This window comes from Elephas maximus, chromosome 13 (assembly GCF_024166365.1).
Source record: "Elephas maximus indicus isolate mEleMax1 chromosome 13, mEleMax1 primary haplotype, whole genome shotgun sequence".
In the NCBI taxonomy this organism is placed as follows: Eukaryota; Metazoa; Chordata; class Mammalia; order Proboscidea; family Elephantidae; genus Elephas; species Elephas maximus.
The window spans coordinates 39144834-39216922 of NC_064831.1; the positions used below are offsets into that span (position 1 = coordinate 39144834).

The 72089-nt window shown below is 41.2% G+C and overlaps 1 protein-coding gene across 1 annotated transcript; it reads right to left on the bottom strand.

The window, feature by feature from the left end:
- Positions 1–10053: 10053 nt before the first annotated feature.
- On the bottom strand, positions 10054–57073 carry C13H4orf51 (chromosome 13 C4orf51 homolog). The gene is made up of 6 exons (XM_049852822.1): positions 56844–57073; positions 38543–38619; positions 16111–16184; positions 13307–13472; positions 12951–13007; positions 10054–10078 (listed from the first exon to the last, which is right to left on the bottom strand). Exons 1-4 carry the CDS (start codon positions 57071–57073, stop codon positions 13365–13367), a joined length of 489 nt encoding a protein of 162 aa, XP_049708779.1. The 3' UTR covers positions 10054–10078; positions 12951–13007; positions 13307–13364.
- Positions 57074–72089: the final 15016 nt, after the last annotated feature.

The window sequence follows — 72089 nt, forward strand, 5'->3', positions numbered from 1 at the left end:
CTGATGGTACTGAAGGAAGAAGTCCAAGCTGCTCTGAAGGCATTGGCAAAAAACAAGGCTCCAGGAATTAATGGAATATCAATTGAGATGTTTCAACAAACGGATGCAGCGCTGGAGATGCTCACTCGTCTATGCCAAGAAATATGGAAGACAGCTTCCTGGCCAACTGACTGGAAGAGATCCATATTTATGCCTATTCCCAAGAAAGGTGATCCAACTGAATGTGGAAATCATAGAACAATATCATTAATATCACACGCAAGCAAAATTTTGCTGAAGATTCTTCAAAACCGGCTGCAGCAGTGTATCAACTGGGAAATGCCAGAAATTCAGGCTGGTTTCAGAAGAGGTCATGGAACCGGGGATATCATTGCTGATATCAGATGAATCCTGCCTGAAAGCAGAGAATACCAGAAGGATGTTTACCTGTGTTTTATTGACCATGCAAAGGCATTCGACTGTGTGGATCATAAGAAACTATGGATAACATTGCGAAGAATGGGAATTCCAGAACACTTAATTGTGCTCATGAGGAAACTTTACATAGATCGAGGCAGTTGTTCGGACAGAACACGGGGATACTGCATGGTTTAAAGTCAGGAAAGGTGTGCGTCAGGGTTGTATTCTTTCACCATACCTATTCAATCTGTATGCTGAGCAAATAATCCGAGAAGCTGGACTACATGAAGAAGAACGGGGCATCAGGATTGCAGGAAGGCTCATTAACAACCTGTGTTATGCAGGTGACACAACCTTGCTTGCTGAAAGTGAAGAGGACTTGAAGCACTTACTAATAAAGATCTAAGACCACAGCCTTCAGTATGGATTGCACCTCAACATAAAGAAAACAAAAATCCTCCCAACTGGACCAATGAGCAACATCATGATAAACGGAAAAAAGATTGAAGTTGTCAAGGATTTCATTTTACTTGGATCCACAATCAACAGCCATGGAAGCAGCAGTCGAGAAATCAAAAGATGCATTGCATTGGGTAAATCTGCTGCAAAGGACCTCTTTAAAGTGTTGAAGAGCAAAGATGTCACCTTGAAGACTAAGGTGTGCCTGACCTAAGCCATGGTATTTTCAGTCTCATCATACACATGTGAAAGCTGGACAACGAATAAGGAAGACCGAAGAAAAATTGATGTCTTTGAATTGTGGTGTTGGTGAAGAATATTGAATATACCATGGACTGCCAGAAGAATGAACAAATCTGTCTTGGAAGAAGTACAACCAGAACGCTCCTTAGAAGCAAGGATGGCAAGACTGCATCTTACATACTTTGGATATTTTGTCAGGAGGGATCAGTCTCTGGAGAAGGACATCATGCTTGGCAGAGTACAGGGTCAGCGGAAAAGAGGAAGACACTCAATGTGGTGGATTGACACAGTGGCTGCAACAATGGGCTCAAGCATAACAAAGATTTTAAGGATTAGTGCAGGATCAGGCAGTGTTTCATTCTGTTGTGCATAGGGTCGGTATGAGCCGGAACCGACTCGACGGCACCTAACAACAACAACAAGAAGAACTGATGCCTTTGAATTACAGTGTTGGTGAGGAATATTGAATATGCATGCTATGGACTGCCAGAAAAACGAACAAATCTGTCTTGTAAGAAGCCAGAATGCTCTTTAGAAGCAAGGATGGTGAGACTTCATCTCACGTACTTTGAACATGTCACTAGGAGGGACTAGTCCCTGGAGAAAGACATCATGCTGGGTAAAGTAAGAGGGTCAGGGAAAAAGAGGAAGACCTTCAGTGAGATGGATTGACACAGTGGCTGTTAACGAGCTCAAGCGTAGAAACAATTGTGAGGATGGCGCAGGACCAGGCAGTGTTTAGTTCTGTTGTTTTAGGGTCTCTATGAGTTAGAGCAAACTCAAGGGCATCTAACAACAATGACAACAACAATGGGTCATCACCATACTATCAGTCGAGGTCCCATCTTTAATGGTATCAGACAGTAGACATAGTAGCAGCAGTGATTAAATATACAGGAGTTTTGGGTACATGAATAGACCATGTATCTTTTTAAATGGGTAGAAAAATAATTTCCTGCTGATGAAGGACTTTACAGTTCAGTTTGTCTCCCTGGGTGGTGTAAATGGTTAATGTGCTCGGCTGCTAACTGAAAAGTTGTTGGTTTGAGTCCACCCAGAGGTGGACTTGGTGATCTACTTCTGAAAAGTCAGCCATTGAAAACCCTATGGAGCGCAGTTCTACTCTGACACACATGGGGTCGCCATCAGTCAGAATCAACTCCATGGCAACTGTTTTTTGTTTGTTTTGGTTTTTGCTGGTTTGCTTATGCAAAAAAGGCTGAGTCGTGTGCATCCGCTATTTTGTGTCACAGGATCCTGTCTTCAAATATGAGCACCTCACATTACCCATAATCCATTGCCTACATCATGAACATTCTTCACACCTGTTCTTCACACCCCAAAGCTTCCGTCCTAGTTGCCCATATTCAAAAGCAAGTCCAAACCTACTCCCCCAACCACTTCTCTCCCTGGATTGCTCTTCCATTCTAGCCTTGACCCACTTCTTTCTTTCTCTCTCCTTTTCATTCATCATTTAATGAGCAAAAAATATGTGGAAAGCCATGTGCTAGGAGCTGGTAAGAAGTGGAGATAAATAAGATACATTTCCTATCTTTACAGAGTTTACCAACCAATAGAAGATGCTTGTTGGAGCAAATGCACTATGTCTTCTGAGGCACTTGTGGGTGAGTCTGAACCTCCAACCTTTTGGCTATTAGTCGAGTGCTTAGCTGTATGCACCACCCATAGCTCCAAATGCATTATAATACAAGGAAAAATATACATAAATTGCTGTAGACGTATTGAATAAAGAGCTACAAATTCTAACGGGAGTGGACAGAAGTTTCATGAAGGATGCAGCTTGCAAATTGTAATCTAAAGGATGAGTAGGATTTTCACAGGCAGCAAGAGTGGGGAGGCCATTCCAGATTGAGAGAACAACTTGGGTAGAGACAAGAAGGTGACTGCATGGTGGGTTCTGTTATTCTGGCGATTACAACAAAGCTAAACAAAGCCTGCTTGGGTGGAGCTTCAAGACCCTCGTTAAGGAGACCAAATGACAGAACTACTCTATATTTAATAAGAGCTAAAAAACAAAAAAAATTTCTTTTTTAACCAAAAAAAAAAAAAAAAAAATTGAGGAGAAGAATGGCATGATCTGAAAAGTGTTCTACATGATAATTCTAGCAGCATTAACAAAGGAGGACTTGAAAGGCAAGAGACCAGAAGTAGAGAGACCTAGTATTATGGGTTAAATGCTTCCCTCCAAAATATATGTTGACATCCTAACCTTCAGTACCTGTGACTGTGACCTTGTTTTGAAATAGGGTCTTTGAAAATGTTATCAGTTAGGTTAGCATGAGGTCATACTGAAGTAGGCTGAGTCCTAATCCAATGTAAGTGGTGTCCTTGTAAAAAGAGGGAGCTCTGGTGGTGCGGCGGTTAAGCGTTTGGCTACTAACCAAGAGGTCATCAGTTCAAATCCACTAGGTGTTCCTTGGAAACCTAATGGAGCAGTTCTACTCTGTCCTACAGGGTTGCTATGGGTCAGAATTGACTCGATAGCGACGGGTTTGGTTTTTTCAGGTTATAAAAAGAGATGAGACAGACACATAGACACAGAGGGAAGAGAGCCATACAAAGATGGAGGCAGACATTGGAGTTATGCTGTCACAAACCTGGAGCTACTAGAAGCTGGAAGAGATAAGGAAGAATCTCCCCCTAGAGACTTCAAAGAGAGCGTGGCCCTGCTGACACTCTAATTTTGGACTTCTAGCCTCCAGAACTATGAGAAAATGCATGTCTGTTGTTTTAAGCCACCCACTTTGTGGCACTTTGTTACAGCAGTCCTAGGAAACTAATACACCTAAAAAAAAATGTCCTAAACTGAGGTCATTATCATCTTCTCCCTCCAAACTGCCCCCATCATGTACTCCTTAGCTGCAATGAGGGCATACCCATCCTCCAAATTAGACAAGCTACAAAACTTGGAGTCAAATTTGCCCTTTTCTTCTTTTTCTTCCTCCCTCTCTTTTTACAACTAAGATAAACTGTCCTGTTTATTTTGTCTGTCAAATATTTTATGAATCTATCCTGCATCTTCCATTCATAGTATCCTGGTGCAGGTCCTTAGCATCCCTCATCTGTTGTATCACAGTAGTTTTCTTTCTGACTAGGACATTTGTGTGTAGAAAAGACAAGCAAAATAAACACACATTCCAGAGCTCAGGAGAAAATCCATGGCTAGATCTGTAGGTGCAAAGATGATATTTAAGCCAGCAGAAGGATTGTAAGATAGGACCTTTGAAAATGCCAACTTTAATGAAGGAAGAGAAGCTAACAAAGAGACTGAGAAGACCATATACAAGCAGAACATTGTTGCAGAAGCCAAGGATGGAGAGACTTTTGTGTGAAATTCTACAGAAGGATGAGTCGGGTGAGGCTGGATCTCACAGCCTTTACCAATTTCATGGTCCATGGTGATCTTCACAAATGCAGTTTTAGGGACTGTGTTAAGAGTGGAAACCAATTCTCAAGAGGTTAAAGAATGAGTTGGTGGTAAGGTGCTGGCGACAATTAAGTTTGATAGTGAAAGAAAAAATATTATAAACCTATCAAATTTTTTTGTTTTTATCCAGTTGCCATCAAGTTGGTTCTGACTCATGGGGAGCCCATTTTCATCAGAGTAGAACTGTGTCCCATTAGGTTTTTGAGGCTGTGACCTTTTGGAAGCAGATTGCCAGGCCTTTCTTCCAAGGTGCCCCTGGCTGTGTTTGAGCTGTGAACCTTTTGGTTAGTAGTTGAAAAGGCAGCCGTTTGCACCACCCAGAATACCTAGCTCTTGCTAAAAGATATCAAATCTTCCCTTTCCTCTCAGGGAAATCTAACCTTTTCCTATTCCCTACTTCACATTCCTTCAAAGAGGCACAAGCTGCTGACATTTCAATATCCAGCCACACATCAAACCCATTTTCCATATCCTTTTAGGTATAATTCATCCTCTGAGAGGAATGCAGTTCCTCCTGCCACACCCTCATACTGTCACTGAAGTTACTGTCTGCCAGGACCACGTTCTGTAGCCAGGGACATTCACAGGAAATGATTTGCACAGAAACCCTGGTGGTGTAGTGGTCAAGAGCTAGGCTGCTAACAAAAAGATCGGCAGTTCGAACCCACCAGGTGCTCCTTGGAAACCCTTGGGGCAGTTCTACTGTGTCCCATAGGGTCACCATGAGTCAGAATCAACTTGATGGCAATGGGGTTTTTTTTTTGGGGGGGGGTGGGAGGTGCTCCTAAACAAGAAAGTCTAGAGAAATGCACACACAATGGCCAAGGGGTGGAAAGGTCTCTCCTGTGACCAGAGTTAAAAAAGGAGAATTCCAGTCTGGAAAGATGACAGCTTAGAAGAGAATATGATAGGACTCTTAAAAAAGGAAGAAAGAAAGAAAAACATGATGCATATGGTCCAAGGGCACAGACTCAGTCACCAAATTCCAGAATATTAGACCAACGAGGTAGACTTTGAAGCTTAAAAGAAGTTATTTATATTGGAGCCTTGGTCTCATGTTACCCTGATTAAACTCTCCCTTTCTGATGCATTCCAAACCTGGCCTTTATGAAGAGGTTGTTAGTGGCCGTTGAGTTGGCTCCCACTCATGGCAACCCTATGTATATCGTGAAGAAACATTGCCCGGTTCTTGGAGAAGAGTGGATGTCAAGACTACACACCATTTCACCTGGGGAGAAAGAGCTGCAGATCAACGACCCTTCCCACGCTCGCTGCCCCTTCACCAAAAGGAAAAAAAAAAAAAGTTCTCATCAGTAATAATGGAAAGAAAGGTACTGGGATTTATGAAACAGAAATGTAAATAATCTGTTTTTTTATTAAATATCATGAGAAAATATTAATTCATGCCAGAAACACAAATATAAACATTATCATATTGAAAGTGTTTCTTCTGAAGGAGACCATCTGGCAGAGCTGCACAGACCACGTTTTGAGAAGCGGAGTGTAAGGTGTCACCATGGTGGGCTTGGCCATTAAAGCAACAAATCCAGAAGGGAGTAAAAATTCAAGGTTTTTGAGGGGAGTACTTTGCAATAATGACATCTGCTAGACACTTGTCGCATGTTTCTCTTGAGGTGAGCCTGCTTTAAAAACTGAAGATCTAAATTTTCAAAACAAGGGGGTGTTATTTTTTTCAGAAACCTTTTTAAAAATGGATTCCGCCATTGGGCACCAAATTCCAGAAGGGTATTTACATGCAAATGTATAGATCACTAATTGCTTAACATAAAGGCTGTGGAAAACGAATAAATGAAGGGGAAAATAGGAAATATAATGAGTTAGGAGCCACAATCAGTTATAACCAAAAGCCAAACCTGTTGCTGTTGACTTGATTCAGACTCGTGGCGACCCCACGTGTTACAGAGTAGACCTATACTCCATAGGGTTTTCTTGGCTGTAATCTTTACAGAGACAGATCGCCAGGCCTTTCCTCCAAGTTGCCACTGGGTAGGTTCAAATCAACAACTTTTAGGGTAGCAGTCAATCCCAAACCATTTGTACCACACAAGGACCTTCAATTATAGATTAACCAGAAAATGAAAATACAGCACCTTGAAATTACAAAGTAAATGCCTGGTTCTCTCTTTTGTAAAATACAATTTTAAAATCCTCGTACTGTTACTTTTGTAAAGAAGATTTTTTTGGGCAAAAGGCAGGTACATCTATGCTTTGGAAGCACTGCCCCCTTTCTGGAGCTGGGTACAGCAGTGTATATACAAAGTGGAGGAAACCCTGCATTCCCAGAAAAGAAGAAATGCTGATGGCAACTTCAAGAAACTACCAAGCTCCCTTGAGAATTCAGGTGAACTGTTTTCACCCAGCTGCTCTCCATTTTCAGTGGACCCCTAAGACTGGCCCCCTGGAAAACAACAACAACAACAAGCATAATTCAGTTTTGTTTGTAGCATCTGCCTTCATTTGCTTACAGGGTTTTCTTGGCTGTAATCTTTATGGGAACAGATCACCAGGTCGTTCTCCTGGGGAGTGGCTGGGTGGGTTTGAATCATCAACCTTTTGGTTAGCAACCAACCGCTTAACCTTTTGCACCGCAATGGCTCTCCCTCCCTCTCTCTATAACCCCTAAAAATTCCTCCCAGCACTCAGGTCTCACAGTCCCTTTCCTCTCTACCTCGGCAAGTTATTGCATAGATCGATTTAACCTTTCTAGTTTCTTCCTCCCCACTCCACATTCTAGAACAAGAGAAAGACCAGATCCCACAGATTGGAAGAGCCTGTCAGTTTCAAGGAGCATCAACTTTAAAAATAAAATGACATATAAACCAAAACAAAACAAAACCCGTTGCCTTTGACTTAATTCCGACTCATAGCGACCCTATAGGACAGAGGAGAACTGCCCCATAGGGTTTCCAAGGAACAGCTGGTGGATTCAAACTGCCAATCTTTTGGTTAGCTGCCAAGCTCTTAACCGCTGTGCCACCAGGGCTCCACATACAGAGATATCATAATAAAATTCCTTAACATCAAGATGAAAAAAAAAAATCCTAAAAGGTACAATGGGATACAGATAAATGATCTACAAGGAGTGATTTTCGAGTTCAAGAGAAGGATGCTTATCAACCACAGAGGTTTCAAGAAAATAATGGAATAGCTTAGAAATGCTTAGGAAGAAAGAAATTTGAACTTAAGGATTCTATAACAAGACTAATTAATACTCAAGAGAGAAATTGAAATAAAGCAATTCTCAGACACGCAAGGCTTCAGAACTATTTATTACCTATAGACACTCTCTGAAATGGTAGAGAGGGAGAACAAAAGAAAACCTACCAAAGGATGTACTCCAGCATGAGGAAAAATGAATCCAAAAAGTAATCATGGGTTACAGGTAACAAAGAAAAAATGTATCTTTTTTTTTAATTAAAAAGTAATTTTTTTTTTTTAAGTTGGGGAGACAGGTTGGAAACACTTAAAATTTAATTCTTTACAGAATCAAAGGACCTACGAAATTATGTTTTGGGAGCAACCACTTTGGGAAGAATAACAATTCCAATAAAATTTGGGAATAGAATCCTTGAGTCTGGTTATGCCCTTGTTGCCATAGAAGCTGGTCACCTGGCACCAATTATCACGATGACAATGTCAGTGGGCCTCAGGAGGGACGGTTGATGAACATACAGTTTAGCAGACTGCTTCTTTTTCTTACTCTGCCTGCCAAGTAGGACTAGATCAAATGGACTGGTAGGAAAGGAGATGAATGGAGGTAAAAACAGTATTTCAGACTTGCTGACACGCTCCAAAGGTACTATCTTAGTTATCTAGTGCTTTAACAAAGAGAAGTTTATTCTTTCACAGTCCAGTAGGTTTCAAGTCCAAATTCAGGGTGTCAGCCCCAGGGGAAGGCTTTCTCTGTCTGTGTCGGCTCTGGAGGAAGGTCCTTCTCCACAATCTCCCCCTGGTCGAGGAGCTTCTCAGGCACAGGGACCCTGGGGTCCAAAGGACGTGCTCTGCTCCCAGTGCTGCTTTCTTGGTGGTATGAGGTCCCCAACTCTCTGCTTGCTTCCCTTTCCTGTTTATCTCTTGAGAGATAAAAGGTGGTGCAGGCCACACCCCAGCAAAACTCCCTTTACACTGGATCAGGGAGGTGACCTGAGTGAGGGTAGTGTTACAATCCCTCCCCAATCCTCTTTAAACCATAAAATTACAATCACAAAATGGAGGACAACCACACAATACTGGGAATCATGGCCTAACCAAGTTGACAACGTATTTTTTGGGGGGACACAATTCAATCCATGACAGGTACCCATTAGATGACAGAGCTATGAAGTTTGTGGACAAGAGATCTCTTACGGCCCAGGGTATAGCAGGAGGGCCACAGCTCTGCTGAGGGGGTGTTCTAATTAAAGAGTTTAGACTCTACAAAGGCTTCCATTGAGAGGTTCGTGATGCTGTTGCCTACGTCATATACCATGAATTTAGGGCTTGGAATCTCTCACCTGAACTTTTTTACCCCATCCCTGGTGTGTGCCAAAAAAGAACTGCTGCCAAAAAGCAGACATTTTCCTGTCTCTAAAAATAAAATGCTGGCAATGCTTCAGGCCCCTGTGCCAAGACCTGGCCCTTCCCAGAGTAAATAATAGGTGGCCAAGTTGACCAGAGGCAAGGACTGAACCCTGAAGCTGTCGGGATAGCTCAGCAGGGCATGTGCAGCTGGACAGCCAGGAGTCAGGTGTGGCTGACAGGGGGAAGCCTCAGGTTACATTGGAGACCTTGACCCAGCCGAGGTCACAGAGCCCTCATCAGCCCTGTCCCCAGAGCCCTGGGGTCCACAGTGACAGATCCGAGTGGCTGTGAGACCCTCTCCAGAGAACGAGCAGTGCCTGGGAAGGAAAACATTTCATAAGCATCCATCTGCATTCATCACTCAGGCCTGTGCCCCATCCCCTGTCAAAACCCTCCCAGTCAGCAGCAAGAGGCCTCACCTGTGAGAGATAGACCCAACCCAACTCCCTCAGTTTGTGGATGCTATAATAACAGTCATTGTCCCCACTCTAATTGCCTCCCAACTCGTCAAAATCTTCTACGGCACTTGTTCAAACCTCTGTAGCTGGTCATTACGGTTCCAATCTTCCCTAGACCATAATCTTGGCTTTTGGCTGGTTTGGGGGATTCAGAGGGCTAAGAGGGGGTTAGGGGGAGGAGAAGGACTAAATATAGCAAATATTTGCCAGCATAATCACTCTATAAACATGCTTCAGTGGAACAGAGTGTAGGGCCGACCCAGATGACGGATGTCACTCACCTGGGTGTCACATCATAAATAAAAGTGAATGAGCCCATTCTCCCCCAGAACCAGAGAGACGGCTGTTCACACTATAAATATTTATGAAGTCATGGTCCTTAAAAGACTTTCTTTTTCCAGGTAAGTAGGCTTTAATGAAAAAGTTAAGCAGAGCTTTTTTTTTTTCCTGCAATTATGGAGTCGTCGCAGTTGTTTTTTAAACGGGCATTCTACGAAGAGGAAAAAGAACCAAGTATGAGAAGGACAAACGAGCTCCCATTCCAGGAGGCTGCGGCATGGAGATCTCATTTATGCCAGTCAAGGTTCATTCTCACCCAGAAAGTGACAGCCTTCTCTGGGGTGATGGAAACCAGCAGGACGACTCCCAGTGCTGCTCAAACCAGGCCTGTGTAACGAAGGGCGCAAACAGATTCCTGTCACCCAAGTCCTGACTCCTCCTGCCACCTCTGCCAGGGGAGGCATCTCCTGAGCACACTCAGCTCTCTCAGCCTGTCTCTTAGTAACAGAAAAAAAAAAAAAAGTACACCTCACCCCAATACTATGCTCATTTGAAAAGAATTCTCAGAATGCGAGGATGTGTGCCTGCCTGGGTGTTTATGCAAAGTCCACCCCTCCTGTACTCAGTTACTCCTCCGGTTTTCCTTAGGAATGGCATCCAAGAACCCCCGCCAGAATCTGACAAGCTTCTCCTGCTTTTTGTTTTGCTGTAAAGAGTAAACTCCCCTCTGCACCCAGTAGCCTTCTTACACTCCCCGCTTCCAAGGCTCTGTGGCAATCTTGCGACCGACCTGGAGCTCCCCAGCCATTGTCTCCACAAAATACTTGCTAATTTTCACGTCCCTTTGCTGCTTACATGGTATTCGTCTCCACAGTGCACCACAAAATCCTTGCCCAAGACCATCAGGCCTGTGTCTTTCCCAGAGATGGCCTTTTGCCCGGTCTCTCCCTCCAAATCTTAGGGTGGCCCCAGTTAATATCAGACTGAACTGACCCAGCCGGGGTGAAGTTGCTTGGTTGGCTTTAACCTTCGGGAAGTCTTGATCCACAAGGAACAAGTCTCTGGTTTTGTGAAATGAGTCACAGGCAGGCTTGACCATGGCCTCTCTGGTAAGGCGAGGGCTGCCATGTATGGTCTGTGTTCTGTGCCACCCACCTCTTCATGTAAGTCGGATTTCTTTGCCAGGACAGCCTGAGTCATAAAACTCAGCACATTCCTCAGGCATTGGATAGTCTTCCCTTGTTATTACTTTGCTTTTGTTTTATGCAGCACCTGGTTTCATTTTAAAAACCCAAATAAAATCTCACAGTTGAGGAGTGGGGGGAAGGAAATTCAAAGGGAAAAAGAGAGCAAAACCTAGAGTAGGGAAAGGTAAAAAGGGCTATGACTTCCCAAGAAGGCAGGACCCAGAGCAGGACTGAGATGGAGCTGCAGAGGAAAGGGCAGTAGAAAGACAGGAGGTGCTACAAATGAATTGAGTTTGGCCAAAATCCTTTTTGCTGTATATGATAAAGAGCCTAAGGTCCAGGTCTCCTCTGAACCAACATGCCCAAATTAGGCCACAGTATTAAAAGAGTGAGTACTTTGCTCATAAGTCACTTGACCTTCCATGAACTCCTTCACTTTCTGAGTCTCTTCAATAATGTGACAGGTTTATTCTAGATAAACCTTAGGGAACATTCCAGCTCTAACATTCTATGATTCTGGAAACCCATCCCCTTTTCTTGCCCTACAAACCAAAACCATGTGTGAGGGAGTATTTTTCCACAAGCTAGTATTTGAGTTTTGCCTTTTGGGGGTAAGGAAGTGGAGGGCGGGCAAGGGAGGTGTAGACCCAACCATACAAATGTTGCTGGTGAACTGAATTTCTGTGACCAGGTTATTTTGTAAAACCATCCGCACAGCTGTTAACGTTTTTAGAATGAGAACATAAGATTAATAAGTTATGCCTTGCACAGAGTAAAAAATAAATGAATGTATGAATGATAGATAACCATTAATATGGAGAATTGCATATTCTTGGAGTAATAAAGCATATTAATTACGGCATAAGGCCGATCATTAGGTACTGGACTCTGAACTGGAGTTGCTGTAGGACCTTAAACAGAGCCCTATACCCCGTTCGCCTGACATTCTCTAACTAGGCTGGCCAGGGCAAAAACCTGGAGGTTCCTGAGTGGCTCCAGGGCTACATTTTCAATGCGTGGTTTTGGCGAGCTTAATGGAAACCATACGAAGGAATCGGGAATCAGACCAGATGGCTCACCGGGAATGTATTTAGCCCAACCTGGGTTAAAGAACAAAAATAGCCACTGGGAAGGAGGTGGTGTGTGTGTGTGTGTTGTGTGTGTGTTTTTGTGTGTGTGTGTGTGTAACTTTTAATTACCCTTTTCTATTCAACAAAAATCATACAGAGAAGGGTAGTCTTGATAAATGAGCATAAATGGGGTCAGGGGCAGCAGTAGAAGGAAGAAGGGAGATGGAAGCGGCTACTTTCGTGGATGAGACGCAGTTCTGCCTCCCCTGGTAGAACGGCAGCTGGTGGGACCCTGTGCTGCCCGGGGCAGCGGCGGGCTCCTCCCGGGCCCTTCCCGCACCCTGAGTCTCTGGGTGCCACCGCCGGGCCACGACCCTCCCTCCAGCGCGCTCCGCACAGGCAGAGCGCACAGTGGAGGGGGGCGTCGGGCTGGGGGGGTGGAAGGCGTGGGGGGAGTAAGGGAGGGTGCGGTGGGGTGGGGGTGGGGGTGGGGTGGTGGAGGCGGGCCGGGGGCGGGTGTGGGGAGGAGACAGCCTGGGGAGAAGAGGCCGGCTAGGGTGGGCGGGGAGACGGGCCACGGGGGTGGGGGAGGCCGCAGAGTGAGTCGGGGGGAGATGGGCTGGGGCGGGGAGAGACGTACCAGGGTGGGGGGAGACGGACGGTGGGGGAGAGGCGTATTAGGGTGAGGGGAGACAGGTGGGGTGGGGGCAGGCGGGCCGGGGGCGGGCCCCGGGGAGGCTCGGCGACGGCGAGGAGAGCCGGGCGCGAAGGGCGGGACTCCGCCTGCCCGGGGCGCCCACTCCACCGCCCGAACCAGTTTGCTCACCGCGGCGCCTCGCACGGAGGAAAACGTGGCCGGGAAGGCTCCGGCTCTTCTGGGCCACTGCTCGGAAGACAGAAAAGCCTTTCACACGCCCTGTGCCCTCCCGGGGTCTCTCAGATGAGAGGGACTGGTTCTTTGAGGCCAGAGCCCACAGCTCCTGGGGCCACAACACCATTTCGGTGGTTTTGCTGAGAAATGTAATTCCAAGTATTTATTTTAAGGGGCAAAATAACAATTATAACCATAGCTTTTGTCCCTCCTAACTGGGGGGAAAAAAAAAATCGAGGTGTTTGGAGCCCAGGAAATTGCCCAGGGAAGCCAGTCTGCCAAAGTCCAGATATTCCCGGGCCCTCTCATACCTCAAAGTCGTTTATTAAGCAAACTCCGGGCCTGCAGCGGGTGGCTTCGGTTTCCAGCTCAGCTAAAGGATGACAACGGTCCTCCCAGCACACAATCGAAGTATTGATCAACTTCTGAGTCATCTGAGGAGCTAACTTTGCTTTCAGAATCACATTGTCCCTGAAACTGGAGAAAAATTACCTGGTTGTCAACACTCCCATCTGCACGGGTTACTTTTTTGCAGAATTGGGAATTAAATCGCCTTTTCCAAGCCAGACATCACTCATGAGCAGAAGTTGGGATTGTTCCAAGATTTTCTTCCATCTCTTTTAACTTTTCTATTTCATGTATTGTGTCTCTGAGTGGAAGGCCAGATCAATAAGCAGGAGATGAAAAAAAAAAGGCAAGGAACCCTTGGAATCACTAACCAAACCCACTGCTTCTCTAATGTTCCTGTCTTTCCCCCCTTCCTCTGCTCCTGCCATTCCTGGGTGTAAATGTCTCAGCTTTCCAGTTTTACATGGTGAACTTCTTGAAGTTAGGATCCAGAAAACCGAGAAATATAAATATTTGGAGGATGGTTACCAAAGATGTTAGACATCAAACAAATGCTTTAAGAATATTGTGGATGGTTGAAATTTTCACTCAGTCCTTACTTGTTGCTAATGCAGAATTTGTACTTTGTACATCTCAGTGCTTGTTCTCCCCAAAATACAGTGCCTACAAAAGGATTTAATGTTTTGCCTTATCTAACAAAGCATCCTGTCATGATTTATTTTTTGTCAGGATTCTAGGCCCAAGGTTTCCCAAATAAGTGTCCCATATTCATTGTGTGTGTGTATTTTTAGCCTGTTATTGCATCATCAAAACAACAGTGGATATAATGTGATGAATTCGTTGTGAATGGTTGACTTCAAAGAGGCTACTGTGAGTATAGAAAATTCACTTTAGGGGAGGGGCAGAGGGAGCCAGCCCCTCAAAGAGAAAGGCAGCTTCTTCACAGAACAGCTGCAGACCCTGATTGGCAGTGGACTTGCTTGGCACCGGTACAACTCCATGTAGCAAGAGGGATTTATTTATTTAACAATAGTTAATGATCCTCCCAAGCAACTCCCAGGAGGCCAGCCAGCAGTAAAGACACTTTCAGGAAATTGGCTACCCTTCCTAGAAGCACAAACTAGCTCTATAATGGAGGGAGGTCCCTGACTGCCCGCACAATACAGCTCTCAGTGGACTGCATGGCTTCAAATGCCCTCAAAGAACTCCCTCCACTGCCTGTCACAGCACGGCCTTTCCGTGCTCAAAATGCTCTCTGGGAAAGTCATTGGGTCCAAAAGCAGTAAATGAAGAAAAAGCACCATTTCTGGAAGGCCACCACGAAAATAGATCGGTTACGTGGTGTTATGGATTGAATTGTGTCCCCCCAACCCCAAAATAACTGTTGGAGTACTAACCCCTGTATCTGTGGATGTAATCCCCTTTGGGAATAGGGTTTTCTTTGGTATGTTAATGAGGTCATCTCAGTGAAGGATGTGTCCTAAACCTAATCACTTCAGAGTTATAAAGAGCAGCATAGACACACAGACATGCAAACACAAGCTGAGGGAAGGGAGATGCCATGTGAAGATTGCCAAGGAACCAAGGAATGCTGGGAGATATGAACCCTCCCCCAGAGCTGACAGAGAAAGCCTTCCTCCAGCTCCAGTGCCCTGAATTCGGAGTTCTAGCCTTCCAGACTGTGAGAAATCAAAATTCTGCTCTTTAAAATGGCAACACTAGGAAACTAACCAAGATGGATCATCCAATCCTGTCCTATTAGCTAAGTTTATCAGATTAGCTAGTTGGGGCCCAATAGACTAACATTTTCCAAAGTGAAATGTACGTATAACTGGTTAAAAAAAAAAAAAAAATACTGGTAGTTCTTATAAAATGTTAGGTGGTACTTGAATGACATTTTTGTGTTTTAGTGGTCAGGGTTTTTTTTTTTTTTCCCCTAATACACATAAATAGCATACCAAGTGAGGGTAAGTTAAAAAAAAAAAAAAAAAGGCAATTTAAAGAGAAATCTTAATAAGCAAAAGTAGCAGTATAGCAAAAATAGGTGTCACTTTTATATTAAATGAGCTGAAGTCAGTAGGGTGCTTGCAAACACCAGTTTCTTTTTTTCAAATCACTCTCTGGAAGTCTCCAGACACTATGACATAATAAAAAGAATCCCACTTTTACCTCCTATGAAAAATTACTTAATCAGGCAAGACAGAGAGAGCCCCTGGCGAAGTCAGGGTCACAAGGACAGGACAGTAGATGCTGTGTGTCAGGACAGGCACATGAGGACAGCTATGTAGGCAGGGCAGGTCCAGGATGCTGGGCACCCAGTTGGGTCCCCAGCAGTGAAGGACAATCTGAGGACTTAGTGCTTTATTTTTTTTACAAAAGGCCGAAATGAAAAAACCAAACCCACTGCCACTGAGTTGATTCCAACTCGTAACGACTCTATTGCAAGAGGCAGAACCCAACAAATTACTGATATCACTGAGGTAAATTTTGACGGTACAACAGAAATTCCAGTCTTTTGAAGCCTCTTTGAGGTTTGTTTCCAAAATAACTGGCCAGATCTAAACAAGAAAATGTTCATGAGGCTTTAAGGAAGACTGCTTACCAAAACAGCTTTACTTTTTGCCTAACTATAAATCAGGGATTACCTTCACACCAACTCTAAACCTTCAGTCGCCACCACTGAATGCCACACAGAGACACACAGAAGGATGCTTATGACACCGCCCTAGGGATCCACTGTTTGAGGACAAGGAAAAAGGATTCTTACGTAGGTCAGGAAGCCTTTGCCTCGCAGGGTGAAGTGCGTCAGGTTTTCAGATGCTGGCTTTTTAATTCTCACATCTGGGGAGAAGAGACAGACGGTCAAGGTGTAAGTGTCTGTAGTAAACAGAATCCACGTTAGTATGAATAAATGAAACGTACTCATATCCCAAAACCTTTGTTTACTAAGTAGACCCCAAAGCCTGACATCCCCACCTCTGCCACCACCACGACCTTCTCATGTAGATTCACTTCTTCCGAGCTACTGCTGAGTGGCAAAATGTCTCTGTTGGATTTCTGCCTCCTTTCATTTCCTCATCCTAACTTCCTGGTTGTTAGATCAGGGATAGCCAGGAAATGAGGAGGGGGGGTGGGGGGGGTGGGGAGCGGAATGCCAAAAGCCTTAAATGGCCTCAGACTTGAAGGTATGAAAATATCAGCTAAAGATCATAATTAAAGTAAAGGCAGAAAGTGGTAGTTTAGGATGCGACTTACGTGATTTTTCAGAATTTGTAGGCGCAATAGAGTCAGCAAAGAGAATTTGGTGTGCCTACAAAGAAGAGAAATTACCAGCCACTTCCATGACAATAGAAATCTAATAAAATTCTTTTTCCAGTGTTGTCCCTCCTCCCCCTGCCCCCTTTCAAAAGGCTTTTGGATGCTGCTACATTAATCAAAAACTGCTTGCCATTGAGTCGATTCCGACTCATGGCGACCCTATAGAACAGAATAGAACTGCCCCATAGGGTTTCCAGGAAACTCTGGTGGTATAGTGGTTAAGTGCTTTGGTTGCTAACCAAAAGGTTGGCAGTTCAGATCCACCAGGTGCTCCTTAGAAACTTTATGGGGCAGTTCTACTCTGTCCTATAGGGTCTCTGTGAGTCAGAATCGACTTGAAGGCAACAGGTATAGGGTTTCCAAGGAGCGGCTGGTGAATCCAAACTGCCAACCTTTTGGTTAGCAGCGGAGCTCTTAACCACTGCACCACTAGGGTTCTGCACTGCTACGTTAGGATCATCAAATTCATAATCTGGGGGGTTTAATTCACACAAGAAAATAGACTATTGATTTGGCCGTTCTTCAGATTCGCACTTTCTTTAGGAGACAACTCTGAAGGTGAACAAAATATAGTCACCTTTCACAAATCTGATTCAAATCTTCCTGGCACTTTTACCCAGCCAGGTGCCTGGAAGCTAACAGGAGACTCAGTAGATAAGCTTGTTGTTGTTGATGTTAGTTGCCATCAAGTTGGCTCCAGCTCATGGAGACCTCTTGTATAACAAAATTTTGCCTGGTCCCGGGCCATCCTCACTATCACTGGTATGTTTGAGGCTATTGTTGCAGCTATTGTTATCCTATCCATACGGTTATAGTGGTACAGAGAACTGATGCATGGAAAAGTAAAATACGCCTGCTTTCCAAAACTGAATGTAAATGAAGTTCTTTCATTTTATTTTTCTTCTTATTTAGGTAATTGGAAGTTTCTTATTTAACAGGGAAATAGGAACTATAATGAATTTTTATTCCACTCATTTAGATAACTTTAGGATAACTCTGGCAGGAGATGAGCAGATATTTACATTTGTATATTTGTTTACATTTGTAGAAATGAAATGATACTCTAAGCAAATTACAATTATTCTATATTTTTTAGAAAGATTATAGAGAAAAGTTAAAACCACATAAGAGAACAAAATATTTTACTATTTCCTATCAATAATTCATACATTAATCTGAATATTCTTACACTCTTTATAACAGTTCCCCCAAGAAATTCTACCTACCAACAAGTGTGTAAACCTGTCTCTAACTACTATTTCTGATCATGTGTGGAAGCTGAGCGTAAAGAGAATAAAAGAAGTAAACAGAGCTAACCCAGTTTAGACCCCAACCATTGCCCTACCGTTCCGCTTGCCATACTCTAGAAGTCCATTTAACAACAAATATTTGTGTCCCTATTGCATGCCAAGCGGCATTCTGTGTGCTGGGGATACAACAGCTAACAGAGCAGATAAATATCGCCTGACCTCATGGAGCTTACATTCTGCAAGTTGCAGGTAATAGCAAAATTTAGGCATGATATTGGCTAGTGTTATAGATTGAATTGTGTCCCCCAAAAATAAGTGTTGTAAATTCTAACCTCTATATCTGTGGTTATAATTCCATTTGGGAATGGGTCTACTTTGTTACGCTAATGAGGCCATATTAGTGTAGGGTATGTCTGAAAACAATCTCCTTCGAGATATAAAAGAGCAGATTAAGCAAGCAAGCACAAACAGAGGGGAAGTTGCCTGCCACATGATTGCCAAGGAATAGATGCTGAAAAGAGACGAGGACCCCAGAGCAGAAAGAGAGAGAGCCTTCTCCTAGAGCTAGCACCCTGAATTCAGATGTCTAGCCTCTTAAATTGTGAGAAAATAGATTTCTGTTCATTAGAGCCACTCACTTGTGGTACTTTTGTTATAGCAACACTAGATAGATAACTAAGACAGCTAGAAGTCCCCGCTAATTTAATTTTACTAGTTCTGTGGTATTTTCCCACATTGCCCTGCCAGAAAGCATTTAGTCAAAGTTTTTGGTTCTCTGACCTACACTAGCTGTCTTAGTTATCTAGTGCTGCTGTAACAGAAGTACCACAGTGGTTAAGCACTCAGCTGCTAACCAAAAGGTTGGCGGTTCAAACCCACCAGCTGCTCCATGGGAGAAATATGTGGCAGTCTACTTCTGTAAAGGTTATAGCCATGGAAACCCTATGGGGGCAGTTCTACTCTGTCCTACAGGGCTGTATGAGTTGGAATCAACTTGATGGCTATGGGTTCTATTTCTAGTCATGGTGGAGTAATTTGTACCAGACTTGCCTTTCTACCATAAGAAAATAAAAACTGGGAAAGATATATGAAATAAATTATTGAGATATTGGACAATAGGCATCACAGGATGATGACAGAAAGACAATAAATGAAGTGAGCCCTACAATTGCACCATGTTCTGCTCTATGGCACCATGAGGAATGGCAAGCAGAACATGATGGTCTTAATGAGTTGAAGAGAGAGACATCAGAGTTTGGGGAGACTGAAGCACCTGGAAATTAAGGGGCAGAGTACAGAAAGAAAGGAACTACACAGGGAAAGAGCCCCCCAAACATCTGCATAAGTGCCTTGAGACTTGACATAAAACAAGAGGTCTTTATTGAGAAGAATGTTAAAAAGGAAACCACTACCTTCTTAACCTGGCGACATCCCATGGCATGGCTTAGCGGGTAGAATGAAAGATCAAACTTCTCTAGCTGGAGAAATAACAACTGTAAGATTCTCCGGAGTCTGATGCTAGAAATGCTTGAATTTAACATTTTGATAAATGATTTGGAAAGAGAAAGTGATGGATTTTTTGAGCTCTTAGACGATATTAGGCTCAGCCAAGGAATTAAATACTCAGCTTAAGGTAAAATGTAGATGATCTTATATAGTTTTGAAAATGTGTTGAAAAGTAAATAATCTTTAGTGTGGCAAGACAAAAGCAAAATAGATAAAATAATAAAATCTGTAGACACCAGCTTAACCAAAAGACCAAAGTTATTATGACTGACATAATTTTCCTCCTGATATGCTCCAATTGAGAAGAACAAAATGTCACTTCAGTGGTATTCCTGCCAAAAATACATAACCTGAATCTGTTTACAAGGGAACATCAGACAAACCTAAATTGAATGACATGCTACAAAATAACTGTCCTGTACTCTTCAAAAATGTCAAGCTCAAGGAATACAAAGAAATGCTGAAAGACTGTTCCAGATTACGGGAGATTTAAGAAACATTAAAGCAAAATGCAATGTGTGATCCTGAGTTGGATCCTGGACCAGGAAAAAAATAGCTTAAGTACATTATTGGGACAGTTGACCAAATTGAATATGGACTGGAATTTGGCAATAGTATTGCATCAATATTAAATTTCCCGATTTTGATAACTGTCCTGTGGTTCTATTACAGAATATCTTTGATCTTAGGAAACAGACACTGACATGTTTAGAGGTAAAGGAGCATGATGTCTCCACCGACTTTCCAATGGTTCAGAAAAAAACAATGCGTGGGTGTATGTCTTTATATACACATAAACGTAAAGAGATGTTTGTAAGGAAGTTCACCAAAATGTTAATGGGGATTATCTAGGTGCAGGGGGAGGAGATTTAGATAAATTTTGCTTTTCTCTCCATTTCTCTGTATTATTTGAAAATTTACAAATATCGTGGATTTTTTTTATAATCAGAGAAAAGCTGGTTTTGTTTTTAATTGCCAGTATATTATATGTAATTACTGTCATGCATGGAAAAGAGAAAGGATTGAAAGAAAAGTTGGTGACTGTGATAAAAACACAGCATCACTAGTTGTTCCCAATTCATAACCTTGGCTGTCTTTGTATCCCCCTCATCTGATAGAAAGCCACACACACAATAAGCCCTCAGAAACGAACATTTGATGAATGAATATTATTAAAAAATAACTCCAACCCACTTTGTTTTTTTATGAATAATACAGTGTGCAATCATTTAAGCACTCTACCTATAAATGATTACTTGGAAAATGTTGGACTTACCACCTTATGCTTGACATCAAGTGACTTTCCAAAGGAACCGGTTCTATCAGGGGATAGTCCTGAATTGCAAATTAAGAGGGAAGACCAAGGTTAAACTCAGGGTTAAAATGAAATTTCTTACATTCCCAATTCAGCTATCACCAACAAATTGTACATTCATCCCTGTTTCCGTTAAGAATCTGACCAACAGAAGAGCAACAGTCAGTCAGGTAAGACCAGACTGTGACTAAAAGTTAAATTCATAGTAAATGTTCTGGAACTACTGGGAGGGGCTAAGGTTTTTATGCCTGGGACGTGCTACCACAGTACACAGCTTGCTCACTCAGGATCACAGGGAACCAAGGCTATGCTGAAAAGTCTAAGACTGTACATTTTTCTCAAGGTCTTGAGAAGCTCTGGTGTATTTTTTAAAACTTTATTGAAGTATAGTTTACATACTGTAAAATCCACCTATTTTAAGTGTATACTTGGATAGACTTTGGCGATTCCTCATTGTTATTTTTGCTATTTTATGCTGATAAACTTTTTTTTTAAACCAAGTCTCTTAAGCAAAAGTAAATTAAAAAAAAAGGTTTTCATAATTATCTAACTAAATTCAAGAAAAACTCACTTTTTCATAGCTGCAATAAAAGCAAGTGAATAAGAAGTGTATCCTGTACAATTAGCTCTCATTGTTCTATTGGCCATGAATTCTTAGCTTTTCAAAGCTCTGTAGGACTTCTATAAATCCCATAGTCCTTCCAGAGACGTTAACTAGCTTTTTGTCACCCATTCTTTGAAAATTATACTAATTATTAATCAGTCAATTATATAATTCTGTAATATTAAAGTTTTGTGGAAAGTAATATTCAGTCATTTGATGCATTACGGAAAAAAAGATTAAAATTTGTGCTAGACTATTTTTTCCTTTCAGATGCCCCTGAATCTACTCCAACTTCTGGCAACCCTGTGCCCCTCAGGGTTTTTCGTGGCTGATTTTTCGGAAGTAGATTGACTTTCTTCTGAGGCACCTCTGTGGACTCGAATCTCCAACGTTTCATTTAGCAGCCATTTGTATCACACAGGGACGCTGTGCTAGACCACAGCATGAGACATGTACACATTTGCGTCCCTCTTTTAGTCAAAATTGGTCATTTTTCTGAGCCAAAAATGTCTCTCGTTTTCCTTAGTGTGTTTCTGGAGAGGAATACCAGTAAGTTCACAAATGGTGGAATATGGTTAACGATTTTTCTTCGAAGGAACACAGTTGATAAAATAGAACCCACAATGCAACTTGACCACGGCAGTTTCAGTTTGAAATTTTAATCAAGGACATTTAATGTTACCCTAATTTGCTAGCATGTATCCACCTCCAAGAACTGTAACCAAATTGGGTGACTTTATTGATGAAACTAACAATGTTAATAACTTCCAACAATTTCTGCCTGTTACGGATTAAATCGTGTTCTCCAAAAATACGTATTATAAATTCTAACTTCTATACCCATGGTTATGATCCCATTTGGGAATGTGTTTTCTTTGTTATGTTAGTAAGCAGTATTAGTGTAGGGTACACGAGCAACAAAGCAAGCGAGCAGAGATGGGGGAAGATAGATACCAAGCCACATGAAAATCTCCCAGGAGCAGAAACTGAAAAGAGACAAGGGCCTTCCTCCAGAACTGCCGGTGAGAGAAAAGCTTCTAGAGCCGGCACCCTGAATTCGGACTTCTAGCCTAAACAGTGATAAAATGAACTTGTTTGTTAAGACCACCCACTTGTGGTATTTCTGTTATAGCAGCATTAGATAACTAAGACACTACCCTTGGGTATGGGTATTAGGTCCTTAAAACACTGGGGCAACTCTGATGGGTTGCTGTAGGTATTTGGTTTCTAGAGGTAAATGATCAAGAAAACAAGTGTAGGCTTATGAGTTTCAGCTCTTACAGAATCACAGAAGCTCAAGTTCGGAAGTTTCTTCTAGGTCCTCTATTCTAATTATTTAGTCCACCTGCTGGGTGTCTGTCATAGTACAACTCTCAGCCTTATTTGTTTCCCTTCAATAGACTAGGGATAATTCTATCTCTCACCTTCCCATCTCTGAGTTCCTTGAAACTTCAAGTTCCTTGAAATGAAGCCTCATGAACACAAAATATAATGTTGGAAAGTGAAAACAAAAAGCTCTCCATCTTTCTGGAGTACTGTGGTCTTAAATTGTATGCACACCAGAGGAGCAGAATTTAGATCTGGCAAAATTGTTTTAATTCTCCTGGATTTCTGGCTTTCATGGAAGTTGAGGTAATTCACACAGGCCATTGTCCTTAGATGTCCTTTTGAACCTTGAGCCTTGAAAAAACTGGTGCCTAAAAGCCTCTTTTGAGTGAAACGATGCCCTAGATAAACCAGTCAGACCATTTTGCCTCAGGCATTGTGTTCTTTTGAAGAATTCAGTTAGTTTCAGGAAACAGACTTCAGACTGGGAGCACTGTTTAAGGTAAATCAGTAATTATTTCAGTTGTTCTTCAAGACGATGCTGTGTGAAAATCCTTCCTGACTACAAATTGGAGCCCTGGTGGTGCTGTGGTTAAGAGCTCAGCTGCTAACCAAAAGGTCAACAGTTCGAATCTGAATCCACCAGCAGCTCCTTGGAAACCCTATGGAGCAGTTCTGCTCCATCCTATAGGGTCACTATGAGTTGGAATGGACTGGACAGCAAAGAGTTTGGTTTTGTTTTTGACCACGAATTTGTTTTTCAGTTCTGTTCCCACTTGTTTGTCCGTGGTAATGCCGATAAGATTTTGTATAAGAATTTTGGAAGTTCTTCTCATCTTCAAAACATTCCTGACATTCTGGTGGAAATGTGGAGCTCTGGTGGCACAGTGGTTAAGAGCTCTGCTGCTAACCAAAACGTCGGAAGTTTGAATCCACCAGCCACTCTTTGGAAGCCGTATTGTGCAGTTCTACTCTGTCCTATAGGGTCGGAATTGACTCAATGGCAACAGGTTTGGTTTGTTTGTTTGTTTAGCAGAAATGTTACCTTGACTTGCAAATTGTATATTCAGTAAACTTCAATCAATTTCTATCATTGGCTTAATATGATTTTTGTTTTAACAGATCAACCATTAGCAACTCTTAATCTGGAGCCCATGGGCACTCTGGAGGAATCCAAGATGTCTGCACTGTTTGCAAGTATACGTACCTTTATAAATATTTATCTGAAGATAGGGCCCAGAGCTTTCATTTTATTTTTCAAAGTTCCCCCAAAATATGAGGCATTACTGTTTTAAAAAGAACATTGTTAACTGCTAGAATAGATTGTTGTTGTTGTTAGCTGCCGTTGAGTTAGCCCTTGATTCATGGTGACCCCATGCACAATGGAACCAGACTGTTGTGATCCATAGGATTTTCACTGACTGATTTTTGGAAGTAGGTCACCAGGTCTCCCTTCCTAGTCTGTCTTGGTCTAGAAGCTCCGTTGAAACCTGTTGAGCGTTATAGCAACATGCAAGCCTCCACTGCTAGACTGGCGGTGGCTGCACGTGAGCTGTGTTTGCTGGGAGTTGATCCGGGTCTCCCGCACAGAAGGTGAGAATCCTACCATTGAAGTATCACTGCCCCCGGGAATAGATTACATAGGAAATTTCTTTCCTGACAAATTTTAAAAGATGGGTATTAGATATTAGATAAAAATTAGCCTATCAGTGTTAAATTCCTTGAGTATGGTAATATCATGGTTATGTAAGAGAATGTTCTTAGGAGATACCGCTGAAGTGTTTAAGCATGTACTGTTATGATGTCTGTAAGTTCCTCTCAGTGGTTCAGCAAAGAATTATATACAGGTACCAACATACCGGAAACCCTGGTGGTGTAGTAGTTAAGTGCTACAGCTGCTAACCAAAGGGTCGGCAGTTCAAATCTGCCAGGTGCTCCTTGGAAACTCTATGGTGCAGTTCTACCCTATCCTATAGGGTCGCTATGAGTCAGAACTGACTTGATGGCACTGGTTTTTTTTTTTTTTTTTTTTTTTACCAACATAACATGATAAAGAAAACGTTAACAGTTGTGGTAAAATGTTAAGAACTGGTGAATCTAGAAGAGTATGTGAGTCTTGTTTGTCTATTCTTTCAACTTTTCTATAGATTAAAAAAAATTTTTTTAAGTGAATGAAAGAACAAGGCATTCATCTATCTGCCTTAATTTCAAAAGTAAAGTATGTATATATTATTTAATTTTTCTCTGACCCAGGTGAAGAAGGCAGTGCTCTTTTCATACTTTATAGATGGCTCAAGCAGGCACAAAAAGATTAACAAAGTCAGCCAGCAGCATCCCGAATTACATTTAAGCTACAGCTGAGGACAGACCTGGAAGCCATGCTTAGCCGTCTTCCAGTCTTCTCCCCACATAACCCCAGCCCGGCCTTAGCCTTAGGCAGACTCATGGTGTGTTCACACAAGTCCACTGAAATCATCGTCCTGCCCACTCTAGTGCTGTCTTTTGAGTTCACAGGCAAAATCAATTGCAGCCACCTCCTAGTTAATGTTATGCTTGAACAGTAAAGTGCACACAGTAACAGATGGTATCTTGTGACCTTCTTAATAACAGGCTTGGCTGCCAATGATCCCTTGTGTCCAGTCTCTGCAGGGAATTTGGAAACTGTTGCCTTACAGTTGAATATTTTCCGGCAAACACATTTAACCATTTATTAGGCTGTTTGCTAATTTAAAATAGAGAGAGAGAGAGAGGAATTCTCAACACCTGGAAGGGACATTGGTATTTCCTGCATCCAGGGGAACTTTCTGGGCTCTTTAGGGTGTGCCAGCAATGATTCAGCATTTCTGTACTTTTTAGTGTGATGAGGTTCAATCTCAGGCTAAGTGCTTGTCATGCCACCTAGATTTCTTGGTGACCAATATGATCTTGTTCTTTCTGTAGTTTATAAGAAATGCATGCACTTACAATAGCAAGGCATACAAATTAGCCAGTAAACAAAATAAACCCCAGTATGAGAAGACTCTCTGTGACAACCACACTAGGAGTGGGGGGTGGGAACCCTGTGATGAGGGAGGCTTGTTCCAAGTCACCTTGTCCCCTTCACTGCATGCCCTGGGAAGCCCGAGGCTGTCAAGTCCTACCGTGAGGGTAGGAGGAAGGGTGAAGATGGTGGTTATGGGAGGGAGTAGCCTGCAGTCTAACCCTCAAATATCTCCAGGGCAGCTTTCTGTGGTTAACAATGGAAGGCAAACAAGGGTGGCCCTAGGAAAAAACAATGAGGGTGTTTGTTCATGACAAGGCCTTTCTGAGTCCTCCCCTGCCTTGGACAGAATGGACCTGTGAGAGTTGTACCAAGAGGGGAGTGGTAAAGTCAGTTCCCTCGAGACACCGGGTGTGGGGAGATGGTAGAGGGAGGGTGAGGAGAACATGCCCAGTGTACATGGTGGGAGTGAAAAGGGTGGGACCTCAGGGTAGAAAAAACTCAATTAATAATGAGTAGAGGATTTTCTGGACTCACACAGAGAAAAAGATGCCTAAGAACTACTTTGCTTCTTTGGGAAATGGGTTTCATTCAAGGGTTTCTCCCTGTAGAGCCGAGGAGGAGATGAGAGCCGTCTTTTAGCCCCACTTTTGGATTTCAGAGCAGAGGATGCCTTGGAGAGGGGATGCCCCTGATGCCTCTATGACAGGTCCCCAGGCTACAGAAAATTCCACCGCCTCAAGCAGCTTGCTTGGCACACCCAGTAGCTTTACATTAGAATCCTGGTTCCTTTGCTTAGCATGCCCATAACTTTACTATTAGAATCCTGTTTCCCCTCTCCTTAACTGCTGCCCCAAACTAGAGGAAATTGGCAGAAACCGGTTTAGGTGCCATGTTGACATTCAGGATAACCTTTTAGACCTCACGCATAGTAACTTTCTTGAATGAAGTTATACGTAAACCCCATTGTACCTGCACAGTATGACTGAGAATGTTGTTGATGTAACGTCTATGAACTCCCTACTTGTAAACCCCTTAAAAGTAACTTTCCCCTTCTCCCTAGCCAAGCAGTCTTGGTAGCAGCAGCCCAGACTGTTTCCTTTCCTTGCACAATGAATAAAGGTACTTTTCCACTCTCCCACCTTGGTCTCTCATTTATTGGCTGAGACGACTGGCACCGAGCAGAACCTGGGGTTTCTACCCGGCAACACTTCTGCTGGCCAGGGTGTGAAAGCTTTCTTCCCAGGAAACCTGGGGCAGGTTGCCTGGTTTGGCTGCTTTTTCCCCTTTAGGATCTCAGCCCAGGCCAACCTCTAGTTCTTTTCTCAGGCAGACTGGAGAACTTGTGGGAAAAGCCCTCCCCCCTATTCAGGCATGTCGAAACGCCTGTGTTCCCACCTTTACCCTGGGTCCCTAAACTTGAGGAACAATAAGTTTTGAAAATAATCCCAAAACAGCAAAAGTGGGTTAAATCCTTGAGACATTATGGAAGCAAGATTAACAAAGCTTGGATGTCACAAGACACACATCCACATTGCTAAGAAATGGAAAGTACCTTCCCCTGCCTTGAGCCCCAATTCTACAGGTACCAATGATTCTCCTACTGTCTTTCTTCCCTGTCCCTGAAACTCCAAATCACATCTGCAGTTACTTGTTTATATTTTCACACATGATGTTTCAGCTTTGGGGTTTGCCTGGTTGTATCTCCTTAGCCCGTTACAGAACCTGGGGTAGGGGATGGAAGATCATATGCAACTAAAATCATGTACATGGGCAACAGTGCTATGTGTGATTTGCTCATTCTATTTTTAAAGGACTGCACTTCTATAGTGTACTACATAAGATTCAAAAGGCACAAAGTTGTGCCAACTTTGTGTTCGAAGCACAAGTTGCTCAAACCTTGCTTCTATAAAAACTATACTTCTAATTTATAATTACCCGTTGCCATCCAGTCGATTCCAATTCATAGTGAACCTATAGGACAAAGTAGAATTGCCCAATAGAGCTTCCAAGGAGCGGCTGGTGGATTTGAACTGCCAACCTTTTGGTTAGCAGCCTGAGCTCTTAACCACTATACCACCAGAGCAGTAATCTATAAATTAACTTTTGGAAGGCAAGTTATAAATAACGACCTGCCTCTAGGGGGAACTATGTGGTGGGAAAGAAAATGTCAAAATGCTTTTTTTTTTTTTTTTAATTTTTATTAAGCTTCAAGTGAACATTTACCATTCCAATCAGTCTGTCACATGTAGGTTTACATACATCTTACTCCCTTCTCCCACTTGCTCTCCCCCTATTGAGTCAGCCCTTACAGTCTCTCGTTTCGTGCCAATTTTGCCATCTTCCCTCTCTCTCTATCTTCCCATCCCCCCTCCAGTCAAGAGTTGCCAACACACTCTCCCGAGTCCACCTGATTTAATTAGCTCACTCTTCATCAGCATCTCTCTCCCCCCCACTGACCAGTCCTTTTCTCAAAATGCTTTTGAACAATTAGAGGGCATCTGTTTTGTGTTGAGCTTGGTGACTGGTGCTGGGTTACAAGGACAAACAAGACAGACAAGCTCTTGCCCTCATAACGCTTATATTCTAGAAGGGGAAAGAGATAATAAGTAAACAAACAAATACAATGATTCGTAGAAAGCAAACTAGGCTCCAAGATAGAAAATAAGTGGGAAGGGAGTGTGGAGAATTTACTTTAAACATGGTGATCGAGGAAGGCCTGTCCAAAGTGGTAACATTTAAATTGAGACCTGAAGGTCCAGAAGGTGTAGCTCATTAAAGGGGTGAAGAATTACATTCCAGTAAAGAGAAAAGCACATATAAAGGTCTTGAGGCAGGAAATGGCTAGGCATTTAAAAATAATATTTATTTTATTTTTGGTGAAAATATAATACAGCAAAACAAACTCATTCAACAATTTCTACATGTACAATTCTGTGACAGTGGTTATATTCTTTATGTTGCATCATTCTTGCTATCTCTACCCAAGTTATTTCACCCCCATTAACTCAGACTCACTGCTGTCTGTACACAGGCACCCAGCTATCTTGCTTCAAGGTTTGGCTCCAGCACCTTCTCGCGCTGGTCTCCTGGCTCTGTTGCTGCTGGTTCCCTGCTGCTGCCATTTCTCTGTCATTCAGTTTGAAAACCGCTTCCACATTTTAAGTACCTGTTAGAGCAGCACCCCACTCTCTAGGTGCCAAATTCTGTCTTAGTTATCTAGTGCTCGTATAAGAGAAATATCACAAGTAAATGGCTTTAAAAAAGAGAAATTCATTTTCTCACAGTCTAGTAGGTGACAAGTCCAAATTCAGGGCGTCAGCTTCAGAGGACGATTTTCTCTCTCTGTTGACTCTGGAGGAAGGTCTTTCTTGTCAATCTTTCCCTGGACTAGGAGCTTTTCTGTGCAGGAACCCCGGGTCTAAAGGATACGTTCTGCTCCCGGTGCTTCTTTCTTGGTGGTTTGAGGTCCCCGTGTCTCTCTGCTCACTTCTCTCTTATACCTCAAGACAAAACCCAATCTGGTAGATTGTCCTGCCTCACTAACACAACTGCTGTCCATCCTCCCTCATTAACATCATAGAGGCAGGATTTACAACATATAGAAAAATCACACAATACTGGAATCATGGTCCAGCCAAACTGATACACACATTTTTGGGGGAACGTAATTCAATCCATGACATTACTCAAGTTATTTCACCCTCATTAACTTAGATTCACTGCCCCCTACATTTCTCGTCTATGCTTTAGAGTTACTGTTGTCAGTTTGATCTCATATAGATAATTCTTTAAAAGAGCATAATGCACAAGGTACACATTTTTCATAATTGAATTGAACAGTTGTTCAATTAAAGATGATAGGTTCAGTTCAAGGCTTAAAGATTATCTCAGGGCAATAGATTTGAGGGTTCCTCCAGTTTCAGTGGGTCCAGTAAGTTTGGATTCCATAGGAATTTGAAATTAGGTTCTACATTTTTCCCCCTGTTTGATCAAGATCCATCTATTGAGTCCTTGATCAAAATCTTCAATAATAGTAGCTGGGCACCATCCATTTCTTCTGGTTTTGTGGCAAAGGAGGCAATTAGATCTACAGTCCAATTCCTTTTCTGATTCCTGGATCTCTTTCTTCTGCTGCTCCTCCAGGCTAATAGACACCAATTGTAGTATCTTGGGTGGCTACTCACAAGCTTTTAAGATCCCAGGCACTATTCACTGAATTAGGAGGTAGAAGAGAAACTCTAAAAACAATCCAATTGACTGGGTTGTTCCATGAAACCGTGACCCTAAGCACCAAGAAAATTAATCCCAGGAGGTATTTGGTTATACCTAAATAGTGTCAACAGCTGCACTTTTATTTTTTATTTTTGGTTTTGTTGTTTTATAAAATGACATATAACACAACATTTGTCATTTTGCCCTTTTTCTGGTGTACTGATTATCAGTACATCAGTCACTGCCCTTAGTTGATGCCAATTTCCCCATCACCATAGATAAAAACTCACTACTTCCCAGAGACTGATTCCCTCTCTCCCTCCCCAGACTCGCCCCTAGTAACCATTAATAACCATTGGTCTCTACATATTTACCTCTTCTTGTTATTTTATATAAGTGAGATCATACAGTATTTGTCCTTTTGTGATTGGCTTATTTCACTCAGTATGATGTCTTTGCTTCACATACTGTGGACATGCTAACAGGAGGGACCGGTCCCTGGAGAAGGACATCACGCTTGGTAAAATAGAGGGTCAGCGAAAAAAGAAGAAGACCCTCAAAGAGATTGACACAGTGGCTACAACAACGGGCTCAAAAATAGCAGTGACTATACGGATGGCACAGGACCAGGTAGCATCTTGTTCTGTTTTGCATAGGGTCACTATGAGTCAGAGATGACTTGATGGCTCCTAACAAGAACAACAACTATGTCTTAGAGTGAGGTTCATCCATATTGTAGCATGTATCGGGGCTTGGCATTTCCCAGTACAAAAGAAGCCAATGTAACCGGAATAGAGTGAGAAAAAGTGATAAGAGGCATGAACTGAGGCTGGAATGACAGGCGGTGTCACATTTGGGAAAGGCCTTGGTAAAGAATCAGAATTACATTCTACATATTTATGAGCGGTGACATCATCTCATTTATGGAGAATGGACTGGGTTAACAAGGCACGACTTATGGGGTAGTCTGATGAGTTCCTATTGCTTTTAGAGAGTCTTCTGAGGTTTGGGCGAGATTTCACAGAAGAATAAAGGTGGGAATAAAGGAGCCGGAGAAAAAGGAGGATATTAAAAATTGTTAAAATTGGACACAAACACTCTGGAAATTACATTACATCCACTTTTCTCAGAATATTATTTGGTTCTTGTCCATATTCTCCTAGACATTGTCTTCCTTGTAAAGGCTGTATACCATAAATGCAGTTCCAGGTGGCTGCTTCAGGGACTTGGAATTTGTCATCTGTGCTTAAGCAATACCCCAAGGGGATCTTACAACGTGTTGTCACATCTGTAATGTTTGGTCATCCCGTATAAAACCTCCTCCCAGCATGCATTTTATCTCAGGCCCGTGCATCGCTTGGCAAGGCTAATTTGGGTTCGTCGGAATAGGGTGCAGGTGTGGGACACAGGTATGGAGCAAAGGACAAGAGGAAGGGCAGGTCTAGCTGTGTTGCATTCTACCACATTAAGACTCCAGCCTGCATCCCACCACATTCCATTCTTTATAACATTTCTTCTGGTCGAGAGAAACTTTGTGATTAAACACAACTTGCTGGAGTCTGTCTTTGCAGAATTTTTAAATGGAGAGAAAGATGAATTCAGTTTAATCATTTGTTGATTGTATTGTAGTTTTATGATACTTTTTATTAACTTTTGTTTTGTACTTCTTCAGTGTGAGAGATAAACATGCGATGGGCCGTAGGAGGGAAATGGCTTAGAGAAGCCACCACCAAACCCAGGTAAGACACTTAGAAAGAAAATTAACAGCAATCCAAAAGGAAAACAAAAGTTGAACAAATAGACTGAAGTCTTTGAAAGACAGTTGTGAAGCAGATCTTGAGATTCATTTTCCCTGTGATGATTGTGAATCATCATTTCAGCACAGCTCGTCTGATTTGCCCATCTATGAATGGGTAAGTGTCTACAAAGGGATATTCAACAGACCCATGTCCAGTAATGGTGAGCAAATTAATATAGCTGGCTAGTATTGGCAATTTGGTCTTTGGCTTCATGTTTTATTTTTTTGGCTTCACTAGGGGCTTTTAGGGGCTTTCAGCACAACTAAAGTTGATGATCTGAAAATCACACATGGAAATTGAAAAGAAACACAAGAAGAATTTCTCATTTGGCCGAATAACTCTGCCTTGATATACTGTCCCTTCTTAATAAAGACAATAGCCATCAATTAAATTAAAATGACCATTTGAGAAGAGTGAAAAGGGCAACATGGGGGAAAATCCATTCATAATCATCATTATGAATGTATACACTTGTGTCTCTTCTAACTTTCCTCCTACCAATACTCTACTATTCAAACAGGAAAGGAGATAGGAAAACAAAGTAACATCTATTGTAAAGTAGTAAACTATTGCTTTTGCTGCTCATTTACTACCCTTCAAATACTCCCACCCATCCAACTGCTGGGCTGCTAGGTTATCAGCTCTAGCAGGCCACAGGTGATTAGCGGGGTTCATCAGAATTCTGAAGGGCACAAATAGCAATATAAATGTAATAGAATTGTACTTGGTGCTACCCAGATCAGATGCACTGCCACCTTAACTTACTTTGGATGATGTGATCAGGCTGTTCAATTTCCCGTACACTAGCTCAGACTTGTCTCTACCCTATGTAGTGTGTTTCAATTTTATGCTCGTTATTGCAAAGGGGAGGAAAAAACACGGTCTTTCCAGATTTTGACAATAGCGCAAAGGGTGAATTGTCCTGTCTCCTTGTCTCAAGAAACCATAGAGGGACACTGTTTTAGTCAATTAGTGCTGCTATAACAGAAATATCACAAGCGAATGGCTTTAACAAACAGAAATTTATTTTCTCACAGTTTAGGAGGCCAGAAGTCTTAAGCTCGGGGTGCTGGTTCTAGGGGAAGGCTTTCTTTCTCTATGCCAGCTCTGGAGGAAGGTCCTTATCTCTTCTGAGCTTCTGTTCCTGGACAATCTTCATGTGGCTTGGCAGCTCGCTTCCCCCATCTCTGCTTCTCTTGTTCACTTGTTTAATCTCTTTTATTTCTCAAAAGAGATTGACTCAAGATACACCCTACACTAATCCTTCCTCATTAACAAAGGCAACCTATTCCCAAATGGGATTTTAACCACAGGCACAGAGATTAGGATTTACAACACATATTTGGGGGGGACATAATTCAATCTGTAACATTCTACCCTTTGGCCCTCCAAATTTATGTCCTTGCCACATACAAAACACATTTATCCCATTACGTCATCGCAAAAGTCTTAGATCAACGCCAAGCCCAAATCTCATCTTCTGAAGCGTGTAAATCAAATATGGGAGAAAATTTGAGCATATTCCATCCTAGGGTAAAATTCCTCTACATCTGTGAACCTGTGAAATCTAGATTAGAAGTTACCTGCTTCCAAAGCACAATGGTAGAACAGGCACAATGTAGACATTTCCATTATAAATGGGAGAAATTTGAGGGAAAGAAGGAATAACGCATACCAAACAACTCCAAAATCCAGCAAAACAACTTACATTAGCTCTCAAGGCCTGAAAATAATCCTCTGTTCTCTGAGACCATCTGGGCAATGGTCTTGCCCTCCAGACTCTAGGTGTTGGCTGTGCCCTCTGGATTCTGGGTGGAGGCTGCTCAGCCCTGGGCTTCAGTTCCACCTACCAGACCTACTGGGGTGACAACTCTGCTCCCTTGGCTTTGGGCAGCCCCATTCTCCTAGTCCATCTGAGTGGTGACTCCACCCCTTCAGCCTTGGTGGGCCCCATTCTTCTGCCCCTTGGGCTTGGCAGTCTGGCCCCCTCAGCTTTGGGTGGTAGCCATATCCCCCTGGCACACATTAATGGCAGCCCCACTCCAGAACCAAGTTGGCAAAGATCTGACTCTTTGAAACCTAGGAGGCTATGGTCCCACCCTTTGAGATCCAGGAGACCATGGCCCACATTTGAAACCAAGAAGGTCCTGCTTCTCATGCTCATTCCAACAGTTTTGCTGATCTTCAAGCTGCTCCAGGGATGGTCCTTTTCTTTTCTTAGAGGACAACAGATATAGTTCCTTTGGCCTCTTTCCTGCCTGTAGAATTCCAAGAGGCAGACAGTGCTCTTTCCTTTTCCTCTGTTCCCTGCAGTCTAAGCTGATAGAGTTTTTGCTGTGGTAGTTGGTTAGATCCATCAGTCACAGGCTGGATCTCTTTAACAAAAGATTGTGTAGTCATGTCCTTGGTGAACATTCTAAGACATCTGTCCTTAGTTTGTACAACAGAATTTTCCAAATCTTTAAGTTCTGTTTTCATTTTGCACAGTTCATTTTTAAGTCCATCTCTTTCCTCTCATATATTACTACAAGCAGCAAGAAGAAATCACATGGCCCCTTTAAGTTTTTGCTTAGAAATCTTTCCAGCCAGATATCCAAGTTCATCATTTACAAGTTCTACCTTCCACCAAACATTTGAACATAATTCAGACAAGTCCTTTGTAACTGCATGAAAAGCATCGCTCTTCCTCCATTGTTCGATCCCATGTTCATCATTCTCTTTTAAAGCCTCGCCAAAAGCACATTTAACAGCCACATTTCTAGCAACATATGTATTGCTTCACCATGTGTATTCTCTAAGACAATTGAGACTTTCTCTACAGCTCTCCTGACTTCCTCAAGCCCTTCCTAGAATTTCCTTTGATGTCCATAATTCTACCAACAGTCTCTTCAAGAAAATCTAGGCTCGCCTTAGGCACCTTAAAACTCTTCTAACCTCCATCCATTGCCCAATTCCAAAACTACTTCCATGTTTTCGGTATCTGCTACAGCAGCACCCCCACTTCTCAGTATCAAATCCTATCTTGGTTTTCTAGTGCAGCTATAAGAGAAATACCAAAAGTGGGTGGTTTTAAGAAACACAAACTTATTTTCTCACTTTTTAGGAGGCTAGAAGTCCAAATTCAGGTTGCTGGCTCTAGGGGAAGGCTTTCTGTCTCTGCCAGCTCTGGAACAAGGTCCTTATCTCTTCTGAGTTTCTGCTTCTGGGAAATTTTTAGATAGAGAGAAGGCTTGGCATCTCTCTTTCCCCATCTCTGCTTCTCTCACTTACTTTCTAAATCTCTTTCGTACGTCAAAAGAAATTGACTCAAGATACACCCTACAGTAATCCTGCCTTACTAACATAACGAAGACAACCTATTCCCCAGTGGGATTATAACCACAGGCGTGCCAAAAAAAACAAATCTTTTGCTGTTGAGTCTATTCCAACTCACAGCGACCCTGTAAGACAGAGTAGAACTGTCCCATAGGGTTTCCAAGCAGTGGCCAGTGAATTTGAACTGCTGACCTTTTGGTTAGCAGCTGTCTCTCTCAACCACTGCCACCACCAGGGCTCCAACAACAGGCATAGAGGTTAGGATTTACAACACATAGTTTTAGGGATGTTATGTGATCCAAAACAGACACATAGAATCCATCTCAAATGCATTAGTCCTATAAAATCAAATTTTGTTAGGAAAGCCAGCAGAGTAGTGATCTTCCAAGGCAACCATTAAAAACCTTTATCTCCATTATTTAGGAAAATGCTATAAGGCTGCAGGATAACTCTATCCACCTTCCACTTCCCTCCCCACATTAAACTTTTAAATACAAATGTGCAAACATTACCAGCATATTTTGAAAAGTGCTGAAAATCCTAACTTGAGATTATAACCATCAGTCCTTCTTAAACCTTTAAAGATTTAACTCTGAGAAATGGAATTATATGGGAAAAACATATTGTTTCCTCCTCAAAATCTGAGTGTGTGGCAGAGAGGGCCAGCTGGCAACCATTTGAGTTTCCCTTCTGTAGTGTGCATTTGTTGCTAGGAAGTGGCCGACCAGTCAAAGAATCTAATTCTGAGCCCCCTGGCATCTAGGTGGGGCCTCATGACTACTTCTTCCCTTGTAAAGAGAGCATAAGTGCTGTGCGTGCCTTCATCTCCCATCTGCCAGATGGAGACAAAGGACTGGGGGCCCCAAGGGATGATGGAACCACAAGATAAAGGAAGCCTGTGTCCCTAAGTCTCCATATGGAAGGTTGCCTGCAGGACAGCCACCTTGACCTTTAAATGAAGAAAAAAAATTTGTGTGTTGCACTAAAGCAGTTAGATTTGGGGGGGGCTTATATATATAGGGTCACTATGAGTCAGAACTGACTCAAGGACACCTAACAACAGCAGCATGTATTAGCTAGTGTTAACATATAAGACATTGGTGATTCAGTGGTAGAATTCCCACCTTCCATATGGGACAACCCTTCTGTCAGTGGTTGTTTGCGTATTGCTATGATGCCGAATGGGTTTCGGTGGAACTTCCAGACTAAGATGAATTAGGAATAAAGGCCTGGCAATCTACTTCCAGAAATCAGCCAGTGAAAACCCTAAGGATCACAACGGTCCTGTCATGAGGATAGTGCAGGACTGGGGAGCTTTTGTTCTATTGTGCATGAGTTGAAACCCACTCAATGGCAGCAAACAAGTGTTAACCTACTTTAACTAACAGGGTAGAAAGCAGAACCTTTAAAGGCAGATACAAATTAGTAAATATAGTTCACTAGTTTATGGTTTATAACTTTGATTTCTCTTCTTAGTTCTTTGGTGTATCCAGTAAAACTCAGACTACATTACCTAAAAAAAAAACCCATTGCCGTCGAGTTGAATCTAACTCATAGCGACACTATAGGACAGAATAGAACTGTCTCGTAGGGTTTCCAAGGAGTGGCTGGTGGATTCAAACAGCTGACTTTTTGTTGGCAGCTGTAGCTCTTAATCACTGCACCATCAGAGCTCTGATTACATTACCTAGAGCTCCAAATTCTAGTGGAATACATTCTGGGACTAATATGGAGGAGAACATTTTTTTGCCCTAGAATAACTGTCTTTTTTAAGAGCAACAGATTGAGTAGAACATGTTTGTTTTCTTTTCCTCTTTAAAAATGCTTTTTACTGTGATTTAAGTGAAAGTTTACAGAGCAAATTAGTTTTCCATTTAATAGTTTGCACATTAACACTTTGTTTCATGACATTGGTTGGATTTCCCCCAATGTGTCAGGACTCTTCCCATTTCTGCCCTGTGTTCCCTGTTTCCTTTTATCTGGATTTTCTAACTCCCTCTTGCCTTCTTATCTTTGGTTTTGAGCAAATGTTGTCTTTTTGATTTTGTATGACTGATTGTTCTAAGGAACACATTCTTCTTGGGTGTTATTGCTTATTTTATGGGCCTGTCTAATGTTTGGCTGGAAGGTGTTCTCCAGGAATGGCTTCCTGGTCATAAGGGTGTCTTAGGGCCATAGTCTCAGGGGTTCCTCCAGTCTCTATCAGATCAGTAAGTCTGGTCCTTTTTTTGAATTTGATTTTTCATTTTACATTTTTCTCTCACTCTGTCAGGAAACCTCTGATGTGATCCCAGTCAGAGTGGTCAGCAGTGGTAGTGGTAGTTCCTCTGGTTTCGGGGTTGTGTAGGCTTGGTTCATGTCATCCGTTAGTCCTTTGGGCTAATCGCTCCCTTGAGTCTTTGGTGTTCTTCACTCTCCTTTTCTCCAGAAGGGAAGAGACCAATGGTTGTATCTTAGATGGCTGCTATCTTTTAAGACCACAGACGCTATTCGCCAAAGTAGGATGCAGAACATTGTCTTTATGAACTACGTTGCATCAATTGATATAGATGTCCCCTTAGTCTATAGTCCTTCACCCTAGAGCCTAGGAACTTCGTCCTACAAGGTGTTTGGTTATATCTAAGAAGTTTCTGTGACTGTGCCCCTTGTGTGCTCTATGTCTGTATTAATATATATGCAGCACCTATAATTATGTATGCAGAAATATCCACCACCAAACCTATATTTGCAAGTGGGTGTGCTCCCTTACACCCTTCCACACCTCTTTAGCATACCTATATACCTATGTACCCACTCATAGATTATTGTTTGTTAATGCTTTCATTGCACGATTGTCTATGTTATAGTAATTACCATGGTTACCGTTTATTCTCGCATTCCTCTCAGTGTCTTCCTTTGCCTTGGTCATGTTCTGCAGACTTCCCGCATATTATGTACGGCCTTTCCCTTCACCAGTATTAGCACCTGTCTTTTCCTTCCTCCCCTAACCATCCCTGGTAACCATCAAAGAAAAAAATTTTTTTTTTCTGTATGTAAACCTTTTCTTGTGTGTGTATGTTTCTTTATAATAGTGGTTTCCTACAATATTTGTTCTTTTGTGGTTGACTTATTTCACTGAGCATAATGTCCTCCAAATTCATCCATGTTATGAGATGTTTTGCAGATTCATTTTTATTCTTTATCATTGTGTAATATTCAATTGTGTGTATGTACCACAGTTTGTTTATCCATTCATCCATTGATGGGCACTTAGGTTGTTTCCATTTTTTGCTGTCCTGAATTACACTGCAATGAACATGGGTGTGAATATGTCTGTTCTTGTCATGGCTCTCATTTCTTTAGGGCATATACTTAGGAGTGGGATTACTGGGTCATATGGTATTTCTATTTCTAGCTTTTAAGGAATTGCCATACGGTTTTCCATAGTGTCATGCTTGTTTCCTTGCTAAAGACACCACTGCCTTTAGGAAACAAATGGAAACCATATGTAGTACAACCAAGAACCTGAAAGTTATAAACACAGCAACCTTGCAAAACGGATATGCTCAGAAGAACTGATATGCTGCATTACCTTTAACATCTGTAGTCTCTTGGGTACCAGCTCGGTAGAGTGGAGGATTATAGGCGGAGCTGTTTGGCAATGACATCCTGAAGAAATAAGTAGAAGAAACAAGTTATAAGTTTATGGGTTTATAAATTACACCTCACCTATGGACTTAGAGGAATTTTCACTCATCTTTTCATCTCATTTCTTAAGCTTTTGCTTTTTCTCTTTCCTTCTCTTCACACCCTTCCATAACCCCACACTCCCATTAAATCAATCCTGGTTGAACATTCTCATTCTATCTTTAGTGATTTGTTCACTCTCTGATTTGTTGTAAAATTTTCCACATATGTGCATGAAAGGCTCAAGCATTAAAGTTCATAATTGTTTTAACAGACTTGTGAATGTTTCTCTAGAGAGTTCTTTTCAAAATAAGATAAGTGCTGTGAAAGGAACAAGGAGCCCTGGTAGCGCAAAGGTTAAGTACTCAGCTGCTAACTTATGAAAGGTTGGCAGTTCAAACCCACCAGTGTCCTCACAGGTGAAAAGACTTTGCAATCTGCTCCCGTAAAGATTTCAGCCTAGGGGTGGCTGTGAATCAGAATCAACTTGACGGCGCACAACTACAGCAACATGAAAGGAACAGGAAAAATTAATCAATTAACTCACCTGTGGGTATTTATTTTAAAATGCAGATTTCTAAGTCCAACATTCAGTAATTATTTCTCAATAGGTTTGGAGTAGGTGATTCTGATATAGGTAGTGGGCCAGTTTCCTGCTTTTATGGGATCATTTCCTTGCCTCTCTTTATATTGTTGTCACCTAAGCAGAAATGTCCAAATACTATAGTTTGGTTTGGGCTTTTAAAAAATATATATTAAAAAATATATATATAGATGGAATTATATGGAATATACTGTGTCTGACTCAAAACATTCAACACTGTTTGTGACGTTAATGGGTGTAACCATAGTTTGTTCATATTCATTGCTATATAGTATTCCATTGCATGAATATAGATTTTCTATCCATTCTACTGTAGATGAAAAGTATTCTACATTTGGTTTTCAGTTTTTTTGTCTATTGTGAAAAATGCTGTTATGTACATTCTTTTACACGTCTCTTGGTGCACAGGTGAACATGCTTTTCAGTTGGACATATACTTGGAAGCAAAATTGCTAAGTCAGGGTATGTACAGCATCAACTTTAAAAGATAAGGCCAAATTGTTGTCCTATGAATATGAGATCTCATTGTTCCATATTCTCACCAACACTTAGTATTTATAGTCTTTTTAATTTTAACTTCTCTAGGAGGGTGTGGAGGGTTAGCTCATTGTAGCTTTAACTTACATTTCCTGACTACTAACGAGGTTGATCACTCTTTTGAATAGCTATTGGCTGTTTGTATATCTTGGTTTATTGGGCGTCGTATTAAAGTCTTTCCCATTTTTTTAGTGGGTTGTCTTTTTCAGGGAAACCCTGGTGGCGTAGTGGTTAAGTGCTATCACTGCTAACCGACAGGTGCTCCTTGGAAACTCTATGGGGCAGTTCTACTCTGCCCTATAGGGTCGCTATGAGTTGGAATCGACTCGATGGCAGCGGGTTTGGTCTTTTTCATATTAATTTTTAGGAATTCTTCATATTTCTCATAGACAAAAGGCCTTTGTTAGTCACTGAGTTGGAAGTACCTTCTTCCTCTCTGTGGCTTGTCTTTACATTCTCTTATCGGTGTACTTCGTTGAACAGAACTGCTGCACTTAATTTTAAGGTAGTCCAATCTATTTTCTATTGCTGTGGATTGAATTGTGTCCCCCAAAAATACGTGTCGTAAATCCTACCCCCTGTATCTTCAGAAAGGAGCCCTGGTGGCACAGTGGTTAAAGTGATCAACTACTAACCAAAAGGTCAGTGATCTGAAACCACCATAGGTTCTGCAGGAGAAAGATGTGGCAGTCTACTTCTGTAGGGATTTACAGCCTTGGAAACCCTATGGGGTCACCATGAGTCCGAATCAACATGAAAGCAGTGAGTTTGGTATATCAGTGGATGTAATCCCTTTTGGAATAGGGTTTTCTTGATATATTAATAAGGCTATATCAGTGTAGGGTGTGTCCTAAACCAAACATGTCTGAGATACAAAAAGAGCAGATTAGACACAAAAGCAAGGAAGCACACATGGGGAACGGTAGGCACAGATGGGGGATGGTAGATGTCACGCCACATGAAGATTGGCAAGGAATCAAGGAACAGAAAAGGAAAAGAGACATGGACCTTCCCCAGTGCCAACAGTGAGAGAAAGCTTTCCTCTAGAGCTGATGCCCTGAATTCAGACCTCTAGCCACCTAAATTGTGAGAAAACAAATTTCTGTTCATTAAAGCCACCCACTCGTAGTATTTCTGTTATAGCAGCACTAGATAACTAGGGCATCTATCTTTTTCTTTGTAGGTAGTGCTTTTTACATTCTGTTTAAGAAATCATTGCCAACTTCAAAATCATCAAGATATTATCTATGTTACTATCTAATAGTTTATTTTGCCTTTTACACTTAGGTCTTTAATTAGGAATTAATCTACCTGGAATTGAAAACACAGCTTTTCTCTGCTGCTTAGTCAGCTTTGTCATAAGCCGTCTATATATGTATGGGTCAGTTTCTGGGCTCTTTATTCTGTTCCATGGGTTTATTTGCCTATCTTTTTTCCATAACACCACCTTTAGTTGCTGAGGCTTTATAATAAGCCTTGTTATCTTGTCATATATAATAAGTCTTTGTTTTTTTTTTTTTTGAGTGTGTTGACTATTTTGTGGTCTTCTGAATTTCCATATGAATTTTAGAATAATTTTGTCAAGTTCCACGAAGACACCTATTGGAATCTTGATTGGGAGTGAATTGAATATAGAAATAAGTTTGGGAGAACTAACATTTTTGCAATAATCTTCCAATCCATGAACATGGTTTGTTGTTGTTGTTAAATGCTGTTGAGTCGATTCCAACTCATAGTGACCCTATGTATAACAGAATGAATTGTTGCTCGGTTTTGTGCCATCTTCACAATTATTGCTATGTTTGAGCCCATTGTTGCAGCCACTGTGTATTTATCTTGTTGAAGGTCTTCTTCTTTTTTGCTTTTTACCAAACTTGATGCCCTTCTCCAAGGATTGGTCCTTCCTGATAATAGGTCCATAGTAAGTGAGATGAAGTTTTACCATCCTTGCTTCTAAGGAGCATTCTGGTTGTACTTCTTCCAAGACAGATTTGTTCATTCTTTCAGCAGTCTATGGTATAGTCAATATCCTTCACAAACATGATAACATGGTTTATCTCTCCATTTACTTAGATCTGCTTTGTTTTTTTCACTGATATTTTATAGTTTTCTGTGTGATTTTGTACATCTTTCATTATACTTATTCCTAGAGATGACATATTTTAACAATGTGGTAAGTAGCGTTTTTTTTATGGGTTACAAGTAAACACTAATTTTCTTATATATTTACTATTTTAAACATTCATGAACATTTTATATCATGCTATATTTACATTTTCCGTTATTATAAAAAGTTTCTATTTTTTCACCAGTATTACTTTTCTATTGGTGCTATAACAAACTTGCTGTTGTTGTGACAGCTGCCATCAAGTTGGGCCCTGACCCATGGCTACTGCATGCACAAGGGGACAAAATGCTGTCCGATCCTGTGCCATCCCCATGGTAATTGTGGATCAAACCATTGTAACCTACAAGGTTTTCACAGATTTATTTTCAGAAGTAGACTGGTAGGCTTCTCTTCCTAGTCCATCTGAATCTAGAAGCTCTGCTGAAACCTGTTCAGCATCAGAGCAACACACAAGCCTCCCATAACACATCGGTGGTGGCTGTGCTTGAGGTGCATTGGCTGGAAATTGAACCCAGGTCTCCCACAAGGAAGGTGAGGATTCTACCACCGAACCACCAACGCCCCCATGTAACAAACTAACACTCCCTGTTTATCCTGTGAGGAGTCCTGGTGGTGTAGTGGTTAAGTGCTCTGCTGCTAACCAAAAGATCGGCGGTTCAAACCCACCAGCCATTCTGCAGGAAAACGATGTGGCAGTCTGCTGTCTTTAAGATTACAGCCTTGGAAGGAAGCCCTATAGGGCTGTCCTACTCTGTCCTGTAGGGTCACTATGAGTTGGAATCGATGGCAATGGGTTTGGGTTTATTTTGGTATTTATCCTGCGACTTCTAGTTAGCCCTAACACAGTGTTGCTACATTTGAGAAGCATGACTCAACATGCTGTTCGTTTTTTGCTCAGAATTTGTCTAAGTACCAATTCAGAAAGGAAAATCCTTGCTTTTTGAATAGTATGGAATTATCCTGAAAGATCCAGTCATCTTATCACAGCTTTTCATCTTTCTTGGGTTTGTATTTCTCCTGATTGACAATGAGGCCCCTTTGAGGAGTCCAAGGTTAAGATGGGGAAGCAAGGCTTGCCCTAGGATGTAATGGAAACTAGAGAACAAAACCATAACGTCCAGTGCCTCCTGAAAGAGTGACAGATAGAAGCTCCTGAAGCAACAACAGGTTTGGTATTAGGCGCCATGTTTCTCTGTCTTTCAAAGCAGTGTTTCCCAATGTTTTCTGATCATAAGAATCACCTGGAGCACTTGTTAAACATACAGACACATCAGTGCCTCCTAATCAGACTTTCTGAGAAGAGAGGTTTGAGAATCTTAATTTTTAGCAAGAACTGATAATTTTCGTAATCAAACAAGTGTAGGAACCATTGCTCTTAAGGACCATCCGATCTGGCTCCATCAAGCCTCACTTCCCAATGCATCTCAGTCACTGCCAGAAGACCAGGCAGGCCTTCCCAGGCATTAATATTCTCCATAATAATCCTCACATTGATCTCATCAACCTCTTGGCCCAACCCCCCAAGGTCTCTTCTCCTCTCAGCTCATCCACTGTTCCATTTGGAACTTTCAGTTTTATCCAAAAACTCCTCTACATCACCAGCTCTCATTCCTATCCCCTTTGGAAACTTACTATTTCCTCTTGCCCTAAGGGAACCAGCTGTCCCTTGAGAGCACAGCCTTCTCTGAAGCTCTCTCAGCAAAGGCCTCTGTTTTTCCTCACACCGCTCACAGCACAGGACCTGGAGACTCCTCGTTTCTGCTTCCAGACCATTTCTCTTCCCTTCAGCAAAATTCACTTCTTTTTTTTGGAGATTATGCTATCAAGATATACCACTGAGTACATAGTAGGAGTTCAATAAATATTTGACTGTCATATGCCAAGTGTTTGTTTCCCTTTTTCTAACTCTCACCAGGCCCTTCTTTTGTCTTCCTTTCCAACTTGGCAATCTTTATAATCACTCCGTTGAAAATCCCTTCAGCTTCCTTACTCCTCACTCTCTCCTTCACCCTAGCCTGTAAAAACCCAAAGGGAGTTAACTCTGACAATCTCTCTTCTTTGTGCCTTTCTCCATACAGCTGAATGTTGTTGGAGAAAAATTCCACATGAGGCTGTCAAGTACTGATTATAAATCTCAAATGGGCTCCCAACACCGTCAAGTAATCCTACTATATTTCCCAAATAAGGTGGCTTTCTCATTCTCAACTCTCTCTGGGTTCTTCACTCTTCAATCCTCCCATACCAATTCAGACCCCATTCCCCACAAAAAATGACTTTTTTAAAAAAGAAAAAAAAAAAAAGAAACCACCATACAGGAAAGCTCATTCTCCTGTAAGCAGATGAACTAAACTACCTATATCTGCACTCATTTTTTCCGCCTTCTCTCTTGTTACAACACCCTGCATCGTTAATTTCTCTCTCTGCTGGATCATTCCCATCAACTAACTATGGTGTGCCAATAAGTATCATCTTGCAAACAAAAGAAAACAACAACAAGCAAAAACAAACAACACAGAACGAAACCTCCTTGACTCTTCTCCCAAAGTTGTCACAGGCCTTTTATTCTTTCCCACCTGCTGTTCACACTTCAATTTATTCCAGTGATTGTGCCCATCTGTCCACCAAACTGCTTCCACAAAAGTCACCAATTATCTCCATGCTCCCACATCTATTGGATATATTTCTGTTCTCATTTACTCCTTCTCTCAACCCAGTTGGCTACCTCTTCCTTCTGGACACATACTTCTCCATTGTACATTCTTCTGATTTTATCCCTGTATTACTGGCCACTCTCTTTTGTTTTTTAACTTTTCCTTTGTCCAATCTCTAAAGGTTGGAATTCCTCAGGGTTCTGTCCAGGTCTCTCTTTTCCATTTCATGTCTTTCTTTTGGTGATCTCATCCAGTTCCATAACTTTAAAAATCATCCCTAAACTAACAATTCAGAAAATGTATCTCTAAACTAGATAATCCCTTTGAAGTTCCAGATTTATTTGGTTGCTTGCTTCAATAAAATTCAACTGATATATATGTTAACTTTCTGTGGTAATTCTAAAATGGGAGATTCATATACAATTATTTTTCAGATCCTGAACTCACTGCCAAGAATGACTTGCCTGAGAATTCTTGAGTTCACAATAGCCCTTCTCCTATTTTAACAGAAATCAAATCAAAAAAAGATTGTTTACCCCAAATCTTTCTGATGCATTGCCCTAGGTTGCGAAAACCTCCAGGTTATGAAAATAAAGGGAAGCTGCTTATAATGATTGATCAAGGTACCGTGAGGCCTGGGCCTTCCTGTATTTCCTCATCTTATTTCCATGAAGGGAGGAATGCTGTGTGAGAAAATCAGTATTTTGGCCACTATAGACAGGAGCAAAGAAAATATAAATTAAGACATATTGCCCACTAAAAATAGCTTTATTCATATATATGCCTCTTTTTAGTTCATCATAATAACCATCCTTAATATGTATCATTTACTAGAAAGAAAAGTACCTCTGAATACTAAAGCAGAATAGGTCAGTAGTGATTATTTTTAATTTTTTTCTTCAGTCTTTGATCGCAGTTCACAATGTTGTTGTTGTTAGGTGCCACTGAGTCGGTTCCGACTCATAGCAACCCTATGTATGACAGAACAAAACATTGCCTAGTTCTGTGCCATCCTCACAATTGTTGCTATGCTTAAGCCCATTGTTGCAGCCACTGTGTCAATCCATCTCGTTGAGGGTCTTCCTCTTTCTTGCTGACCCTCTACTTTACCAAGCATGATGTCTTTCTCCAAGGAACAATCCCTCCTGACAACGTATCCAAAGTATGTGAAATGTCGTCTTGCCATCCTTGCTTCTAAGGAGCATTCTGGTTGTACTTCTTCCAAGACAATAGCATACAACAGTTGATTTAAAACCTTTGTCTACTAAGTGCAATATCTGAGTCCCCTTAAGGGCAGATTCTATTGACTGCATTTTTCCCCTGTGTTTAGGCCATACTTCCTTATTTCTTTGTATGCTTTGTAATTTGTTTTTGAAAACTGGACATTCCGTAATATAATGCAGCAATTCTGGAAATCAGATTCCTCTTCCCAGAGTTGCCAATATTATAGGGATAAAATCAGAAGGATGTCATCTTAGTTTTCTAGTGCTGCTGTAACAGAAATACTACAAGTGAATGGTTTTAACAGAAATTTATTTTCTCACAGTTTAGGAGACTAGAACTCCGAATTCAGGGTGCTGGCTCTAGGAGATAGCTTTCTTTCTCTGTCAGTTCTGGAGGAAAGTCCTTGTCTCTTCCTCTTCTGCTTCATGGTTCCTTGGAGATCTCCATGAAGCTTTACATCTATTTTCCCCATCTCTGTTTGCTTAATCTACTCTTTTATATTTTGTAAGAGATTAACTCAAGACCACCTTATAGCAACCTGTCTCATTAACATATATAGTAACCTGTCTCATTAACACAGCACAACAACCCATTCTCAAATAGCATTATAACCATAGGCATAGAGGTTAGAATTTACGACATGTATTTTGGGGGGAACACAATTCAATCCACAACAGATGTGCTATGAAGAAAGAAGCATGTGTCTAGAAAGAAGAGGTAGTTGACTGGGTTGAGAGCTATTGAGAGAACGAGTAAATGAGGACAGAAATATATCCTATGGACGTGGAAGCATGGAGATCATTGGTGACTTTTGTGAAAGCAGTTTTGATGGACTGATGGAAACAAGCTTCAATGGAATAGATTGAAGTGTGAACAGCAAGTAGGAAAAAAGTGTTGCTGTTGGTTTTTTTGGACTTGTTTGCTTAGTGATTTCCTGTTAAGTCTGTATTCCATGTAGTGTGCAGCCTCTGAAGTCTAAGCTCAATGTACTTAATGGTCAGCTAATGATTGGCCATTTTTAAAAATGCCTTGAACAGTAAGTCTTCCATCCTTTGCTAAGGGGCTTTCTGTGTGTTGGGGCTTGTCTGCAATGTTCAGTTTACGATTTTCCCTTAGCTTCTACTTACTGCTTTCACAGAGCCTCGGTGTCAGCCTGAAGTGAAAGGCCAGGGTCCTGTCAACTCTTTCCTGGGCATATATACAGCCCTGCATATGTGCTTGAATGTCTGTATCTCCAGGAACATGTCAGAACGTTTGAAAGCCCCCTATGGACATCTCACTTCTAAGATCCTCCTTTTAAGTTTTTGCCCAGGCTCTTGTTTACCCCAATTAGGCAGCTGTGATATTAAGCAATTGCCATTGAATTTAGAAATGCCCTAAAAGGATACGGCTTTTCCTCAAGTTCCATGTCAGATCAAATAAGACAACACCCTGGAAAGGGGATTATTCCAGAGAGTTGTGAGATAAGTCAAATGGAGTGGGGCTGGGATGTTTTGAGGAGTTCCAAGTCCAGCCTGGCTCTTCTGGTAGCTGCAATGTTGCTGGTTGTCACAGCTACTATGGAACAGAGAAAGAGGGGTGGGAGAGGTCAAGTTACGATGTCACAAGCCTTGCTATTCTTACCAAGTTTTGCAGTTTTTCTTGAATACCCACTCTCAGATTGTTGCACAACTTTGGTAATTTCCAGAGTTTTGAAAAAGTTGAATTTGACAATTTTTGCCAGTGGTTTTTTGCTTTTATGGAGAAATAGATTCCCAGAGTTCTTCACTCTGCATTCTAGAAGTCTTGCCCTTTGCAAATTTTTATGTTTTATTTTATTTACCATCCAATTAAAAATATTTTCAGATTTTCATTATTAGTTCATTTTAACCCAGAGATTATATATCCAAGCCCACTGCCACTGAGTCGATTCCAACTCATAGTGACCCTATAGGACAGAGTAAAACTACTCATAGGATTTCCAAGGAGCAGCTGGTGGATTTGAACTGCCGACCTTTTGGTTAGCAGCCAAGTTCTTAACCACTATGCCACCAGGACTCCACAGGGGTTATATAGGAGTGTATTATTTAATTTTTAAATATTTGAATATTTTCTTTTTTGTCATTGATTTCTAGCTTAGCAACATTTGTCAGAGAACGTTCTCTGTATGATTTCAATCCTTTGGAATGTGTTGGTTTTTTATATGGCCTAACATACGATCAATTTTTGAAAATGTCACATAAGCTCTTGAAAAGAATGTATTTTCTGCAGTTGGTTGATCCAGCACTTTAGATATGCCAACTAGGTCAAATGTCTTCATTATGTTGTCCAAAATTGGTGTGTCCTTACTGATTATTTGCTTCTTCCATTGGTAACTGACAGATGTGTTAAAATCTTCAATTATGATTTTAGATTTGCTTATTTCTCTTTTTAACTCTGCCAGTTTTACCCAATAAATTTTCACACTACGCTATTAGATGTGGACAAATTTAAGATTGTTAAATCTTCCTATTTGGGTGACCCTTCTGTCATTATGGAGCTCTGGTGGCACAGTGACTAAAAGCTACAGCTGCTAACTAAAAGGTCAGCAGTTTGAATCCACCAGCCACTCCTTGGAAACCCTATGGGGCAGTTCTAGTCTGTCTTATAGGGTCGCTATGAGTCAGAATCGACTCAACAGCAACAGTTTTTTTCTATCATTATAAATATCCCTCCTAACTCTAATAATCTTGCCTTCTGACCATCTTTTCTAAGGCAGCCCTTCTCCTTACCACTTCACTTCCTTTTTTAAATAAAATGTTTATTTTAGAACAGTTTTATATTTACAGAATTATTGTGACGATAGTACACAGAGGTCCTCTACACCCCACACACAGTTTCCCCTATTTCTAGTTTCTTAGGTTAGTATGGTATATTTGTAACAGTTAGTGAATTAATATGATACATTATTTATGAGTTCATACTTTATTCAGATTTCCTCAGTTTCCCCCTGGTGTCTTTTTTCTGTTCCAGGATGCCATCTAGGATATCACGTTACATGTCGTAGTCATGTCTCTTAACCTCCTCATGGTAGGCACAGTTTATCAGACTTCTCTTGTTTTTGACATTGAGAATGTTGAGAACTGTTGTTGTTAGGCGCTGTCAAGTTGATTCTGACTCATAGTGGGCTTATGTACAACAGAACAACACACTATCCGGCCCTGCACCATCCTCACAATTGTTGCTATGTTTGAACCCATTGTTGTAGCCACGGTGTCAATCCATCTCATAGAGGTCTTCTTCTTTTTCGCTGACACTCTACCTTAACAAGCATGACGTTCTTCTCCAGGGACTGGTCCCTCCTGATAACATGTCCAAAGTATGGGAGACAATTCTTACTTCCAAGGAATGCTCTGGCTGTACTTCTTCTGAAACAGACTTGTTCGCTCTTCTGGCAGTCCATGGTATATTCAATATTCTTCACGAACACCATAATTCAAAGGTATCAATTCTTCTTTGGTCTTCTCTATTCATTGTCCATCTTGCACACGCATATGAGGCAATTGAAAATACCATGGCTTGGGTCAGGCATACCTTAGTCTTCAAAGTGACATCTTCACTTTTCAACACTTTAAAGAGATCTTTTGTGGCTGATTTGCCCAATGCAATACATCGTTTGATTTCTTGACTGCTGCTTCCATGAGTGTTGATTGGGTATCCAAGTAAAATGAAATCTTTGACAACTTCAATATTTTCTCTATTTATCATGATGTTGCTTATTCGTCTAGTCATGAGGCTTTTTGCTTTCTTTATGTTGAGGTGTAATCCTTACTGAAGGCCATAGTGATCATCAGTAAGTGCTCCAAGTCCTCTTCACTTTCAGCAAGTAAGGTTGTGTCATCTACATATTAATGAGTCTCCCACCAATCCTGATGCCATATTCTTCTTCGTATAGTCTAGCTTCTTGGGTTATTTGCTCTGTATACAGAATGAATAATATGGTGTCTTAGTCATCTAGTGCTGCCTATAACAGAAATACTACAAGTGGATGGCCTTAACAAAGAGAATTTTATTTTCTCACAGTAAAGCAGTCTAAAATTCCAAATTCAGGGTGTCAGCTCCAGAGGAAGGCTTTTGCTCTCTGTAGGCTCTAGGGGAAGGTCCTTGTCCTCAATTTTCCCAAGGTCAAGGAGCTTCTCAGGCGCAGAGACATGAGGTCTAAAGGACATACTCTGCTCCCGGTCCTGCATTTTGGTGGTATAAGGTCCCCCTGGCTCTCCAGTGACTTCTTTCTTTTATATCTCAATCCAATCCTGTGGGTTGAGTCCTGCCTTACTAACACAACTGCCACCCATCCGCCTTCATTAACATCATAGAGGCAGGATTTACAATATATAGGAAAATCATATAATACTGGGAATCATGGCCCAGCCCAATTAGTACACACATTTTGGGGGGTACATAATTCAATCCATGATGTGTGGTGAAAGGATACAACCCTGACACACACCTTTCCTGATTTTAAACCTTGCAGTATTCCCTCGTTCCACTCAGGTGACTTCCTCTTGATCTGTGTACAGGTTCTGCATGAGCACAATTAAGTCTTCTGGAATTCCTGTTCTTCTCAATATTATCCATAATTTGTTATGATCCACACAGTAGAATGCCTTTGCATAGTCAATAAAACACAGGTAAATATCTTTCTGGTATTCTCTGCTCTCAGCTATGTTCCATCTGACATCAGCAATGATATCCCTTGTTTCATGCCCTCTTCTGAATCTGGCTTGAATTTCCAGCAGTTCCCTGTCGATACACTGCTGAAACCATTTTTGAATTATCTTTAGCAAAATTTTACTTGCATGTGATATTAATGACATTGTTTAATATTTTCACATTCTGTAGGATCACTTGTCTTTGGAATGGACACAAATACGGATCTCTTCCAGTCAGTTGGTCAGGTAGCTGTCTTACAAATTTCTTAGCATAGATAAGTGAGCACCTCCAGCACCGTGTTCATTTGTTGAAGCATCCCAGTTGATATTCCGTCAATTCCTGGAGTCTTGTTTTTTTGCCAATGCCTTCAATACAGCTTGGGCTTCTTCCTTTAATACCATCGGTTGTTGATCATATGCTACCTCCTGAAATGACTGAATGTTCATACATTTGTTTTGGTACAGTGACTTTGTGTATTTCTTTCATCTTCTTTTGATGCTTCCTGCATCATTCAATATTTTGTCCATTTTGTAACTGGAGGCTTGGATTTTTTCTTCAGTTCTTTCAGCTTGAGAAATGCCGAGCTTGTTCTTCCCCTTTGGTCTGCTATGCTGGGAATGACAAATTGAAGAAGAATGGTGTCACATTCATCATCAAAAAGAACATTTCAAGATCTATCCTCTGTGTGATCCTGAAGTACAATGCTGTCAGTGACAGGGTAATATCCATACACCTACAAGGAAAGTAATACGACTATTATTCAAATTTGTGCACCAAACACTAAGGCCTAATATGAGGAAATTGAAGATTTTTAACAACTTCTGTAGCCTGAAATTGATCAAACATGCAATCAAGGTGTGTTCATAATTACCGGTGATTGGAATGGGAATGTTGGAAACAAAGAAGAAGGAACAGTATTTAGAAAATATGGCCTTGGTGATAGAAACTATGCCAGAGATTGCATGATAGAATTTTGCAAGACCAACGACTTATTCATTGCAAATACCTTTTTTCAATAACATAAGCGGTGACTATACACATGGACCTCACCAGATGGAAAACACAGGAATCAAATCAACTACATCTGTGGAAAGAGATGGTGAAAAAGCTCAATATCATCAGCCAGAACAAGGCCAGGGGCTGACTGCAGTACAGACCATCAATTGCTCATATGCAAGTTCTAATTGAAGCTGAAAAAAATTAGAACAAGTCCACAAGAGCCAAAATATTACCTTCAGTACATCCCACTTGAATTTGGAGACCATTTCGAGAATAGATTTGATGCGCTGGACACTAATGACAGAAGACCAGATGAGTTGCGGGATGACTTCAAGGACATCATACGTAAAGAAAGCAAAAAGTGATTTAAAAGACAGGAAAGAAAGAAAAGGCCAAAATGGATGTCAGAAGAGACTCTGAAACTTGCTCTTGAAAGTAGAGTAGCTAGAACAAAAGGAAGAAATGATGAGGTAAAAGAGCTGAAGAGAAGATTTCAAAGGGCAGCTTGAGAAGACAAATCAAAGTATTATAATGAAATATTGATGACTACTGGTCAAGAATTTTGTAGAATGTCCCTTAATATGAATCTGCCTGATGTTTTTTCAAAAGATCAGACAAGGGTAATGTGTTTTGGGAAGGAAAACCACAGAAGCGAAGTACCATTCTTATCACATCATATCAAGGATGCAGACAATCGATGTGACTTATCACTGTTGAGGTTAACCTTGATCAGTTGGCTTGAGGTAGTGTTTCTCAGGTTTCCCCACCATAAAGTTACTCTTCCACCATTCCGTACTCATTGGATTAAATTCAGTGTGTGCAGCTTACATTTAAGGAATGGTGAATTGTGCTCTACCTTCCTGAGGGTAAAGCAACCACCTAAGTTTTTTGGAACTCTTCTGCTTGGGAGATTTGTCCTTTCTCCCCCATTTATGGTTTTATTCAATCATTTACTCATATCAGTATGGACTCATGGATATTTCATACTTTGGATCATAATCCAATACAGTTTTATTTTGTTTCCCAAATTGTTCCAGCTTTTGCTATGAGGAGCTCTTTCAGTTGGATCCTGTGTCACTTTGACATACCCCATAATTATTTTTTATTCACTTTCTTCCTTTCTGGCACTAAAAGGTGTTCTTGGTTTATTTTGAATATTGTTAGCAAAGAGTACTGAATATACTGCCAGTATATTCTTTTGGACTGCCAAAAGAATGAGAATATCTGTCTTGGAGGAAGTACAACCAGAAAGTTCCTTAGAAGCAAGGATGGAGAGACTATGTCTCACATACTTTGGACATGTTATCAGAAGGCATCAGTCCCTGGAGAAGGACATCATGCTTGGAAAAGTGGAGGGTCAGCAAAAAAGAGGAAGACCCTCAATGAGACGGATTGACACAGTGGCTGCAACAATGGGCTTGAGTGTAACAATGTTTGCGAGGATGGCCCAGGACCAGGCACTGTTTGGTTCTGTTGTACATAGGGTCACTATGGGTGGGAACCAACTCGATGCACCTAACGAAAACAACATACTAACCTGTGTGTATACACATATCTATAAATATTTCTATATGCAACTACCTGTATCTATATTAAGCTACACTTAAGCTCATACTGATGTCCCCAACTCTAATCCATTACCTTTTGGATCATTCTAGACTTTTCTACTTGCTTATTTTTAATCTCTCACTCTAATAGTAAGAAATGTGGCTCCTGCCATCTGCCATCCATCTACTTAATTGTTCAATTCCAGGATATATGTATAGTAGTTCAGAATTGTTAACCCATACCCTCATAGAAAATAACTTTATCAATGACAGTACAGTGCATATGTACAGTTCTTTTATACTTCTAGACACAGCTCATTTCCAACATTACCTTATTCCCACACCCCCTTCAGGGAGGTTGTTTCACACATTTGTAACACAGTTAGATGCTTTTGTCATGTTCTGCTTTCATCTTGGGATCTCCCAACCTTCTAAATATTTTTTTTTAGGAATTGCATACGTTAAGGTTCGCTTTTGTGCTGTAAAGTTCTACAGGTTTTGACAAATGCTTAATGTCTTGTATTCATCATTACGGTATCATAGAGAATGGTTTTACCACCTTAAAAAAAAAAAAAACACCTGCATTTTCCCTTTTCAACACTCTCCTATTCCCTGACAACCACTGACTTGTTTAATGTCTTAGTTTTGCTTTTCTGGAATGTTGTATAATTGAAATTATATTGTATCTTTTTCAGACTGGCTTCTTTTACTTACAAATGTGGATCTAAGATCACTCCGTATCTTTTTGTGGCTTGATACCTCATTTCTTTCTATGGTTGAATGATACACCATTGTATGGATATACCATTGTATTCTTATCCATCTCAGTTCCTTCCAGTTTTGGCAATTATGAATAATGCTACTGTAAGCATTCACATGCAAGTTTTTTGTGTGAATGTGTTCTAAATCAGGTACTTAAGAACACGATTGCTGGATTGGATAGTAAGACCATGTTTAGTTATATAAGAAAGAGCCACTACCACTGCCTTTGTTTTTAACAAAGGTCCCTATTTGATTCCTTCAGAGAACAAATAGTTTACTGTTTCCCGAGTCACTGTCTCCCTCAGTCTACAAACTCCATGGAGGCAGCCACCATATATGTTTTGATCACTGGTGCAGCCCCAGCATCTAGCCTAAGACCGTACACATAGTAGGCACTTAAGAAATACTTGATTACTGGATGAATAAGTGAATAATTTAATGAATAGACAAAGCATCAACACTTCGAAAATACCCCTGTGTTAGGAATTCCGAAACGCAATTCTTCCTTTATTTTAACCTCGGCAGACAACTGGGGTTGACACCGCTATCCAGAATAGCTTCAAGTCCTATAGCACGATAACCTCCACTCTCCTAATGCAGGGTTCTTCTTTTTGCATGGTTATGAATTTTACAAATTTGGTGCTAAAACTCATTCAGAACCAAATGATCAAGACATCTACCAAATTCCTTCTGTCTCACATAATATGGGTATTCAATGTATATTAAATAAGATGAACAAAAAAATACTGTTTTGTCTACATCAATATTTTCCTGACTAAACACGTTTTAAAATGATTAATCATTTCATGTTTTATCCCAATAATCCCTCTTGGACCATTCTGATTTTAAGCAGTATAAAAATGTCTCTTTATAGCCTTACAAAATTTTAATCAAACAGATTTTGCTCAGAACTTAAAAAGACATTTGTCCTTGGGGCTAAAATTAACCAAGAAAAAGATTAAAAATAAAAGCAAATTTAGAATATATAATTGGTACTTTCAAAATGAGCTGAACCCGCCCTTCATCTTCCCTTATAACACTTGCTTCTTTTTGTCCTATAATAGAATAAGCAGTAGTTATGCAAAGAATGTATTTTCATTTCTGAGGTTCCAAAAAAACAGATAAACCTCACAAGCTTGTGTTCTTTTATGGTTTGCAATGTCGCAGGTTGCCTTGGTCAGAATGATTGACGTAGTGATCGCATTCAGAAGCCAATTCAAGAGTCTGTCCATTTTTACCAGGTGTCATATTTCTGCATTTTTTTCAGAGTTATTAAATATCTTTTTTTTCCCCCTTGCTCTGGTGGACAAATCTGCAGCTTTCAAGGACCCCAGCATTGCCTGAAGACCTCCCTATCTGGCTAAGAGTTGTCTCAAAATTCACAGCATTAGCAAAGGGGCTTCCAAAGCTAATTGAAGTGTCAACATAACAGAGAGCTATTAAAAGTGCGAAGATTGTAGTTTATTGGGATAAACCAACCAAGGCACCCAGTTGGAAAGTACTCTTAAGACATTTTAGGTTTCAGTACTTTGTTTTGATAATTTGGAAAGACCTGGAAAACAATGTAAAACAGTGAAAACTGGAAGAGCCAGAACTGGACAAGACTGCCTTGTTTTTCTGGGTCTCAAAAGTTTTCCACCCTTAACAGGGTACACTCTTAACACTTTTCTATCATTCTTTATTAGTGGAAAATATTTATGTTTTACTTCTCTGACAGGTTTCTACCTTACACGGGTTACAGCTTTCACAAGTTTTACTGAATTTGGGTTATTGGTGGTATCTGAAGTCAAAGTCAATAAAATAATCCAATTAGTTTTCAAACAAGTTTCCACAATTTGGACAGGATATTTGCCAATTAATCTTCAGAGGAACATACTTCCTAATGAGTCCTCATATTTTTCACACTTGCACTTAGACTTTATCTTTCAGACTCACCAAGCTACTTGCAGTTCCCTAACAGTGTTTGGGATTAAATATTCCTTTGCCTTTGTGGTGTAGTGGTTGAGTGCTATGGCTGCTAACCAAAAGGTTGGCAAATCAAATCCATCAGACGCTACTTAGAAACTCTGTGGGGCAATTCTACCCTATCCTATAGGGTTGTTATGAGTTGGAATCAACTTGGTGGCAATGAGTTTCGTTTCTTTTTTTTTGGTTGCCTTTGAGTGGAGTCCCTGGGTGGTGGAAAAGATTAATGCCCTCAGCTGCTAACCAAAAGGTTGGAGCTTCAAGTCCACTCTGAGGCTGGACAAAAGAAAGGTCTGGTGATCTGTTTCCAAAAAATCAGCCTTTGAAAACCCTATGGAGCACAGTTCTACACTGACACACCTGGGGTCACCATGAGTTGGATTGATTTGATGGCAACTGAATTTGTTTTTTTGTCTTTGTACTGACTCTTCCCTCCATGTGGCACACCTTCCTAGTCTCCACCTCCTCCGTCTTCCAAACCAGCTCAGGGGAAACCTGCTTTACTAAGATCTTCCTAGAAACAGAACACCCCTTCCAGACCACAGACACTGGTGACATCTCCCTCTTTCGTAACCCATTACCTGTTCCTGCAGCTGCAGTTACCATATTCAACTGAACTTAATTTTTTTGCTTTGGGTGTATCAAAAGACCTGGCTTAGTGTTAACACTCAAACAATGTCTGTTGGGCCCGCAGCCCCGGCATGCATCAACAGACATCAAAAGGTGGGGAATAGAGAAAGATTCAGGCTACTTTCATTCCTGCTCTGAGCCAACTTTCTAACTCCTGAAAGTGGAAAAACTACACAGGAAACAAGGCAAAATTCTCAACGGCACCTTTGGCTGAAGAGAGAATACAAAATGTCCACTGCTTAGTCAAATACTCATATTTATGTCCGTTCAGGAGTAGACGTTACAGGTAATTTTATGAGTGGTAAATAGAGAGAGCAATCATCATTTTGGCTGGTAACTGACATTTAGCTCCTCTTTGCACTGACATTTACACTGGAAAATACCCAGGGCTAAAGCCTCTTTCAAGATCTACAATCCCCTCGCCCCTTCTAAGTGTTCTTGACTATTTGTACTGACACACCCAGGTCCAAATCTCAAAGAACTCTTACTGTTTACACTCAGGTTCTTGTGGTCCTGCTTTGAACAGTCGGCTCCAAGTGGACTCATCCAGTTTTTTCTTCCGGTAACTCCCGGTGTACGTGGTCAGAGAAGATTTTGTCCACTGCGTTTCATCCTGCCAAGATGCTCCAGCCTTGTGCCGGATCAGATCAAACTCTTCAGAAGTCAGAGGGCTGAAGGGCAGAACGACTTGCGGTGTCAGGTAGAAGTAGTGGGACATAGCTCTGGATGGCCTGCTCTGAATGAGAACTTTCCAAGCCCTCTTGATAATTAGTGATTTCCCTCTGGTAGCCAGAAGACGTTGACTGGGCTCACCAAACTTTGTAACTCAAACGGTTCACCATAGTGCAAAAGCTTAATTGTCTTAGTATGGTTGCCAAGCAACGGATCACAAAATTCCACAAATACTATCCTGCCCATCTCCCCTATGCCCCAAATTTTAGCTGACAAATTTTAAGTTATATAGCCTTCTGGTCTTTGCCCTAAATGATACACTGCCACACAATTATGGCAAGAAATCAGGTGATAAAATTATTTGTAATATTAGTGCTATCATAAATAAAGAAGTGAACCCAAATGATGGTGGCTGAAGAAATGGAAACAAGATAAAAAGACAGCACCAATCCTTCATTTCCCCAGAAGACGTAGTCTTCAAATGTCTGGAAGCAAACATGAGCTGCTTATGATGTCACCAATGGCCTGTGACTCAAGCTGTTCTTACATGTCATAGAGCCGCAGTGCCCCAGCTGGCAGCACATCAAGTCAGCCCAGGGCCTGTTAAAGTATGCAGATACCCAGGCTCCAGCCCCAGAAATTCTGATTTAATTGGTCTGGAGCAGGGCCCAGGCATCAGCATTTTCTAAAAGCTTAATCTCAGAGGATTCTAAGAAGCAGCCAGGGTTAAGAACTGTAGTCTTCGAAGTGTGACTGTGACTCTTTTTTTAATTTGAGAAGTCATAGCTTTCAGTCTTCCATTTAGTCATGTAACTTCCTCCATCCTTCACTGATCTTTCTTCTACATCTGGTTGAAATGCCCCTCACGTCTCCAGATGAACAATTCATTGGCAAATCGAAATGAAATAGAGGTCTTTCAACACTCGTCCTTTGATCAACTCTTAGGAGTTCTTAAACCTCAGCACCCACTCAAGTAACCAGTAAAAAACCAGTAGAAAACCAAAAAGAAACCAAACCCACTGCTGCCGAGTGGATTTGAACTCATCGGTACCCTATAGGACAGAGTAGAACTGTCCCATAGGGTTTCCAAGGACAGGCTGGTGGATTGGAGCTGCCAAACACTTAACCACTTTGCCACCAGGGCTCCAACCAGTGGGTATCTTTATAAATATAGATGCTGTCTTAGCGTCCTAGTGCTGCTGTGACAGAAATACCACAAGTGGGTGGTTCTAATGAACAGAAATTTATTTTGTCACAGATCAGGAGGCTAGAACTTCAAATTCAGGGCACTGGCCCTAGGGGAAGTCCCCCTGTCTCTGTGAGCTCTGAGGGAGTCGTTTTGTCTCAGCATCTTTAGCCTGGCATTCTTTGACTCCTTGGTGATCTCTGTGTGGCATCTATCTTTCCCCTATTTCTGCTAGTTTGCATTGCTCTGTGTCAATCTGCTCTTTTTGTATCTCAAAAATTATTAGGTTTAAGACACACCCAACACTGATATGGTCTCACTAACATAACAAAGAAACCCTATTTCCAAACGGGATTACATCCACAGGAATAGCAGTTAGGATTCCAGCACATATTTTATGGGAAGACATAATTCAATCCATAACAGATGCCATGCTTCCATTTTGAGTTATTGATCAGCATCTCTGGGAGTGGAACCATCATCAATATTTAAAAACAAACAAACAAACAAACAAAAACTTCCATAGATGATTTGATCAGCCTGTATGGGGTACATAAACATGCAGGCCCCTCAGCCCTGCCTTTAGAGACTGCCATCTGAGGCAAAGCCCAGGAATCTTCATTTTTATTATCAGTTATGTGAGTCTGATGCAACTGATCCTGGGGCCACAGCTCGGGGAGCTTAATTTAAACAGTCTTTTAAAGAAAGGGAGACACACTACTTGGTAAGTTTTTCTGAGTATAAAATTATTTGCAAATAATTGTTAGTATTTTAGAGTTTGTTTTTTCTCCTTAAAACTTTGAAATTTGGAGGAGAAGCATCTTTGCTCTAGGAGCAGGATTAGGCAATTGTTTGCAGACAGAGCTGCTTTTTCCCAAGTAGTTGAAGGCTCCTTGGAGAAATCCAGGTAAGATAAAAAGACGAGGAAGATAGGGACTGAAGGAGAGAAAAGAAAACTGGGCTGCCCTGCTCTTTTCGACCCACCCAGTATCAGGTAGCTGCTGCTTCTTTACTTTAACCTTTATCTATTCTAGCCAAAAAACGGTGGTTTCTCTTAAAGAAATCTCTTCTAGCAATATCTTGTTTTAAGAGAGGAAAACCAGTAGAACAGGTTGTGAAAGATTATTTGTAGAAAACATTTTTAAATTTTCTTTTCAAATTTTGTGGAAGTCTATAGACAAATATGTATTAAAACAAGATCTTTTTCACTTCAACAAGGCTGGCATTAATCCAAAAAACACAAAATAATAAATGTTGGAGAGGTTATGGAGAGACTGGAACACTTACACAGTTCTGGTGGGAATGTAAAATGGTACAACCACTTTGGAAATCGACTTGGTGCTGCCTTAAAAAACTAGAAATAGAACTACCATATGATCCAGGAATCCCACTCCTTGGAATATATCTTAGAGAAATAAGAGCCTTTACACGAACAGATATATGCACACCATGTTCACTGCAGCACTGTTTACAATAGCAAAAAGATGGAAGCAACCAAGGTGCCCATCAACGGATGAATGGATAAATAAATTATGGTATATTCACACAATGGAATACTACGCATGGATAAAGAACAATGATGAATCCATGAAACATTTCATAACATGGAGGAATCTGGAAGGCATTATGCTGAGTGAAATTAGTCAAGTGCCAAAGGACAAATATTATATCAGACCACTATTAAAAGAACTGGAGAAATAGTTTAAACAGAGAAGAAAATATTCTTTGTTGGTTACAGGAGAGGGGAGGGAGGAAAGGTGGGAGAGGGCTAGTAGATAAGAACTACTTTAGGTGAAGGGAAAGACAACACACAATACAGCTGAGGTCAGCATAACCGGACTAAACCAAAAGCAAAGAAGTTTCCTGAATAAATTGAATGCTTCAAAGGTCAGCGTAGCAGGGACGGGGGTTCGGAGACATCTAAGTCAATTGGCATAATAAAATCTATTAAGAAAACATTCTGTATCCCACTTTGGAGAGTGGCATCTGGGGTGTTAAAAGCTAGCAAGTGGCCATCGAAGACGCATCAATCGGTCTCAACCCACCTGGACCAAAGGAGAATGAAGAACACCAAGGACACAAGGTAATTACAAGCCCAAGAGACAGAAAGTGCCAAATAAACCAGAGACTACATCAGCCTGAGACCAGAAGAACTAGATGGTACCCAGCTATAACCAATGACTGCCCTGACAGGGAATGCAACAGAGAACCCCTGAGGGAGCAAGAGAGCAGTGGGATGCAGACCCCAAATTCTCATAAAAAGACCAGACTTAATGGTCTGACTGAGACTAGAAGGACCCCGGTGGTAATGGCCCCCAGACCTTTTGTTGGCCCAAGACAGGAACCATTCCCAAAGCCAACTCTTCAAACAGGGATTGGACTGGACAATGGGATGGAGAGGAATGCTGGTGAGGAGCGAGCTTCTTGTATCAGGTGGACACTTAAGACTATGTTGGCACCTCCTGTGTGGAGGGGAGATAAGAGGGTTAGAAGCTGGTGAAATGGACATGAAAAGAGAGAGAGGAGGGAGGGAGCTGGCTGTCTTATCAGGGGGAGAGCAATTGGGAGTATGTAGCAAGGTATATATAAGTTTTTGTGTGAGAGACTGACTTGATTTGTAAACTTTCACTTACAGCCCAATAAAAATTAAAAAAAAGATCTTTTAAAAATAAATAATGATGTAAGTGCTTTATTAAAATTTTCCTGTCCTCTATATTGTTTTAGGAGCCCTGGTGGTGCAGTGGTTAAGAGCTATGGCTGCTCACCTAAAGGTCGGCAGTTCAAATCCACCAGCGGCTCCTTGGAAACCCTACAGGGCAGTTCTACTCTGTCCTATAGGGTCGCTATGAGTGGAATTGACTCGACAGCAACAATTTATTTTTTAATATTGTTTTATGACGTTCCTGGGTGGTACAGATGGTTAAGTGCTTGTCTGCTATTAAAGACTGAATTATGTCCCCCCAAGATATGTGTTGGAAATCCTAAACTCTATGCGTGTGGCTATAATCCAATTTGGGAATGGGTCGTCTTTGTTATGTCGATGAGACAGGATTAGTGTAGGATGTGTCTTGAGTCAGTCTCTTTTGGTGTATAAAAGAGATTAAATAAGCATTCAAGAAGCAGGGATGTGGGAAGACACATGCCAACCCATACGAAGATCAGCAAGGAGCCAAGGAACAAGGACCTTCCCCCAGGGCCGACGGAGAAAGTCTTCCCCTAGAGCTGGTAACCTGAATTTGGACTTCCAGCTTCCTAAACTGTGAGAAGATAAATTTCTGTTTCTTAAAGCCATCCACTTGTGGTATTTCTGTTACAGCAGCACTAGATAAATAAGACATCTGCTAACCAAAATGTTGGGGGTTCAAATTCACCTAGAGGTAAAAAAAAAAAAAAAGAACCTCAGAGGAAAGGCCTGATGATCTACTTCCAAAAAACCAGCCATTGAAAATTCTGTGGAGCACAGTCCTACTCTGACACATGTGGGGTTGCCATGATTTGGAAATTATTTGAAGGCAACTGGTGGTAGTGGATATGATTTTATACCTGTTTCCTTCTCCCAGAATCAATTGTGACATCGTTTTAGCAATTATAACCTCAAGACCCAAGAGTGGTAAAATTTAACAATTTAAGCAAAAATGTCTAATATTGGGATTAGTTGGAATTATAGTTTATTTCATTAATCTAATATATGTTGAACAAGTATTAAAAATAAAATCAAACTTCAAATTAGAAAATAAATAGAACAGGCTAATTGGATTTATTATCATAACTGTCTAAACTATAAAATTCTAGAATTCTAAAGGACCTCATACTCATTCTTTCATATCACATTTTATCAGGTCCTTCACTTCTCCTGGGCACTGGTATCCAGTGTCGACCTGTGTGGGCTGACTTCTGGAGTCTGCACTAACAAATTCCTTTTTGTAACTGAATTATGGCAAGCTGTGTTGGTCAGGTCCCAGTATGCTAAATGTGATAAAAACCTAATCAAGGGCACTGTGACAATGAAATCTGGATTGTGAAACCAATTTAGTGAAAATAGAAGCTTGGCTAGTAGGTAACCTCATACCCAGTAAAACCAGCAGGAGGCATATATATCACCTGGCTCATGGGAGACTTTGGTGTACTGGCCTTGACCAGGCTTCTATCTAAAGATAGTCTAACTATTCTAATGAAGTGCTGTTGTTGTGCGCCATTGAGTTGATTCCAACTCATTGCGACCCACGGAACAGAGTAGAACTGCTCCATAGGGTTTTCTTGGCTATAATATTTATGGAAGTAGATTGCCAGGTCTTCCTCAATCAGAGTCCTGGCTGTGTTCAAACCACCAACTTTTCCGTTAGCAGCAGAGTGCTTAACCGTTGTGCCACTCGGACCCCTTGTTGTTGTTGGTGTTAGGTGCTATTGAGTTGGTTCTGACTCATAGCAACCCTGTGTACAACAGAACGAAACACACTGCCCAGCCCCGTGCCATTCTCACAATTGTTATGTTTTGACCGCACCTTTGCAGCCACTGTGTCAATCTGTCTCATAGAGGGTCTTCTTTTTCCCCTGACCTTCTACTTTACCAAGCATGATGTCCTTCTCCAGGGACTGGTCCCTTCTGATAACATGACCAAAGCACATGAGACGAAGCCTCTCCATCCTTGCTTCTCAGAAGCATTCTGGCTGTCTTTCTTCCAAGACAGATTTGTTTGTTCTTCTTGCCATCCGTGGTATATTCAATATTCTTTCACAAAACCATAATTCAAATGCACCAATTTTTCTTCCCCCACACATCTGTCAGTTTGGCATACTGTGGTGGCTTGCTTGTTGCTGTGATGCTAGAAGCTATGCCACCAGTATTTCGAATATCAACAGGGTCACCCTTGGTGACTTACTCAATCTGTATTCTGAGCAAATAATCCTAGGAGCTGGGCTTGGCACCAGGATTGAAGGAAGACTCAATAACAACCTGCAATACGCAGATAAGACAGCCTTGTTTGCCGAAAGTGAAGAGGACTTGAAGCACTTACTGATGAAGATCAAAGACTACAGCCTTCAGTATGGATTATCCTTTAACCTAAAGAGAACAAAAGTCCTCACAACTGGGCCAGTAAGAAACATCATGACAAGTGGATAAACAGAGAAAATATTGAAGTAGTCAAGGACTTCATTTTACCTGATTCCCTAATCAATGCCAATGGAAGCAGCAGTCAAGGAATCAAACGATGTATCGGCGTGGGCAAATCGGCTGCAAAGAATTCTTTAAAGTGTTGAAGAGCAAAGATGTCACACTGGGGACTAAGATGTGCTTGACCCAAGCCATGGTATTTTCAATCACCTCATATGCATGTGAAAGCTGAACAATGAATACAGAAGACCAAAGAAGAATTGATGCCTTTGAATTATGATGTTGGTGAAGAATATCGAATATGCCATGGACTGCCAGAAGAATGAACAAATCTGTAGTGGAAGAAGTACAGCCAGAATGCTCCTTAGAAGTGAGGATGGCGAGACTTAGTCTCATGTAATTTGGACATGTCAGGAGGGACCAGTCCGTGGAGAAGGACATTGTGCTTGGTAAAAAGCGAAAAAGAGGAAGACCCTTGACAAGATGGATTGTCACAGTGGCTGCAACAATGGGCACAATCAAAAATGGTTGTGAGGATGGCACGAGACTGGGCAGTGTCTTGTCTGGTTGTATACAAGGTGGCTATGAATTGGAATCAACTGTATGGTACCTAACAACAACAATGACAATTCTTCTTTAGTCTTCCTTATTCATTGGCCAGGTTTTGCTTGCATATGAGGTGACTGAAAATATCATGGCTTGGGTCAGGCACGTGGAACCCTGGAGGCACAGTGGTTAAGAGCTCAGCTGCTAACTGAAAGATCAGCAGTTTGAATCCACCACTGCTCCCTGGAAACCCTATGGGGAAGTTTTACGCTGACAGGGTCACTATGAGTTGGAATTGACTCAAAGCAATGGGTTTGGTTTTTGTTTTGTTTTTTGGGTGAGGTGCACCTTAGTCCTAAAAAAGACATCTTTGCTTTTTAACACTTAAAAGAGGTCTTTTGCAGCAGATTTGCCCAATGCAACATGTCGTTTGATTTCTTGACCGCTGCTTATGTGGGCGTTGATTGTGGATCCAAGTAAAATGAAATCCTCGACAACTTCATTATTTTCTCTGCTTATCATGATGTTGCTTATAGATCCAGTTGGGAGGATTTTTATTTTCTTTATGTTGAGGTGTGATCCATACTGAAGACTATAGTCCTTGATCTTCATCAGTGTTTCAGATCCTCTTTGCTTTCAGTAAGCAAGGTTTGTGTCATCTAGGCATTAATTAAAAGGGTTTCATGGTTAAGTAAGTTTATGACAATTTGAGGTAAATGTGTTTCTTTGCTGTAGGACTTCTCAAACCAAAACCGAAATGAAACCCATTGCTGTCATATCAGTTCCTACTCTTGGCAACCCCATGTGTTATAGAGTAGAACTGCTCCGTAGAGTTTTCTTGGCTGGTATCTTTATGGAAGTAGATTGTCAGGTCTTCTACAGTGCTGCTGTGTGGGTTCGAACTGCAAACCTTTAGGTTAGTAGCTTATGGCAAACAGCTTGTGCCACCAGTGACCTGTACTTCTCAGAGCCTTTAGTAGTTTAATGGGCATTGTGAATTTTCCAAAGGGGCACTAGATTGTGCAGCATTTCCTAAACGCTTATGACCACAAACTTCTTTTTGTGGGGAGCATCCCTAGGGATTGCTGTTCTATGGAAGAGTCTGGGAACTGGAAAAGCTAGCTAAGGCTGTAGCTAAGACAATGGCTGGCTGCAATCTCTGGAGTTTACTAGACCCAGAGGCACCTTGGAAGAAAGGCCTGGTGATCTGCTGCCTAAAGGTGAGAGCCACAGAAAACCTTAGATGCCATTCTGCTCTGTAATACATGGGGTCGCCGTGACTCAGAATCAACTTGATAGCAACTGGTTAGTTAGATTCTGACTCGATTTCCAGTCTAAATCACTGACAGCTGGCCAAGAATGTGGCTCAAGCAGCATTTTTTTTTTTTAATTGTGATATAACATGAAACAGTAAAGGTCGAAAATGTATTACTGGATGCACTTTTATACATGTACGTACTCATGTAACCACTACCCAGATCCAGCACTCTAGAAGGCTCCTTCTTGCCCCTTTCCAGCCAAAACAGCAGTGCTTGCACATGTACACACACACACATACACACACACACACACACACGGAGGTAACCACTATTTCAACGTCTAGCGCCAGAGACCGAATGTTTCAGGCTGCTTCTGTGAAGGCAGAAACTGACTGATGCCACTGCAAGATGGAACCCAGGAAGAAACCAAGAACGTAAAGGCCAGAGAAGGCAGAATTCCTTTGAGAAAAAAGACCCCATGTGAATCTGAGCCTTTCATCTCAACAAGAACCGGTTTCTTCCCCATAAGGTGCCAAATTCTAGTATTTGGATGAGTGTGGATAACATCTGAATGAGTATACACAATGTGTTATAATTAATAACTGTTTCCATCTGTCAGTCACAATATTACTTCTCAGTGCTTGATCTGGGAATAATTTCTTCATGCATACCCAGTGATTTGGAAATGTTTAGTAATATGCTTATCAAAAACTGTGTGATACATGGTCTAAAGGATACAGGATATAAGGAACCAGTGGCAACGGGAATAGATGGAAATAAAAAAGGGTAAATTGCACAGGAACAGGAAATTGATAAAATTAGTGAGGAGAAGCCTAAATGAAACCATCTTTTTTCTTTTCTCTCCTGACATTTATTTTTGGTTACATATACTATTTGAAAACTGAAACTGATTACAAACAGTATGTACGTTGTGATACCAATTTTGTTTAATGAAATTAAAAAAAAAATTGTGTGTGTGTGTATAAAAGAAAAATCCCAAAGGACTATATATAAATATGTTGCTATTCACTATAGCTGAGTGGGAGAGTTAAGTAATTTTTATATTCTCCATTTTTTACTTTCTAAACTTTCTAGAACTAATATATGTAACAAATGCAGGGTTAAAATTTTATTTTACAAAAAGTAAAGCAAATGGAATGCAGTCACATAGAATCGATCTCAAATCTTGCAAGGAATCTATTTTCGGTTTGCATTTACTCTTCTCACTTTTTCATTTTTCTCTACAGGCTAGACTTAACAACAACAAAAAAGCTCTAAAGAGATTGAAGTCAATTCAATCAAATACGATGCTTCTTAAACTTTCTCTCCCTCTAGTTCTGGGTCCAATAATCAAAGGCAAGGAAAGAACAAGGTGTACAGCTCTTTGTGTGTGTGCGTGCACACGTGTGTGTGTGGTGGGTGGGGAGCGGGGTAGGGAAATAGGATGGGAAAGATATGGGAGTCTACTGAGGAAGGGATCAAGGTATACACGTTGACGTTAAAGTGAAGAAACTTGAATGAATGATTCCTGTTTTCCAAGAAGACCCTGTCTATTCATAGATACCCACAACAAGGTAGCCTAAGAATTATGTCCCAACACCCTCAAATAAACAGACTCATAGTAAATAAAATCAAAAGGTGACTTATAATAACAGTCAGGCCTCCTGGATTTCACTGTGGTGGCCCCTGGGACAAACAGCACATAGTGATGGCTGATTCCAGTTCTCCCAGGAGAAGGTGGGGGAAGCAGACTTAACAAGTGGAGTTGGCCCTTCTTTCCCACACTATGAAATTATTCCTTTGTAGTGCAATGGATCACTTTTGTGTGGTCTTTCTCTTGTAACTCCCACCCAAGTGATGGGTGAGACTGTGCAAATAGGGTAATTGTGGCACACCAAGGGGGTGGTCAGTTTTGCCACCCTGCTGGGCTTGGAATGAGCCATCCCAGAAGTGAGAGAGAGAGGATCCCATCACCACCAAGGCAGGAGAGACCAGCAGGAGATGGCACAGTGGGCTTCCTGGCCCCTGGATCTAGAGCTGTGCGCCTTTGGTCTGAGGCTTGCTGGCCGGACTGCGGTGCCTTGGGGGCACTTATCTGCAGAGCTAAAAGAGCTTTGTAACGCTTGCCAGAGTGTTTGTGGCACAGCTGGGAAGAGGCTGTCCTGATGCAAGAACTGTATCCTGAGTGCTCCTGAGCTTGAATTGTAAGCTGTTATTTCTTTAATAAGCCCCAGACTCATGAGCATTGTCTGCGAGTTCTGCGTGGCCATCGCAGTGAATTAGCAAACCCAGCACAGAGGTAGAGAGTGGGGACATTGGTGTCAGCATTGGTAAAGACGTTGGAGAGAGGAGGCATGTCTGACCCTGCCTTGTAAGAATCAGCCTTCGGCTGTTGATCTCGAGTCTCCTTCCTCCCAGTGAAGTTAGAAGAGGTCAGGCCCCATCCCCATGCAGTTTTGACACCTTCATTGTACAATTCTGCTTGGGCAAAAATCTCAGTCTTACATAGACTGCATTATTAAAATAATCAACCATCACCGAGAAGAATATAAAAAATATTTCAAAGTTCTATTTTTGCTTAAAACTTTTCATGACCGTTGGGATATTTCCCACCTCTGTGGTTTATGGAAACTTGTTTTCCCACTGATAGTGCATGCTGCAGGCAGATTGAGACCTGTTTGACAATTTGAAATGGAAAAAATTGCCGTGTGCCCCGAATTAGTTTTTACAATTTATTATATGAGTGATCCAACCAAATGTGGAAATTATAGAACAATATCATTAATATCACACACAAGCAAAGTTGTGCTGAAGATCATTCAGAAATGGCTGCAGCAGTATAAAGACAGGGAACTGCCAGAAATTCAGGCTGGTTTCAGAAGAGGGCATGGAACCAGGGATATCATTGCTGATGTCAGATGGATCCTGGCTGAAAGCAGAGAATACCAGAAGGATGTTTACCTGTGTTTTATTGACTATGCAAAGGCATTTGACTGTGGATCATAACAAACTATGGATAACACTGCGAAGAATGGGAATTCCAGAACACTTAATTGTGCTCATGAGGAACCTTTACATAGAACAAGAGGCAGGTGTTCGGACAGAACAAGGGGATACTGATTGGTTGAAAGTCAGGAAAGGTGTGCATCAGGGTTGCATTCTTTCACCATACCTATTCACTCCATATGCTGAGCAAATAATATGAGAAGATAGACTATATGAAGAAGAACGAGGCATCAGGATTGGAGGAAGACTCATTAACAACCTGCATTATGCAGATGACACAACCTTGCTTGCTGAAAGTGAAGAGGACTTGAAGCACTTACTAATGAAGATCAAAGACCACAGCCTTCAGTATGGATTGCACCTCAACAAAAAGAAAACAAAAATCCTCCCAACTGGACCAATAAACATCATCATGATAAATGGAGAAAAAATTGAAATTGTCAAGGATTTCATTTTACTTGGATCCAAATCAACAGCCATGGAAGCAGCAGTCGAGAAATCAAAAGATGCATTGCATTGGGTAAATCTGCAGCAAAGGACCTCTTCAAAGTGCTGAAGAGCAAAGATGTCACCTTGAAGACTAAGGTGCGCCTGACCCAAGCTATGGTATTTTCAATCGCATCATATGCATGTGAAAGGTGGACAATGAATAAGGAAGACCGCAGAAGAGTTGAGGCCTTTGACTTGTGGTGTTGGCGAAGAATATTGAATATGCCACGGAATGCCAAAAGAACAAACAAATCTGTCTTAGAAGAAGTACAGCCAGAATGCTCCTTAGAAGCAAGGATGGCAAGACTGCGTCTTACATACTTTGAACATGATGTCAGGAGGGATCAGTCCCTGGAGAAGGACATCATGCTTGGCAGAGTATAGGGTCAGTGGAAAAGAGGAAGACCCTCAACGAGGATTGACACAGTGGCTGCAACAATGAGCTCAAGCATAACAACGATTGTAAGGATGGCGCAGGATCGGGCAGTGTTTCGTTTTGTTGTGCATAGGGTCGCTATGAGTCAGAACCGACTCGATGGCACCTAACAACAACAACAACGTATGAGTTGGTGCTGAATCAATGGTCTTGGGAAGAAAATATGTATTTTGATAAAAAGCTTTTTGGGACACATGTCCCACTGGACTCTGGGGTGGGGCATAGAATTAGTGGGACATGTATGTCCCTCTGGGCTCTGAGGGTAGGATTGGTGAGATGAAGCAAGAAAAAGTTCGTAGTACCTACCAAAAGTTTAAACACACTCAGTGACTCAGTAGGCGTTCTATTAATGAAAACACATGTTATCAACAAAAAATTCAAAGCAGAAAATAATTGGGTCTTGAAAGGGTTTTTAAGTAACATCCTGAATCTTAAGAGAGTCTCCTATATATAATAGTAATTGATGATGATGATAGAAGCAAATACGTATATATATATATGCTTTCTAAGCCCTTTACATGCAATAATTCATTTAATTCTCACAACAACCCTATGAGGAAGGTACTATTATTACCACCTTTTTATAGAGGAGGAAATTAATACACAGAAAGTTTGCCCAAGATCATAGGAAGTGATAGAACTGGAGTTTAAACTCAGCAATGTGACTGCAAACTTTGGACTGTCTAGTCTACTTAATTCTTCATCTTTAACTTTGTTTCTGTATCTGTGGTTTTCTGCCTGTCTCAGCCCAATGTCCTCCTCTCCCTCTCTGTCTGGTCCCACACCTGCTGACTACTGCACTTCTCCTTAGCTCAGTCCAAACACATCCGCAACAACCTGTGCATTGCTGACTTTCATATTCAAAGGAGCTGCCAACCATAATCTAATAAATGTGCCCTGCAAAGAAAGACCAATGAATAACAGTCTCTGTTTTTTTAAATGTACAACTATCTAGTGTTCCCAAGCTGAAGACCACAGGCATGTATATAAGGAAAGAGATATATGGCCTGCTGTTACTAGCATGATTTAAATACTCTGAAGATTCTGAAACTAAGTTTAAGAACCATACTTGAAATAATTATCAATTAAGTATTAATATGCAAAAATCCTCAGAACCCTAGAAACTGTCCAAGCTAAGAGGAGAGGTTCTAGGAAGCTATCACCCATGGTATATTTCTTAACCGGGCTTCTGAAAAATTCTCTGGTAAAAAGAAATTAACCCTAATAGAGGATTACATTTTCTAGGTGATGGGAAGATAAATAATAGGTAGATGAATTCAAGGATTTAAACAAGTGTAGTCCCTCCTGGAAGGTCATGGTGAGGATGAGGAAAAGGCATGAAATAAAACTGCTGAAAGGATCACTTACTGAATGTATATTGGTGAACAGAGACCAGAGGGTAATTCATTTTCGGATTTAGCTAACAGACCTTTCAATCCCTCCCAATTTACCACAGGGAGTTTATTTGCCTATGTTGTTGACTAAGTCAAGATATATTCATTTCTATTCCCTTTCCTCTGTTACTAAATCTCACTATGTGCTGATACAGTCTCAAAATTTAGGGGTACACAGAAGGAAAGTGCATAAAACCTGGGAACAAGCTACCCCCAGGCTGATCAAGGTCAATACACTGCCCCACCTCCACTGGGCACTTAACGGAATGACTGAATTTCTAATCTGCACACGTATTTACACACCCGTTTCTATATTTCCAATATTATGCTGAGAGATACTCGGAGCTAAGAGACACACAACTGTGTTTTCGCCCTACAGGAATTTGGGTAGCCTGATAAATGCAATTTTAGGGTATTCCCAAGAACTGGATTAATTCAATATATTCCTGCTCTTGGATGTGCCGTTCTTTATAGGGACTGTTGTATATGTGGCTTTGCTCAGGACTCGCTCATTCATCCATTCATTCAATAAATATTTATTGTGCATCTACTCCAGGCTATTGAACAGCACCATTTATTATTTCCCACCATATGCGTCTACTCCTTATTAATACATTTGAATGATGTAAACTATACTTAATAGCATTTCTTCCTGTCCTCCTGCTTAGAATTAGTTCACCAACCAAGAGCTGTTTAAGGAGGGAACTGTGTAAAAAGGCAGCATAAACAGCTACAAATTTAATTGGATATATTTCCTACTTTCTTTGGAAAGTAGGTAAACCAAGTACATACAGCAAAGTGATTTTTCTTGTCATTTTGAGATACAAACACTAAGTACAATTTTTGAGCAAATAATTACTGGGCAAAAGCTCGTACTGCACAATACAATAAGATTTGATGATAGAGAATCTTAATACATATTATAAAAACTTAAAACATACATTACACATTATAGAAAAACACTACTGGAGTGAGTTTTATAAGGGCAGAAGACTTTTCACGTATTCTGTTCCCCCCCTACTCTCTGGCTGGTATCAGACATTACCTCCTCAAGGCGGCAGAACAGCCTTGTGTGGCCACACATTTCCTAACGGCTTTTCTGTTGTGTATGGCTTCCAGTTCCTTTAGAATGCCACTGTAATTTCCTGAATCTGTCTTATAGGAACTCAATCTCACAGACCTGTAAAATTTAGGTCCTTTGGGATATTCAAAGCACAATACTGAGTTCAGTGCCAAGGTATGGTATAAATTGTGGATTATCAAAAAAAGGAAAGGTATCTTGACAAGAGAAACATCAGTAATCTTGTGTTCCTTTCATTTTATGGGTTTTCGAGGTGCTGAAAGAAGGCAGATTTGGGAGGTAAAATAATATATTCTTATTTGAGGAGGTTATAAAATCTTGTAGAAGTTTCCCTCTTTGAGTCAGGATAGAACAGGGGGTCCGTGATGATGGTATATGATGGATACCATGTGGGTAATTGTACAGTAAGGATCAACATGAATCCAATCTTGAAAATGTCAAGATTCATCATTTGTTGGCAGCCACCCCTGTAGCACTCTTTCTCTCTCTGGCCCTAGCCATCTGCACTAGGTCAGAGCTCACAAGTTAAGAAGGAACCATCCTTCAGATGGC

Excerpts from the sequence above, each read along its gene's own strand:
- C13H4orf51 (XM_049852822.1), bottom strand. The coding sequence starts at position 57,073 with ATGTCCCACTACTTCTACCTGACACCGCAAGTCGTTCTGCCCTTCAGC. Across the intron at positions 16,185-38,542 it reads AGAGACTACAGATGTTAAAG|ATGTGAGAATTAAAAAGCCA; the intron begins GTAATGCAGCAT and ends TCTTCTCCCCAG. Across the intron at positions 13,473-16,110 it reads GCAAAGGCTTCCTGACCTAC|TTTCAGGGACAATGTGATTC; the intron begins GTAAGAATCCTT and ends ATTTTTCTCCAG.